Source organism: Balaenoptera acutorostrata, chromosome 1 (assembly GCF_949987535.1).
Source record: "Balaenoptera acutorostrata chromosome 1, mBalAcu1.1, whole genome shotgun sequence".
Classification (NCBI taxonomy): domain Eukaryota; kingdom Metazoa; phylum Chordata; class Mammalia; order Artiodactyla; family Balaenopteridae; genus Balaenoptera; species Balaenoptera acutorostrata.
The window spans coordinates 120,083,768-120,155,856 of NC_080064.1; the positions used below are offsets into that span (position 1 = coordinate 120,083,768).

At 37.9% G+C, this 72,089-nt stretch overlaps 1 protein-coding gene across 1 annotated transcript; it reads left to right on the plus strand.

Moving 5' to 3' along the window:
* The first annotated feature begins 13,858 nt into the window (after positions 1-13,858).
* On the plus strand, positions 13,859-38,484 carry UHMK1 (U2AF homology motif kinase 1). The gene is made up of 8 exons (XM_007171679.2): positions 13,859-14,304; positions 15,627-15,919; positions 16,557-16,748; positions 18,650-18,744; positions 24,181-24,257; positions 24,408-24,506; positions 27,785-27,873; positions 31,317-38,484. The coding sequence occupies exons 1-8, from the start codon at positions 14,037-14,039 to the stop codon at positions 31,461-31,463; spliced, it is 1,260 nt and encodes a 419-aa protein (XP_007171741.1). The 5' UTR covers positions 13,859-14,036; the 3' UTR covers positions 31,464-38,484.
* Positions 38,485-72,089: the final 33,605 nt, after the last annotated feature.

Below are 72,089 nucleotides of genomic sequence, written 5' to 3' on the forward strand. Positions count from 1 at the left end.
GCGTGGTCAGGTTTTGGTGAGAGCCCTCTTCTGGGTTGTAGACTGCCAGGTTCTTGGTGTATCCTCACATGGTAGAGAGCAGAGCACAGGAAGCAAGCTTTTGTGACTCTTATAAGGGCACTAATCTCATGCATGAGGGCTCCATCCTTATGACATCATCTAATCCTAATTATTTCCTAAAGGTCCTGTCTCCTAATACAACACACTGGGGGTTATGGTTTCAACGTATGAATTTTGGGGGGCCACAAGCATTCAGTCCATAACAGCACTCATTCCCTCCCTGTATACCCAAAGCAAAGTGGGTGGTGAATATATAATGGACAAGCCCACAGATATTTCTTGAGTGTCTATTATTATCAGCTATAAGAAACATTTCCTTCCCTGGCAATTCATGTGAGCATAGATATAAAAACCCACATAGAATGAATATCAATGGAATAATATCAGCAAGAGTCCTGCAAAAGATTAAAGAGGGGAGACCCTGGCAGGATGGCATCATCAAAGACAGAAAATTTCGTGGTGGAGGAGAACTTGGAGCTGAGCCTTTAGAAAGTGTTTAAGCTTTTGTGGTACGCAGAAGATTCCAAAGAACACACAGATTACAAAGTGCTTTCATACACAGACCTGTGAGGTAGGTTTCATTACTATGAAGACCAGTGGCTTCTATCTTGGCTACCTAACTCATGGACTGAAAAAATGGAGTTACCTAGAACTAGGAACAGAAGAAGATAAGTGGACTGCCAAATGAACTGAGTGTGAAAATATCTTCTTGATCTGGGTGTCACTTACCTGGGTGTTTTCACTTTGTGAAAATTCATTCATCTATATACCCACAACTTGGACATATTTCTATATATGTTATATTTTAATCTATAATTTTACTTCAAAATACCTCTTCATTTAATTTACATATTAGAAAATCATCTTTACATCTCTCGAAGACTTAAGGGGATTGGTCATTCACAAATTGGAATAAATTGGTTTATCATTAGTGTTACCAGAGCCCAGTGTAAGCTAGCTGTGTAACTTTGGGCAAGTGACTTAGCTTCTTAATGCCTCAGTTTCCTCATCTGTAAAATGAAGACAGTAATAGTATATCCACTTTAAGGGGTGGATCTGAAGATTAAATTAGTTAATGTATCAATACATAAAGTGTGCAGAGCAATGCCTAACACATATAAGTATTTTAAAGAAAGAAAAATAAAAAGCAGGTGTTCTTGGCTTATTTCACTCTTGTAGTCACAAAAATCTAAATCAGAGTTTACAACCAGGTTCCATGAAAACTTCACATGTGGCTTCAGCAAGAAATTGTGATTGAAAACGTATCATTTTTGTATGTCATGTGCTGCTCAGTACTAGTGCTTACAGTGAGGGATGGTGACCCAACAGCCCTACTAGCAATTTCATTAAGAGGTCTTTTGGTCCCAATGGTTGGCTCACAGTAGGAGCATGTTCATTAAATTGACTTATTCTTGGTTTTCAATGTGGTAATTGGTGAGTGCTGACCACATGGAAGGGAGGACTGTAGGCTTGATGATGTCAGCCTCTCCTTTCCAAATTGCCTCCCCCCAACCTCCTCTTATAAGCCACCAAGCCACCAACTGCCTTAAAAGTGGTGAGCAAACTCTACTAGCGTAATAGAGAATCACAGGGAAATTTTCATTCTAAAGAAGGAATTTTGGTGTGTCACAACTCAGCTGTTCCCTGCAGCTTTGCTATTGTTGTAAACATTGCAAAATATGGATTATCTGTTGGAAGTAAATTGTATTGTAAAGTTTTCATATTTCTTGCAATTTTCTCATTTATATTTTTATACCCTTCCATTTTATATTATATTAACAGTTATGTTTTACCAACACGACCAATGATCACATGACAATTTTTGAAGATGAGTCATAAGATAAAAGTGTAAGAGTTTAGACCTAGGCCTGTGGAAAGTTCTGCTGAGGTCAGTGACAAAAATTACAGTCATTTGAATAATTTCACTGCACTGGTGCAATAAAGGACATAAAAGAAGTTCATCTTTACAGTAAAGGCTGATTATCAATGGGTTTTACATGGGCTGGTAATCCAAGTTGTCCTAGACCGTTTTGGTAGGCTCATAATGACTCTTAAAAATAGGTCCACTTCTATTCCCCAGAACTTGTGAATGTCACTTTGGAAAAAGGGTCTTTGCAAACATGACTAATGATTTTAAGATGAGATTATCTCCTATTATATGGTGGTCCCTAAATGCAATCACATGTTCTTGTAAGAGGGAGACAAGAAGGAGAGTTGATACAGAGAAGAAGGTGATAAGAAGGCCCAGCAGAGTTAACATTCACAGTTTCCAGGGATATCTTTGGGGGCTATTATTCGGTCTACTGCATGTAGTATGAGAAACTGAGAAGGTTCCACTCTCAAACAGGACAACAAATCAACATAGTAATGACAAGTCACATGATACTGAAGAGGTTTTGTGTAAAAAACTGAAGAATGAGAATTTCTTCATCCAAGTTGATGAGTTAACAGGTTTCAGAAATAAATATGCTGTAGCACTTGTAAGATTTTTTAATGATATATTTAAGAAAACATTTTCTGTTGCAAAGGGTAGAACGAAACAAGAAAAGTCCAGGAAATATTAAGTGTCTTTGTGTCTAGAAAAGATAGTTATCTTGGAGGCACTCTATTGGCAAGTATAACTAGTGGTGTTCCATCGATGGCTGGTTCCACATGAGGTTTCATCCTTTGTTGTTTAAAAAAAAATGCTGATGTTATCACAGCAGACTGCCTTCTTCAAAGAGAGGTGCTATTGAAAAACTCTTGGAGATGATACAAAAACTTATGGTGATGTTACAAAAATGCTTAACTTTATTAAACAGAGACCTGTTCACTCAAAAATGTTTAAAAGCCTGAGTAAACACCCAGACAAAGAACATAAGTCTCCTGCTACACACAGATATCTGGTGGCTGGCAAAGGAAGACTTCTCAACAGGGGGCTTGAGCTGAAAGGTGAATTGCAGGACCCCTTTCAAGAAAATAGGAGGCCAGAATTTGCTGGGTGCTTTGAAGATGAAGAATGGCTACAGAAACTAGCCTTCTTAGCAGACATTTTTGATCCCACGAGAAAGGTGAATTAAGTCTCTGTAAGGCCCTGAAGAAAATGTATGGACTTAAGTGACAAGATTCTTGTATTTAAAAGGAAACTGAGTCTTTGGAAAAATCACATTGTAAAAGGAAATTTCACACTGTTTTCACTGCTGCTTGGGATTAGAAGAAACCAGCGAGTTTCAAGTCTTACTAAAAATGACCTGGAAGTACTAGAGAAAAAACTGAACAGTTTTTTTTCTTTTTTCCAATCCAAATGGATGACTGGGTGAGGAACCATTTTTTTTTTCCCCCCTGAATCTTCTGTGCTTGGCTTTGAGAGAAGAGAAAGTACTTTGTGATCCACGATCTGATCACACACAAAAGATGAGATGTACTGTCTGACCCCTAGACAAGTTTTGGATTTTGGTAAAATAAGGGTATCTTGCCATTCATAGAAAAACAATAAACATTTTGCTGCAGTATTCAACTACTTACATGGGTAAGAATTTTTTTTCTGGTATGCCAAGCATCAAGAGGAGGGACAAAAATGATCTTATTTTATTTTATTTATTTTTTATTAATTTTTATTGGAGTATAGTTGCTTTACAATGTTGTGTTAGTTTCTGCTGTACAGCAAAGTGAATCAGTTATACATATATCCACTCTTTTTTAGATTTCCTTCTCATTTAGGTCACCACAAATAAAAAAATGATCTCATTTCATTTAAAAATGAAATCCATTCATGCTTGTCTCAAGTTCAACTGAGAATTAAATATTTGTTTAGCAAAAAAAAAAAAAATCTAGCATAGATTAGACATTAAAGAAATAAATTTTATGCCTGAAACTAACACAAAACACAACATTGTAAATCAACTACAATTTAAAAAATTTTTTAAAAAAAGGAAAATTTTTTCTGCATTTGTGGTTTCAAAAATAACACTTTCATACAAAAAAAGAAAACCAATCATGTAAATAATAATTTTGTTACTGCTGCATTTGTGTTTGAGCCAGATCATGGCACTCAGTAAGAAAATATTTTTAAATTCTTGTGTAAATTTGTATCTTAAACTAGATTTTTTTTTAAAATTTTTATTTATTTATTTATTTATTTATGGCTGTGCTGGGTCTTCGTTTCCATGCGAGGGCTTTCTCTAGTTGCGGCAAGCGGGGGCCACTCTTCATCGCGGTGCGCGGGTCTCTCACCATCGCGGCCTCTCTTGTTGCGGAGCACAGGCTCCAGACGCGCAGGCTCAGTAATTGTGGCTCACGGGCCTAGTAGCTCCGCGGCATGTGCGATCTTCCCAGACCAGGGCTCGAACCCGTGTCCCCTGCCTTGGCAGCAGATTCTCAACCACTGCGCCACCAGGGAAGCCCTTAAACTAGATTTCTTTTCAGATTGTTTGGCTTATGATTTTAATAGCTTAACTATTCAATAAGTGTTAATAAAATGTCATGTTGTGGATTATGTTAATTAAAATAAATGTATAGTTTTTATTTAAACTAAATCAACCAAGCCTGCCTTTAGAAAAATTGTCTCATTTTGGCTTGTCAGTTATTCAACAAAAATTCATTGCCTGCCTTATGAATTTTTAAAAATTATGAAAAGAAAAGAAAGATTGATTTCAAAAAAGTTAAGCTAAGCTTAACTCCCTATTTTTTTCAAGAAAATTTGGCTAAAAAGTAATTTTTAGTTTTAAATAGGTGGAAAACTACTCTTCCCCAGGAAATATTCCACAGAGTACACCTCATTAGCATCTCACACAGTAGGAATTTATTATAAGACTTTTAGGCCAAGTTGGGTTAGGTAAAAAAAAAAAAAAAAAAAAAAAAGTCAAGGGCATTTTAACAAAGGAAAAACTTTGGAAATTTAGGGAAGGTTTCTCTATCTACACTAATGACTTTCAGTAGAGTTGTGATCCTTTGTGGGGAGGGAGAACCACACAAAAGATACAGTGGTAATTGGACCAAAATAAGTAGATCTGCAGCAAAACATCATTCTCTTCTAAACAGAGCATTGACCATTATTGTCTACACTTTCCTGATGGCGTAAGCCAGAGATTTAATAATTTCTCAGTAGGGCTTCCTTGAGACCTGAAAATTATTTCCGGGATTTCTCCAGGGTAAGAAGACCGAGAAAGGCTGGTCTCAACAGTCAGTTGGCCTCCTCTCCCTCATCTCATGCATTAGTCAGGATCTAGTTAGGGGTCAGGCACCACACTAGTAATTTGAGCAGAGAAAATTTAACATAAAGAATTATTAAGTAGTAAAAGGCAGTTAACTAAAAGGGGGGAAATAGGACACTAAAGAACACAAGACTAGAAAATACAGGAAGCAGCTACCACCTCCAGGGTTAAGGGAAGGAATGTCCAAGGAGGAAACAAAGACTTTGGAAGAGGGTACCCACCATACAAGGCTGAGGTTCAGATCCTGTTGGAGAGAGCACGGCCACAGCTTAGCCTGTAGGGCAACAGAGAAATTCGCTGGACAGACTCACTGGAGCGTGCATTCTGTCCGGCCTCTCTCATGTCGCTTGCAGCCACACTGGAGGAGGAAAACAAAGCACCCCAGAAGCAGGGAGAGAAGCCCCATTCTCTGGCAGGGTCCCTCCAAGTGCCCTCTGTTATTAACAGAGACAGCTGGCAATGGAGAAATGTTCACAGGGTCCTGCTCCAATGTCCCAAAGCAGGTCAAAGAAGGATGGATTTGAATCAGAGGCAATAAATTGATAACTGGCACAACTCACTGTATCTTCACATATCTTGCTAAACAAGACATTGTCTCCCAAGTGTACTACTTAGTACGTTCTATTTCTGTTAACCGAGCATGGAGAATATTTCCAAGCATATATCATCACATAATTATATCTTCATAAACTTTCTAGCTGAATAAATTGAATGTAGTTATTCCTTAACTGAATACATTTCCCATCCTCCTAATATATTTCTATTCTGATCAGTGAAAACCATCAGATATTAAGTAGTTTGTTCTTTTCACAGATAGCTTAAGTTGAAGGCTTTATGGAAGTGTTATTTTCAAGCTTTTAAAGCCATATGATTTTGCAAATGATACAGCTACAACAGCTTAAAATTTTCACTTTCATCTTTACTCTCAAGTAATAAGATAATACTTTTAATACCTGATGACTTGAGATTTATTTGTGTGTGAAATAAAAGAGCTAGGGAGCATTGACTTCCAAAAGAATCATGTCTAGTCTACACTGAACATTAGTGCTCTACAATGCACCACTGTTCAATAGTTTCACCAAGGGGTTTCTTGTGAAGCCCTACCTGAACTTACTAATTTGTAACTCAGGTGGCTCTCCCATTTTTATATTATATTTGCTTTTTATATCTGATTTACTAGACTATTTCTCTCATGCCCTTTTTGATATCCATTATCTTTTGCCTAATTTATGTGTAGGTGTGTTATACCATTAGTTTCCGATACCACATGTGTAAAATAAACACACACACAGAAAGTATCTTCCCTTAGGCTTGCAAAATTCTTTTTACAGAAGACTAATACAGGAAATCTTTATGGTCTATAAAAAAAAAGAGTAAAATTTACATGTAAAAATCATGTCTAAAAATTTAAGTTGTTTTGATATAAAAGTAAGAATTTATAGAAAGTTGCCTACTTTAATAGTGTCTGTTTCAGAATCAGCAGTTTTTCTGATTTTTTAAATTCACTAAAATCATTTGTCATTGAATTTTGTCTAGAGCCTTGGTAGTAACAACAATCAGAAGACTACAAAAAATCCTTGCTTTTGGTAAAGGTGTGGAAAGTGGCTATTGCCACCAAGTAGCAACTAATGAAGATTTCATGTCTTGGGAGAAAATTTTTGGAGAATGTAGTTTTCTGACAGGGTCAATGTGGCAAGTTAAAATCATACTAGTGGCATTAAAAACAGGATAGTTTTAAGGGTAATATCTTAGGTTCATGATCACTTGGGGAGGGGAGGGGTTTGGAGGGATCAAGTATACCCATTCAATAAAACACACTGGCTAAATTTCAAAGAAAACAGCTCAAGATGGGGCTCAAAGATAAAAAAGAAGAGGTTTTCCCACTGAACCAGTTTAATTTCCTGCCTACTGCACCATCTGCGTCTCTGGCTCTCATCCTTATTCACTGGGTCCTGCTGAGGGGCTCCTAGTAAGTTCTTACCACCATTCTAGAAAATAGAACAGATGAGGTCATAGCACCATCTGTAGGTCCCAACCAGGAAGACAGTTTTAGAATTCTTCAATCTGATTCTCCCAGGCCTTTTGGGGGTCAACGTTGTAAATAATTCAAAATCTAGAGAAGAATAACTAACATCTATTGTGTGCTTAGTCTGTGGCAACCACTATGCTAAGCTCTTTAAACACAGTATTTCTTTTACTCGCCATAGTAACCCAATGACGTTTTACTGTTGAAGAACCGGAAGTTTAGTTAGGAGAAGTCACTTGACCAAGATCACACACATGATGGCAAAGTGGTGAATCCAGGGTTAGAAGCCAGACAGTACAACTCCAGAGCCTGGGCTTTCAACTATCACCCTGGATATCTTAATACGTCATCTACAAAGAAATGGTATTACCTGACAGTTCTGCTGAGGCCTGCTAAATGCTTGCAGGGCAGAGATTTTAGATGATGATTACTGAATATATTAGAGACACGTTCTTCTTGAGAAATTTCATTTGCTAATTTATGGACTTTTCTCTTTAAGAATTTGCTAACCCCACACTTCCCCCAACCCCACATCCTCCAACTAGAAAAGTTTAGTGCCTTTACCTTTCTGACTTTTTAAGGTAGGCTCTGTTAACGCCCTATGTGATGGGCTGAGGGTCAGAGCTTGAAATTGCCCTGCTACCATGTGGAGAGAGGCTGAACGCTTTAGTAAGAGAGGAGCAAGATCTGCTTTGGGGAAAAGGAAAACGTTCTCCTCATCCTTCACTCATCCTTATCATAATTAAGGATTGTTGTTGTTCATCATTAGGCTTGGGATGGGTGTAGGTAGAATACAAACCTATCTTTTTCCACTGGATACCAATTAGGTTTGTTTGTCAAAATCTCATCAATTTGTTCTATATTATAATACAGATCCAGGGCTTCCCTGGTGGTGCAGTGGTTGTGGGTCCGCCTGCCAGTGCAGGTGACACGGGTTCGAGCCCTGGTCCAGGAAGATCCTACATGCCGCGGAGCGGCTGAGCCCCTGCACCGCGGCTGCTGAGCCTGCGCTCTGGAGTCTGCGAGCCACAACTGCTGAGCCCGCATGCCACAACTGCTGAGGCCCGCGCACCTGGAGCCCGTGCTCTGCAACGAGAGGCCACCGCAGTGAGAAGGGGGCCCACGTGCGGCAGCGAGGACACAACATAGCCAAAAATAAATAAAATAAAACAAGTAAATAAATAAAGGAGAAGAAAAAACAAAGAAAATGCATGGTATTAAAAAAAAATTAAAAAAAAATACAGATCCAGCGTAACCAAAAAAAAAAAAAACCCCAAAACTTCAAACTGCTAACTCTCACTCTGCATCCATTTCTCTTCAAAAGAATAAATATGATATAAAATGTATTAAAAGATATAACATTAAAATGTATAGTACCCATATATGGGCATAGCAAGGATCAGTAGCTTAGTATCACACATGAACCCATGAAGCAAAAAGAGTTTAATGAAATTTGCTCAGGCTGTAAGAACCAGAATAATAATTCATAAGCAGCGTCTTAAAATTTCAGAGGAAAACTGTTAGCACTTGAAGCAATAATAATGCAGCTCAGTGCAAATTAGTAATTAAGGCAGTTTGTTATACTAAGTAAAATAGTGACAAGTGATGATTTATATCTCTCTTTTGTGATTTTCATAATTTCAGCATCAGGAATAAAAACACAACACTTTTGAATCTAGAGACAATTCTTAATTACATATAACTGTTTATGCAATTTCTGGATTATCAAGGCCTTTGATTTTCCTTGGTTTGGCTGATTATCTTTTCACTATTTTATTTATTTATTTATTTATGGCTGTGTTGGGTCTTCGTTTCTGTGTGAGGGCTTTCTCTAGTTGTGGCAAGTGGGGGCCACTCTTCATCGTGGTGCGTGGGCCTCTCACTATCGCGGCCTCTCTTGTTGCGGAGCACAGGCTCCAGATGCGCAGGCTCAGCAACTGTGGCTCAAGGGCCCAGTCGCTCCGCGGCATGTGGGATCCTCCCAGACCAGGGCTCGAACCCGTGTCCCCCGCACTGGCAGGCAGACTCTCAACCACTGCGCCACCAGGGAAGCCCCTTTTCACTGTTCATTAACACGCCCACCAGAAGGTGGAGAACAGAGCAGAGAAGTTGAGAAGTCCACATCACCTGAACATCACTGTCTGCAAAAGTGGCTTTTGTAAGAGCTGGACCTGGGAGAGAAAGGAAAGGAAGCGAGTGAAATGAATAGCCTGAGAGTGTTGAGAAGAGACTGTAGGAGGACAAGAGTGGGAGCAGAAAGACCAGTTAGGAGGTTATTTCAATAATCTAGGCAAGAGGTGATGGAGGCTTAGACCAGGCTGGTAGCTGGGAGATGGTTAAAAAAAAAAAGTGGTTGAGTATATTTTGAAGATGGTAGAAAGATAAGAGTCAAAGGATGAGGCCAGGGTTTGGGGGCTGACTGGGGAGAAAGATCAGGAGTATAGTTTTAAATATATTAAGCTCAAGATATTAATAAAGTGTTGACTTGGCATTCCCCAGTCAAAATTTTCAGTACAAATATTTGCTGGGGCCAGTTGACAAGAGTGACATTGAGGCATACCCCCTCCCCTTACCTAGCCTTTTCCTCAATAGTGTATATAGTGCAGAACTGCCTGCTAAATATTATCTAAAAGCCAGTTTCAAATCAAGGGATAGTGTATCAAGAAATCAAGATCTATCTTGAAGATAGATATACACTCTGCCCTCCATATTTACGGTTTCACATTCACGATTTTCAGTCTTCTCTGGGGTTGGTTGAATCTGTGGATGCAGAACCCGTGGATAGGGGAGGTCCTCTGGGCTACAGGATTTTATATAAGGGACTTGAGCATCCATGAATTTGGTATCAGCCGGGGTCTTAGAACCAACTCCTCCATCCCCCTGTGGATACCGAGGACATCTATATACCATTCCATTTAAATCGACCCTCCTTTTCAATACACTTCTCATTGAAGTTATTTTCTCTTCCAACTTTGACTTCTTTTCCCTTCCTTCTTGGGATGATGATACCATACCACCTTAATGGTAAAGCTTGGGGTCAACAGCATTTTTCAGTTCATCAGATCACTTTCCCACAATCATTATCTCAACTTTCTCCAATCTCAAATAATGAGCTTTTCCTTATGCTTTAAGCATAGTTCTTCACTTGTGCTTTTTTTTTTCCTTGTTAAACTTGTCTGTCTCCCTCACCAGACTCTGAGTTCTTTGTCCAGGGAATTATAGTAGTTCTTTATAAATATTTATTGAAGTCAGGAATAAATGAATAAATGGTTTCAAGCTATCAGGCTTTTCTACCTTTCTGGATTTGGGCCCCACAATCCTCTCTCTAGAATATTCTATCTCTCTTGATGTTAAGGCCAGGACTAGACTGATTTTCATTAATGCTTGGGTAATAAGTGTTTCTACTATTTAGACCCACCTATATTATTAAGCACCCATTTTTCATACAAGAGTTGGCTGGAGACTTACATGATCTTCTGTTTGTGACTTCTCCACTTCTGCTGCCTTCATCTCTATAGGAAAATAATAATAATACCATGTTTTATAGCTTTCAAACTCTTTTCAAGCATAGTACCTTGTTCTATCCTGACAGGAATGAGAGCTGGAAAAGGCATACCTCACCACAGGCATATCTGAGTTGATTTCTCTCCTTTAATATCCCTTCAATTTATTCTTTTGGACTTTTGATCCCAAAGTAGTTTGAAGAAAACACCATCCCTGTTATGTTTTGACATGCTTCCTTTGAGAAGATAACTTCAAAGGGTAATATAGAGTTCTAGATAGGAAAAAATAATTTTGTACAGTTTCTATAAAGAGCTATTGTTTATCAAAGATCCCTCATGATGTAACAGCTCACAGTAAGTGCTCTATAAAGTTTAGTTCCCATATTTTCTCAAAACAATCTCTCCCTTTTGATCACAGGTTAGTCTTTTTCTCCCCAGGTCACTCTACGTCTCCTTGGGCTCTGCTGCTGCAGCTCCAGGGTCAATGGACCTGCCTAGCTCTCTTGTGCCGTTTGGCCAAGGACAGTGATCCTAGTGATCCTGGGATTAGACCTGGTGGGTGAATCAGTTGTCCCTCTCAGCTACCTGTTTAACAACCTGGAGGAAAAAAGCCTTCCTATCTCTGTTTTCCTCTGAGTTTGGGAGACTATTTCTGCAGTGCTTTGTGACATGGCTCTAGGGCCTCAGAGGCTGTAATTTCTCCATTGTAACAGAGGGAACCAATGCACCCTCTAAATTTAAGTTCCTCCCAGATCTCTTGAGTCACCAGTAGCCTCTAGTCCATTAAGATTTCAAATTCAAATATTTGGAGGTGATGGAATTCCCTGTCATATCTGGCTCACACTGACTTTCCCAAAAGTGCCTGCAAGATGCATCCTGCACCACATTATCCTCCTCCATCTGAAGGGCAGTAAACTTGAACAGGAAAAGAAATGTGATCCAGGTTCCTCAGATACCACAAGGGGACAGAATACCTGGAGGAGATATTTAGTAGTGTCAAGAAACACAGTTAGTTATCTGTAGCATCTTTGCAGTCCACTGAGGAGGAGTCATGATGAGATGATGAGAAGGTTCTATTTTGTTCTAGTGGGCACTCTAAGTCTAAGCATAGGTAAGTGAAAAGAGCAAATCTTACTGAGAGTCCACTGTGTGTCAGGTACTTCATAAGATAATCTACATTTGTTGTTTTATTTAATTATAACAAAGCAGATATTTCATCCCATCTTAAAATTAGCCAAGGAAACAAGGTCTAAGAGAGTTTGGTTAGTTTTCTCAGGGACACATAGACAGTAAGTGGTAGATTGAAATCAGGACTGACTCTGAAGCCAGGGCTTGGTCTCTAGACCTACAGGAAAAGGACCAGTCAGAGGGTCTGGCTCAGCCTCCTTCTAAAGCTGCTTCTGACATTGATGATGGGGATGTGGGAATTGAAAAGGTGGGAAATGTCATGACAGACCACCAATTGGTCCACTTACTTCAGGGTGTAGAACAAGGAAATGAGAACAAAGTCTCTTGAAATACCAGGAAGAAATGGGTTCTATTATAGGAATCCTCAAGTGGCCAAAGTTTATGATAATCATTGTGCCTTAGTCAGTTCAAGTTGCTATAACAAATACACAGACTGGGTGGCTTAAACAACTATTTCTTATGATTCTGGGGGCTGGAAGTCTGAGATCAGGGTGCCAGCATAGTCAGGTTCTCAGTGAAGGCCCTCTTCTTGCTTTATAAACTGCCAAATTCTTGTTGTACCCTCACACAATGGAGAGCAGAAAGAGAAAGCAAGCTCTCTTGTATCTCTTCTTATGAGGGCACTAATCCTATCATGAGGGTTCCACCCTCATGACCTAATTACCTCTCAAAGTCCTTATCTCCAAATACTATCACACTGATGATTGGGGTTTCAACATATGAATTTGGGGGCACACAGACATTCAATCCATAGCACACTGCAAAGAGATACTGTTCAGGAGAGAAGAAAGAACAGGTTAGAGAGGGACAGTAGATTCCTTACAGTTGGAGCCTGCAATTCCAAGTGAGCCTCTGGTATTTCCTGGCGTGTACCAGCCACATGGAAAGAAAAGGATCTAATCAGAAAGACAATAGGAGTAAGGAAAGTAAAGGGAAAAAGGAAATCTACAAGGTGATCCTGCAAGAAAATTTACAGAAGAGAAAATTAAAATATCTAATAAAAGTATGAAAAAGGTGTTCATTACTAACAACAACAAAAAATAAAAACTATATCAAAATATCATTTATTACTTATAAAATTAAAAAGAAAAAATTTTAATCATAATGCTTTATAATGATATGGGTATGGTAAGTCACACGCTCTGACTGCTAATTAGAGCATAAATGTATACAACTAGTCTACAAAGCAATTTTGCAACAATGTTAAATTTTGCAGACATTAATTTATTCCTTTCTAGTTTATAGTTTTTTCGCTGCTACATTATAAATTACTCCACAACTTAGCAACTTAAAACAATAATAAACATTTGTTGCCATAATTTCTGCAGGATTGAATTCAGTAGTGGCTTAGATAGGTGGTTCTAGCTTAGGGGTCTCTCAAGAGTTTTCAGTCAGGATTTCAGCCAGAGCTACAGTCATCTGAAGACTTGCCTGGGACTGGATGCTTTTTGATGAGGCAGCCACAGGCAAAGTAGACTAAGAGGAGCACAGAGGCCTGGGCGTCCAGAATTATAGCCACTAGTGACCATAGGTGTGGAAGTGGTGTTAAACCCTTTCCTTTAGTAACTGGGGTATTTCCTCTGGGATCCCGGCTATGAGAAATGTAGGCGGGGTTTTATTTTCCTAGGTTCCCAGTGCTGAGGTGAGGTGCCTCAACAAGAAAAAGGGGCAGTTTTAATTTCAGGTGACGTGTGTGAAAGCGGTTTACGTTGGGCCTGGATCAGTGAGAACTCAAGAAAGTTTCACATCTCTCAACCTCAGTCCCTTCCTCCAAACCTTAATCCCTCTAATCAACTTTAGACCCCGCCCCTTCTGGGCCCGCCTCCTTCAGCCTGCAGGATTGGCTCTTCCTCCATTTCCGGCTTTTGGGACCACCCCGCCCCCCACCCACCACGGCGCCTACGGTTTCCGGTGTCATGGCGCCCGGAGGTCCCGGCAGTCGGTGAGGCGGCTGCAGGCCCTTCCCTGCGGAGCCGCTGGTCCGGGAGGCGGAGATGTGACCGCGGGCCCTGCCGGCCTGCCCTGGGCGTCGCGTCAGCTCCGTGTCAGCGCCCTCAGTCCGCACCGATGGCGGGATCCGGCTGCGCGTGGGGCGCGGAGCCGCCGCGGTTTCTGGAAGCCTTCGGGCGGCTGTGGCAGGTACAGAGCCGCCTGGGTAGCGGCTCCTCGGCCTCGGTGTATCGTGTGCGCTGCTGCGGCACACCCGGCTCGCCCCCCGGCGCTCTGAAGCAGTTCTTACCGCCGGGCACCACCGGGGCTGCGGCCTCGGCCGCCGAGTACGGTTTCCGCAAAGAGAGGGCGGCGCTGGAGCAGTTGCAGGGTCACAGGAACATCGGTAATTGCCACTGTCTCCCTTCTCGTCTTGCCCAGGTCCCAGTCCAAGCATGCACTCCCTCTCGCAGCCTGGCGTTCCGTCTTCCGTCTTTTAGGCTGGACAAGTGGGTCTGGCCCTGTCCTTATCACCCGGTCCAGGGCCCTTTCCCGTCCCCCTTTCACTCTGCAATACGGTGGAGTTGGTGGTCTGCTTTGCCCGTAGTAGATGCTCAATAAATTCTGTTTTGATTCAGTTCTCGTTTCAGAATGCCGCACCTATTAGCACAGAGAATCATCTTCTTTAGTGAAAGGAGGCATATCTTTACTAGATTGTAATGTCTTATACGGAAATTGTTTAATCTTTGCACACCAGTGAAAAATGGGAAATATTTCTAGTACTTGTGACGTCAATGCTAATAACCCATATAGGTGTTACTTGATACATATTTAGTATGGATTTGGGAGAAATGACTCCCAAATTTTACATAGTAGTCCTTATGGAAGTGTGAAAATTATACCTATGCACTTTATACTTTTACCCAGGTAAGACCATGTTTCATGATTCACATATTCGGAATGTAAGATATGTAATGGTTACTGATGATTGATATATGAAAACAGTTTTCATTGTTACTATACCAACAGAGAGCTTATAATTAGTAACGGCTTTGGTTAGTAAAGAAATGACTTATTTCCTGGCAAGCATGATCCATATTTAATTTGAAGGTGACCTTTTTAACATTACCATTTGGAGAAGAATTTCTTAACACTAGTGTTGCTTTTTTTTTTTTTTTCCTTTTCTTTTTTAAGGGTTGCTAAATGGTGTATATAACCCGAGTATTTAAGACGGAAATTTTTTGCAGGCCTAAGGAGTTGTTGAATCTCTACAAGATGAGGTTACAAGGCCATCTTGAAAGTCTCAATCTCTCCTTTTAATATTTAGATTATAGAGTGCTATTTTGGATCAAGAAACAATCTTCAGTTTTGATTTTGCATGTTGTGACGTTTGCCGTAGGAGTACTTAGTATTTGGGTTTTTCTTTTGATCATTTTTGCTTGGCACCCTAAGTGCCTATTCACCCATCCCTGAGTGCTTGGGAAACACAATTTGAATTATTGTGCCATGTTTAATATCTTTGAATAGTAATCCGCTGTTGAAGGTCGTCTCATTTTATTAAAGTAACCCAGTTGCCCAAAAGTCTTACTCATGGGAAAAATAAATTACAGTGGCTTGCTTGCTCATCAAAGTTATCCTTATCTAGACTACCCCAAATTTGTATTTACTTTAATGGTCACTTACTCGGAGTCTGGTTTTTAAAGTATTATAATTCGTTTCTTTTTCTAGTGACTTTATATGGAGTCTTTACAATCCACTTCTCTCCAAATGTGCCGTCACGCTGTCTGTTGCTTGAACTCCTGGATGTCAGTGTTTCGGAATTGCTTTTATATTCCAGTCACCAGGGTTGTTCCATGTGGATGATACAGCATTGTGCAAGAGATGTTCTAGAGGCCCTTGCTTTTCTTCATCATGAGGGTTATGTCCATGCAGACCTCAAACCACGTAATATATTGTGGAGTGCCGAGAATGAATGTTTTAAACTCATTGACTTTGGACTTAGCTTCAAAGAGGGCAATCAGGTAAGACATACTTTCTCTCCCCACCCCCTCAATGGTCTAAACAAAATATTTTTAAATAACAGAGGTGATTTAGTAGAGACTTAAGAGATATTTCTGTGTAAAATACTGAAGTGCCTGGGGATGAAGCAAATAAAAAGAATTTCATTGCCATAATCATTAAAAAGGGATATATGTTTGGGTCAGGTAGGGGGACCTAGTACAAGAGGGCTGTGGAATTATTAAAAGTACTTTACCTACATAGAAGACTTGTTTTTCTTTGAGCATTTGGTTAATTGCTGAATTACTGTTACTGGTGTCTTCAATGTTGGGACTCTGTCTAATGGCAGAACTCATGTGACAGTTCTGGCAAATGCTCCATTCTCCATGGTTTATCAGCTCTTTGCAGAGTGTCCTTATTTATCAGCAGTGTCTGACAGGCAAGAGAGTATCTAAAGAAATGAGCAGTTGTATGGAAAGTGTACAGCTTGCCTTTGAGAACTACCCAGTTAATGAACCAAAGCATTGTGGTAGCCAAGGACTCAAAATTTTGACATTCAGTTTGGTAGTGGCTCATTGCGCTTTCAGAGAGGTAAATACACTGGTTGGATGGAAAGTGGGCAGTTTTTGATTGGTTATAATATTTACTCATCTTCTTTAGGATGTAAAGTACATTCAGACAGACGGGTATCGGGCTCCGGAAGCAGAACTGCAGAATTGCTTGGCCCAGGCTGGCCTGCAGAGTGATACAGAATGTACCTCAGCTGTTGATCTGTGGAGCCTAGGAATCATTTTACTGGAAATGTTCTCAGGAATGAAACTGAAACATACAGTCAGATCTCAGGAATGGAAGGTAAACTGCACCACTGTTTTGCTTTGGGGCCCTTAATCCCAATGTAAGAGTACTCAGTTTATAGTGATTGTCTTTGAGGACGCTGATTGCTTCATCTCCTCCATATTCCTCTTACTGCATTCATGTTACCTTCAATGCCATTCCTCACTCCCGTAGCTACAGATGTGCTAGTGAGCATTGCATGCTCACTGTTTTTAGCTGAGGCCTGGCATGTCGTAAGTGCTTGAATGAATGCATTTCCCCAAAGAAGCAAAAGTGATTTGTTTAGTAATGTAGTATTCTAAAATATTACTAATACAGTACTATTCTATGAGGATTGTTAGAATGGATATTGGTTATTCTTTTACAAATGAAAACTTGGAGGCACAGATGTGTAAAACAACTAGCTCCAGATAGTACAACTGGATGTTCTAGACCTGGGCCTCCAATTCTGTCCCTCCTACTCAGAAGTTCAGTGTTCTGTCCACAGTTCCACTCTGCTTCGTGTTTATTTCTATTCCATATGTGAACTATCCTGAGAAAGTGCTGCTAATAACACTGTTTCTTTGGGAACATGGGTTCTAAGTTCCAAACCTCTGACATAGGAATTAACCTTTCACATATTCATGAGTTAGGAATTAACTACATTATGTTTTCCAACATATTGGGGCTTTAATGTTGTGATGATATCAGTATCCTTTAGGTTAGAGGTTTGATAAACAGTACAATGTTTAGGAATTATTATTGGTTTTGATATTAAACAAGTATTTTTTTGAGCATCTAATGCATAGTGTGTGGCCATTATACCATACAGAGTTTTATTTCTTTTAAACTCCTAGTCATCTATACCTGGTGAATCAGTTCTTGGAAGGAATACTTTAATAGCCTAGTGGGTGTACCTAATGCTTACTTTTGGCAAAAAAAGTACTGCCATGTGAGTAAAACCAATATCATTCTTTATCATTAGTACCCCAAACAGTCCGTTGTTCTTTCTCTAGTGCTAATATAGATAAACGGATCAATTTTCTACATTTAGCTTTGACTAACTTTGAGCTCTTTGGACTATTTCTTCTTGATCCAGAGCCAATCAGAACTAGATCACATTTGGGCATTTTTTTGGTGAAATTTAGAGGCATGATGTGTACTAAAGCAATCCCCATTATTTGTCTCCTAGATATAAGCATCATTATTCTGTATTTTATCACTTTGTATAGAGGCAAAATTGCCAAGTATGAACATAGGCTCTGAAGTTAAACCTCTAGGGTTTATATCTTCCTCCACCTCTAAGTTATTTATTTAAGTTTACTAAGCTATGGTTTACTTTCTGTAAAATGAGGATAACAGTGTTGAGGTTAAAAGAGAAATGATACCTAGTTCCTAGCATAGCGTGTGGCCTGTGGTATTAGGTGATGATGATGATATCGGGTCTCTTTACTCATGTACACACTTCCACAGTACTCAGGGAGAAAATGGTATGTTCCACAAGGATTTAAGGTATGAATAATGTGACAGATGCAAGTTTTAAATACTGTCCTGGTTTCTCTTTGATAGTTTATTTTATTTCTGTCTGAAAACCAGTCAAAGACTCATCATGAAGACACTCTGACTCACCTAGCACACATTTACTTTCTCATTTTGCATTAAACTACATTTCTGTGTGGTTGCTTTGGTATTTGTTTCTTTATTCATTCATCTAGTAAGTGTTCATAGAGTGTTAGGTACTGAGAATGGAGAAAAAATGTTCCTCTTCTCTAGAAGTTTTATAATAATGTACCAGTCTCCTTCATTAAGATTGTAAGCTCTCAGAAGAGAGTGTTTTCTGTTGCATTTAATTTACCAAACGTTCAGTGCTATGTGTCCAGTACTCAGTAAATACAGACTGAATTGAATAACCAAAGGAAGACTTTTCTCCGTCTTTTTAGGCAAACAGTTCTGCTATTATTGATCACATATTTGCCAGTAAAGCAGTGGTGAATGCCGCAATTCCAGCCTATCACCTAAGAGACCTTATCAAAAGGTATGTTACATGTACTTTAAACTGGCTTTTTTTTCTGAATGGATTTATATTATTATTTCTGGTTTGCTTAATCATGTAGAGCTTTTCTTTCCTTAGACTCAGAAATCTTTAGATATTCTATACAGGCTAGCTTCTAATAAGAAAGCAATCAAGTTGTTTTACTAAATTTATTTTCAAAGGAGTGTTCTTTTTTCCTGGTGAGTACCAGGTATGAAGCTCTTCCTAGCAGTTATTCAGTGGAAGATACATGATGGATCACTGTACCTTAGGCCTTTCGTAGCTCTAGCAGTTCTATATATGATAGAGAATAGGTGTTTACTAACTAAAGACTAAGTTTACTTTGGACTACCAAATAAAAGTTTCAAGTAAAGTAATTATATATTATACTTTAAATAATTACCATTGAAAACTCTGGGGACAGATACAGAGTTGTTTTTTTTAATTTTTAAATTGTGTTTTAATATAAAAATAATTCCTGTCTTTAAAAATGTAGTGACATAAAATAGACTTTCTTTGAATTGACAAAACATGATTTCTGACAAATGGTTTAATTAAAAGGATGTGTACCCTATTCTTAAATTTTCTCCAAACTGGTTTTTAAAGCTTCATTAAAACTGCTCATTAGTCCACTCCTTCTACCCAGGAATGTTTGTTTCTCAGAGTAAATTTAACGGCCATTCAGATTCGGTGGCAACTTAGTCATGCCCTTATGATAGTCGTTGTCAAACTTATTTGAGAAAGCTGGTCCACGTGACTCTTGGGCCAGGTGTTGCTCCGGAGGGTGTTCTGATTAGCGTCAGTTATTGTAAGTGAAGGTGTCTGTTTTTATCTGGCATGATTGATTGTTTTATAAATCTTGGTGTCTAAGGAAATGACACTGTTTGCGGTTTTTGATCGGAGATAATTAATATTACACATGTGTATATAATGAAATGAGTCAGGCGGTTATGGAGCTTTTTGCTTCAAGTATACAGATGGAGTGTTTTGATTTCACCCAGTTTCCCCTAGTGGTAACATCTTATGAAACTAGTACAATATCGAAACCAGGAAATTGACATTACAGTCCATGGAACTCAGATGTCACCAGTTTTACTTGCAGTTATTTGTGTGTGTGTCTGTGTGTCTTACAAATTACAGTAGTTTTAAATAGCTGCAGTATCTGATTGATACTAGATATTAAATGTTGCATTTTACATTGAAAAGAGGCAGTGTAAAATTATATAACGGATTCTAGGATAGAAGTCAAATTATGTAATGGATTCTGGGATAGACTTAAAAGTCTAAGTTCTACCATTGACCTTGTTATTTAAGCTTGAGGGGTTTGGTTTTATTTTGTTTTAATAATACCTTTTTTTTTCCTTTTTTCTATAAGTAATACTAGATTTGGAAGCTATAGAAAATTGTGACAAGAAAAATAAAAATTATAAACTCATTTTCTACTGTTAGCACTTCGGTGTATTTCTTTTCAGTATTTTTCTTCATATTTTGTTGTGTATGTGTGCAAATTATTCTAACCTTTTTTTTTATTGTAGACTAAAACATAGATACTGAAAACAAATGTGTAGCTTAGTGAATGCTTAGGAATACTCTTGTATCCACTATTCAGGTTGAGAATTAGAACTTTACCAGCTACTCCTGAAGTCCTCTGCATACCCTATCCCAATCTCAAGCCCCTTCTTCCTCCCTAAAAGTAACCGCTACCCTGACTTTCATGGTTATTACTTCCTTGTTTTCATTATAGTTTTATTACCTAAGTGTGCATCCCTAAACACTATGGTTTAGTGTTGCCCTTCTATTAAAAAAAAACAAATCCCTGTTAAGTTTCATTTACTCTAAAAGGTCCCTTTCCATCTCCTACTCTCCCTTTTCCTTTGTTTATTTGTTGAACAGCCTGGGTTGTTGACTCAGTATAGTTGTCCACAGTCTGAATTTTACAGATTGTGTTATTGTAGTATAGTCTAACATATTTCCCTATTTTCTGTAAATTGGTAGTTGTATATTTGTATCTAGAGGGTTTTTTTTTTCCAGACTATAGATGGTATTCTGTTTTTTTATGTCAGCACATAATGTGGCCATCTCCATTTTATGTGTTAAGAACTGTTAATACTCAGTGCCTAGATCCATGACTTTGTTAGGGGTTGTAGAATGGTGATGTTCTTATTATGTCATTTTCTCTTCATTTAGTTAAGACGAAATAAATGCTTGACTCTCTTGCCTTGTTTTCATAATGAATTGATTCCCTGTATCTTCCAAAGCAGACCATCCCCTTTTTGAAAGGTCAAAGTATCATTATTAACTAGTGAATTTAAATATATTTGGTATATTTCAATCCATTGCAGTTCTTATCCTAATTGAAGCTGAAATTATCCCATCTTTGATGAATGTGAGCCTCTGCAAGTTGGTTTTGGCAGACCTTATTATCTGTAATAGTTTCATTTTTATCTGGTGTGGTAAGATGTTCCTAGTTCAAAGTATACATTTCCTGCCCCAGACCTGGAAGTAGCATTTCTCCAAGAAGCCTGGTTTCTTTTAGTAGGAAATGGTATTTTAAAAACCACAATCTGGGTATTAGGAATACTCATTGCTACTGGGGTGGTCATTGTTTCAAGGCCTATTAAGTGGACAGAGTTCATACTGATGTTTCCAATTTAAATTCAGAACCACAGTGTTTTTACTTCTTCTGTTTTACATCTCTTTCTCTTTTCTTTTATGTCAGGAATTCTGGTTCTTAAGGACAAAGAGAATGCCAGATTAGAATATTTCATAATTACTCATTTGCTTCATTCCACATTACACTAAAACAGTCTCAATAATAGTGGTATAGTAAGATTACTGAAAACAGTTGTTTTTGCATATGCTTTTCCCATTCTTCCCTCATTTGAAAAATAGTTATATCTGCATTGTCAGATTATATAGCCATTACATGCTATTTTCAAACACTCTCATTTCATCTCAATTCTTTGTGTAACTAGATATTTAATGTTCATCACTGATCCTTGTGTTGATGTCTCTCTAGTCATTTTAGTTTACTGAAGCTTGTTCTCTTGATCATAGGATTAATATTCTCTGAGTTAGTGCATGTTTTTTTCTTTTAACATTTTTTTAAAAATACTGTTTTATTTATTTTTTAATTTATTTGTTTTATTTATTTATTTTTGGTGCGGTCTTTCTCTAGTTGCAGAGAGCGGGGACTACTCATTGCGGTGGCTTCTCTTGTTGTGGAGCACAGGCTCTAGGCATGTGGGCTTCAGTAGTTGTGACGCACGGGCTTAGTTGCTCCGTGGCACGTGGGATCTTCCCGGACCAGGGATCAAACACGTGTCTCCTGCATTGGCAGGCAGATTCTTAACCTCTGTGCCACCAGGGAAGTCCCTTGCATATTAATAATAGTTAAACTGTGCTTATTATATTGGAAAGTCTGTTTACCTGGTTATAAAAATCCTTAGCAGACACTTTTCTTGAGTGTCTTAAATTACAGTTGACCCTTGAACAACATGGGTTTGAACTGCAAGAGTCCATTTATACATGGATTTTTTTCAGTAGTAAATAGTATGTTACTACATGATCTGCAGTTGGTTGAATCTGCAGCTGCAGTACCGTGGATACAGAGGAACTGTGAATATGGAGGGCCAGCTATAAGTTGTATGGATTTTACACTGTGGGGAGGGGGCGTGCCCCTAACCCTGGAGTTGTTCATGGGTCAACTGTACTCTGTTTTCTTCTAGCATATAGTGTTGCTGTTGAAAACAGTGTGTTGATGACACTCTGTCTTTGTATTAAAAGTCACTTGGTCTTTTGACCTAGATGCCCTGAGGATTTCATCTTTTTCTTAAAAGTCTAGTGATTTTACCAGAATAATAGATTTTGATTTTTCTAGGGTCTATAGTCTCAGGAAATATGTAGTTTCAGATCTTTTTGTTTGTTTTATGAAGGTATTCTTAAGTTACAGTTTTTAGTATTTGTTCCCTCGCTTTGGTTTTTTCCTTCAGGCACTCCCATTCTATATATATTAGATTTTCTTTGACTCTATTCAGTATTATCACTTTCTCTTGAATCTTTTTTTATTTCATTTTTTTTTATTTAAAAATTTTTTCTCCTTTCTGCCTTGTTTGTCTTTAAGACATTATCTCTTGTGTTTATTCATCCTTATGTCTCTTCTAGCTTAAGCTTATTTTATGAAATTATTTTTTCCTTTTGTTTCTCCTGAGTTCTGTTACCTGATTTTTGAAATTTTCTAATTTGATTTATGTTACTCTTTCATATCTTGTATCTTTGTAAAAAATGCCTTTAGCTCATTTGAAATGGTAGGTTATAGTGTTCGTCTGTGTTGTGGTCATGTCTTTCTTGCATGCATTCGTTGTCTGAAGGCAGTTATTTTGCAATTCTCTTTTCTTGTATAGTAACTTTGTTATAATACTTTTTATATGGTTCATTTTTATATGAAATTCATTTTCCTTAACTTACAGAAGAAGGTGTAGCTTTTCTAACTACACAGGGCTCCTTCTTCTGTTGTTTTGTGTAATTTTTTTTGAAAAAGTGTTTTTTTTCTTTTCCTGAGATCTCCTGGCTCTTCCCCTTCCCTACTTTTTTCCTGGTGTCTTTGTCTCTTTCTCTCTCAATTTATTTACTCCATCAATGTGTATTCTCTTCCCAAGATTTCTATTCTTTGCAGGACTCTGCCCTGGAAGGGAGCTTCAGCTGGTTGGTTTTTAGAGGTTCTAGTGTCTAGATTACTTCAGCCCCCTCAGGTCTTACAGATGACCCCTTGCATTCACTTGGAATTAGAATGTATAACCCCTGGTAGTTTCAGCTGCTTTTCTCAAATTGGCTAACTGTGCTTTCCAGTGAATACCTGTTGGTTCTTTGGGATTATTTTTTTCTCTGGTTCATCAGATTAACTGTTATTTTTGTCTGCTTCCTTCTACATACATGCCAATGTGGTGCAAGTCCTACTGCTATTGATGGTTTCTCCCTAGCCTCTTGTATTTTGTAGTCTAGTGGGGTTACCTACTTTTGTTAGAGATGTTGTCCATAGATTTTTGATTTTGCTATCAAGTTGCTTTATTATTAGGGGGATTTGACAAGGCTCAAAAGTCATCTCACCTCTTTTTGTTTTTTTTTAAATTGGATTACCCTAAATCTATGTCTAGCTGTTTTTCACTTAGTGTTACAGAGTGTGGATCACTTTCCCATGTTGTATTTATTAATCAAAAAGATTTTAAATTAAAATATAATATTATGTCTTAGGTATATATAATAATTTATTGAACTATTTACTCATAAGTAGCATTTATTTTTTTGTAGATGAATGATTCAGTAAGTCATGCTAATATGATTAATGCTGTGGTGAACATTTAGACGTTTTTATTTTCTTTAATGGTTGCATTTTCAAAAGATTTGACAAAAATTGTAAAGATACCTATTTTTGTGTTTTAGCATGCTTCATGATGATCCAAGCAGAAGAATTCCTGCTGAAATGGCATTGTGCAGCCCATTCTTTAGCATTCCTTTTGGTAAGTTGTATACGTCTTTATTTTTTTCTTGGTTATTTTACAATCAAATAAGACATCAGAACTAATTTATATTCCCAAGCTCCTTTGCCTGATAGTCATCAATTTGTTTGGGAGAGTTTACATTTAACCATGTTATAATGAATTTAACAGCCCCTCATATTGAAGATTTGGTGATGCTTCCTACTCCAGTGCTAAGACTGCTGAATGTGCTGGATGATGATTATCTTGAGAATGAAGAAGAATATGAAGGTCAGCGTTGCCTAAATTATATTTTAATGTGTCTTTCCTAACTGTGTGGAACAGTCATACCAATTCGTGAGATTCTCATATTTTCCTAATTTATATAGTGAGCATATTGAACTATATGATCTCTAAAGTACTCTTTTTGATTCCTGCTATAGATTGAATGTGTCCCTCACCAAATTCATATGACAAAGCCCTAATCCCCAATGTGATAGTATTTAGAGTTGGAGACTTTAGGAGGTAATAGGGTTAGATTAGGTCGTAAAGGTGGGGCCCTCATGATGGAATTAATGCCCTTTAAAAAAGAAGAGACAGGAGAGGTGTCTCTCTCCTCCCTCTCTTTTTCTCTGTCTCTGCCATGTGAGTATACAGCAAGAAGGCAGCTGTTTACACCAGGCAACAAATCTGCCTGCACCTTGATGTTGGAATTCCAGGCTTCAGAACTATGAGAAATAAATGTCTGTTGTTTAAGCCACTCAGTCTGTGGCATTTTGTTATAGCAGTTTGAGCACACTAAAAACAATTCCTAAGGTCCTTTCAACTCTTTTACATCTCATAGGTCTTTACAAAATTAATAAAGAAGGCTATCTTTCCCAGCAACTTCTTTCTCCCTGTCTATTCTAGTCCTGCCCTAATCTTTCACTTCTCCTTTTAGCTCTCGTTTTTTGCTTTTAATAATTCATTCACTCAAGACATCTTTACTGAGTATATACTTGCCACTGTGGAATTATTCCTGTCTTTAGTGTGATAGGGGAGACAGTTATATAAACAATTATAGTTTTGATAAATCTGAAGGTAGGGTAATGTACTGAGGCAGAGGAGGGGTATTTAACTCAATCTGAGTGATGCATGAATGGGCATCTCTACAGAGGTAATAGCTGAGAATTGCTTGGCTAAAAGTTGAGGGGTTGAGCTAAAAGTAGCTGAAAGACATAGAGATGAGAGAAAGTGTGGCATGTTCAGAGAACAGCAAATTGTTTGGTATGGCTGTATCTTAGGATATTTATTGGGGAACAGTCAGTTAAAGCTAAAGAGGTAGCCAGAATACAGATATCTAATAGACTTGTTTGCTGTGTTCAAGAATTTGGACTTTAATCCCAGAGGTAGTAATATTGGAATATAAACTACACAAGAGAACTTTGCGTCAGGGGTAGAATAGTCCCTGGCTTCTGAGAAGTACTCAATAAATATTTGTTCTTTGTTAAATGCAATAAAGAGCCATTAAAATTTAAACTAGGAGAGTGATATAGTCAAACTTGTGTTTAATAAGAGCATTCTGGAAGCAGAGTGGTGAATGGACTAAAAAGCAGGACCAAACATAAAAATATCAATTGCTTAGTATTAAACATTTTCTTTGTGGAAAATTAAACCATTACAGATGAAGCTAATTTTACCATACTGTCTCTTGTAAGGGTAAATCAGCTTTGTATAGTTATCTGACAAATGAAACAAACATAATTTCTTTGAATCTGTGACAGTTGTAGGAATCTCCAGTCTCTACTTTTTAGGATGCCTTTTTATCTGAAAGAATAGTCTTGCCCTCAGCATTGTTTTAATCAGGTCCTTATGGTACAGTAGTTGTAAATAATCTCGGCATCTAATTCAAATTACTACTTAAGTCCTTTAAGTCTGTCTACCTACTGTACTTAATTCTGTCTCCTCCTAATAATTTTTATTGCTGTAAAACTCAAGCTTGGACTTTCTTGAATAAACGTTAGGGTAGACTATACCTACTCTTTTCTGTGTATATTGCTATGTAACACCTTTTTTCTACTTCTAAATACATTGAGCATTGAAATGTTTAAATGTTGCTATTAAATCTTACTGTTTGAGTCTTACGTGAACTAAAGTGCCACAGACTATATAGTACCATTAAATGCCTTGTTAGTTCTAATTAGCAAGGTCATCTTCAAATAACACTAGCTTTAGGTAAGTTTGCCTTGCTAGAAATCATAAGTGTTAGGACAGCTGTCTTGTAATCTTGATGGTGGTGGGGAAGAAGTTAGATTGAAACCTTCCACTTTAGACCAAAATAAATTGCAAATCATATAGAGGTTAGAGTTTAAAGCAAAACAAAGAAGTAAGGGAGGGGGTAAAACAGGGAAAAAAGAAAAAGGAGGGAAGGAAGGAAGGATGGAAGAAGAGCAGGCAGGAAGGAGAGAATAAAGGAAAAACAATATAACTAAAAAATCATGGGAGATTAAAAATATATATATTCTTGGAGTGGGGAAGGCCTTTTACTAGTCTGGCACAAAACTCCGTAGAGGTAAAATTTTAATTCAACAAATTTTACCTTGCATAGACCACCAAAGACAAAATATTTACAGCTCTTATCACAGAAAGAACCCCTGTAATTCAAGCCAGTAGATTATGGGTAGAGGATACAAATAGACAATTTATATGAAAGGATGTACAATGTATCTCACACACATATTTCATTCTCATTTATTGAAATGTTAATACCATACTATGATATCTTCGTTACCTATTACACTGACAGTGAAGAAAATATATGAAAACCCTCCTGTGAGTGAGGTACAGGAAAACATATTCTCATACAACACTGGAGAGAGTTTAAGTTGGTGAACGTTTATGAAAGGCAAATTGGTAACTCTAGCAATTACAAATTCATATCAATTTTGACCTAGCAATTCCATTTCTAGAAAGTTAACTTAGAAATACACAAGTGAAATGAGATATGTACAAGTTTATCTATTACAGTATTATTTATAATGGCAAAAAGCTTGGGAATAGTTTAATTATTCAGCAGTAGGACACATTAGAGAATTTATCAACCATGTATAGAGGGAAATACTACACAGTCATAAAAACAAATGAGAAAATTTCATGTAATGATATTGAAAGATCTAAAAATGTAATGTTAATTTGAAAAAAGCAAGATTGGAACTTTTTACTTAAAGCATATATGATCATGTTTGCTTGTATAAGCTTATAAGATTTATGGAAGGATACAGAAGAAACTGATAATGTTTATTGTCTTCAGGGAGAGGAACAGAATGACATTTTGGAAAGTGGGAAGGAGACTAGTTTTTTGGATTTTGAATCACTTGAATGTATTAACTATTCAAAACAAATTAAAATATAAAAAGAAAATTATTAAATGCATTGAATTTATATTGTTCTTAACTTAAGCTTAATTTTAGAAGTTATAGAAAATAACCTCATTACTTAGATATGGATTCCTGAATTCTTTAATTTAAAATATGAAAATAATGAATGCTCATTAATTACATCTGATTACTGTTGTGTTTATTAATAACCAGATGTTGTAGAAGATGTAAAAGAGGAGTGTCAAAAATATGGACCAGTGGTGTCTCTGCTTGTTCCAAAAGAAAATCCTGGCAGAGGACAAGTAAGTGAATATTTTCATAATTCCAGAATGATTCAGAGGTTATTAAAATCCTGTACAAAATGTTTTAATTTTGTAGAAAGATGTACACAGAATGTTGCTAGGGATTATGAATTTTGCATTATGGCTGTTTTTATTTTCTTGTACTTTTCACTTTTTCCAAAAGTTCTGTAATATGCATGTACTTTTTTATAAGTTAAAATTTGTTTTTTTTAAATATTAACCTACTTTTAAGCCATTATATACAGGCCAGCTGAATCATATGCTAATTTAGGTCAGGGTCAGCTACAGAAATACTTGGCCCAATTTTGTTCTAATTAAGTACAGTTAGGAAACCATTTAGGTTGGATTCTGATTGTAATAGAATTATCAGTGATAATTTAAACAAGGAAAATACACTGGACTGAGAATCCTGAAAGCTGAGTTCCAGTTTCAACTTGACTAGCTTTGTGATGAACCGTAGTTTTTTCATCTATAAAATGTATAGGCTAAAACTATGATCAGTTTCTAAAGAAAACTCTGTATCCTAAATTAAATCTTTCTTTTATCTGTAGTTTTTTTTTTATTTTTCAGAAAACAGAATATTGTTTTACTCTGAGTGTTTCTCAACCTCAACGCCATTAACACTGAGCTGGATAATTCTTTGTTGGGGGAGCTGTCATGCACATTATAGGGTGTTTAGCAGCATCCCTGGCCTCTACTCACTAGATGCCCTCCCTCCACCCTCCTCCTCAGTTGTGACACCAAAAATGCCTCTAGACAGTGCCAAGTGTCCCCTGGTGGGTGAATTCACCTCTGGTTGTAGATTTTGTTTTTCATGGTTCAATATTATGAAAATTCTTGGCAACTGAAAAAAAAAACAAAAGAAATCTCACTCTAGTCTTAGTGAAAAGTTATTATTGCCTGTCTAGTAATAACGGCACTTACCTCATTCAGTGTCAGGAACATATTGAATACATCATTGCTGCTTATTTAGTCAACCAGTATTTATTGAGCATCTGTTACTTTCTAGGCACTGGGATACAACAGTGATCAAAACACAAAAGAATATTTAGTGAAAAGTGCTATGGGGAAAAAGAGATTGGAGAAGAGATTTAAAGAGTGCTGTGGAGGGGTGGATTGCAGTTTTAAATAGGCAGGTGAGGAAGGACTAGTGGATTACACTTGAGTCAAAATTTGAAGGAGGTAAGGAAGAGAATTCCAGCAAAGAGAACAGCAAGTTCCAAGGCCCTGAGCATGCCTGGTAGGTTTGAGGAGGTCAGTGTGGCTATGCAGAGAGAGAAAAATGGGGAGTAGTGGGAGATTAGCTCAAGGAAGTATGGGAGTGTACGGGACAGATCAAGTAGAGTGAGCCTTGTAGGCCTTTGAGATAACATTGGCTTTTACTCTGAATCAGAAGGGAAGGTATTGGAAGATTTTGAATTGAGGACTAATGTGATCTGACTCGTTATTAATCTGAGTGGTCAAAATAGAATGGGAAACACAGCATAGAGAAACAGGGGGAGTATTTTCAGGGGAGAAGTATCCATCTTTAAGGTGATATGAAAAAAATCAGTCTTTATGAGCAAGAAGACATTTGCTTTATCACCAAAAGAAATAAGAAGCTTCTACTGACATTCACTGGAGAGTGAAAGCAACTTTTGATAAACTCTTAGAATCACAGATTTAACTTCCTTGGGTTATTGAAAATGTCTGTTGCCTAGTTGGTAAAGCCAGTTTGACTATTTCAGTTCAAATTAACATGTTTTTTTTTTAAGGAATATTAAAAAAATACTGGGAAGTAGACTACGGGATGCATCTTACAATTATAAAAAGTAGTCAAGATTAAAATGATAGAGCTCTAATATAATTATTTAATTACATAGTAGTTATAAAATATGTTTCCTCTTTATTTAGTTCAGAATGATGTAATGTGTAAAATTATAGGTTATCTATGAAGCAAGGAATCTTATAGAAAGCTTGGTATTCCTTCTATAAGTGCATGTCTACTCATTTATTGAACTTTGGTGTATGGATTTTGGAGTAATTATGAATCAATTAAAAAAAATCAGAAAGAGCTTCATTTTTCTCACTGGACATCATCTAATCTTCCTTTTGTATTTAGTGAAAAAGTATATATTGCTTGAAACTACAGCTAAGCACATTTATTTTGGTAAGAAAAGGAGATATAAAATACTAAATATATCTAAGGTGAAAAAATGAGCATCAATTTTTAGCACTGGATGGTCTCTACTTTGTGTTCAAGAGTAATGCATAGCTTAAAATGTCATAGAATGGAAGAGGCAAAATCAGTTCTTCCTGTCCCTTTTGCAGTAAATATGAATTCAGAAAATCCCATCGCAGGCCAAAATATCCTAGGTCTAATGTCACACATTATCCTTAACAGAAATATTTGCATGAGACAGGGAGTGACCAGTCATAGGCAGGGCATGGAGCTTTGTTTATCAATGAAGAAACAGTCCATTAAAAAAAGTACTGTATTTGAAATTGCTTCTTTTTATGCCCTGAAGGTTTTTATGCCCTTTGGTAATAACTTTGCTTCGTCAGCTGGGAAAAGGGCTCCTATGAAAGGGGAAATGAAAAGGGATAACCTGCCTGAACTTCTAGGTAGATCCAGTTTTAGGAAAAGGTACAAATGAAAGTTAAGAATCTGGAAATTGATGTCCTTAAAACTGTCTATTCTTGCTTCCACTTTGAAAGTCTCTGAGTGTCCTAGGATGCTCGCACCTCAGTTTGAAGAATATTGATGTAACAAATGAGGCATACAACCGAGGAGGGAAGGCAGTTCTTTTCCTGGCTCACATATTTACGGGTAACTGAGGACAAGTCATTTCAAGTCATGTCACCTCCCTGTAACTTTTGCTTTAGATCATCAAAAAGAACTAAAAAGAAATAAATTATTATGCCATTTCGTTTACCTATGGGAAAGGAAATTACCTAGTTTTAAACCTCTTCCTCACTATAGTTGCGGCTTCTGCAAATCTTCTTTGAGACGCTGTCGAAATGTTGTTGTTCTCTGGGCTGTTCAGCCCTGTCTTCAGCAAGTGTCTAGCATTATTCAGCACTCCTTTATGAACTTGACAAAAGGGTGTATGTTTTGATGGAATTTTTCAGAATTGAAATGAGTTCTAAGGAAGTATTCTAAACTTTGCTGTTCAAAAATGTGGTCCATGGACCAGCAGCACTGGCATCACCTGGAAGTCTGTTTAGAAATGCAGAGACTCGGGCCCCACCTTAGATCTGCTGAAGTAGAATCTGCATTGTAACAAGGTCCCCAAGTGATTCATATATATATACATATATATATGTGTGTGTGTGTATACACACACACACACACACACACACACACACATATATACACACACACACATTAAAGTTGGAGAAGCACTGTTCTAAAACAATTTTGATAAAAATGAAGTTACTTTGTTTTCTCTGTCCCCTTGCAGGTCTTTGTTGAGTATGCAAATGCTGGTGATTCCAAAGCTGCTCAGAAATTACTGACTGGAAGGCTGTTTGATGGGAAGTTTGTTGTGGCCACATTTTACCCACTGAGTGCCTACAAGAGGGGGCATCTGTATCAAACTTTGCTTTAATCAGTGACCGAAGGACTAGTTCCTGTTTCTCCTCTTCTGTTTCCTGGGTTATTGTATTCTACAGCTGAATGCAGAAGTACCCCCTTATCATTTTAAGGGAATACTTTGTATATTTATTCAATCCTACCGATGTGCAGCCCTTGCTCAAGCAGTGACTGCGTTGCAAACATTTGGCACTGAGTAGGACAAGACCTCTCAGCTATACATTGAGGGGGTTTAGAGCATCCATGTGGGCAACCTTTTTTTGTGCAGTAGGGCAAGTGCTGCTCTTCAGTATGTAACCTAAAAAGATACTAACTCTTTCATGTGATCATGAAGCGAGGATGAATAATATCATGTTGTAGTGAATACTATTAACAAATATTGTTAGAGTTGGTGACATCACTTACAGATTATTCCTTTATGTTGTCAGAGGGGTCTTCCTTATTGATATCTGTAGTTGGCACTGGATGCTCTCAGTAATGTTAAGTAATTGTTAAGCAGCAGTTCCCTACTGTGTTCTTAACACTGAGTTATGAATTTTTTTAAAGGAGTACGGTAGTACTGAATATTCCTTTAAAGAAACTGCAGTGAGCCTATCTACATTTTTTTTTAATTAAGGCTTTTAAAATAGAAAGCTAATGCTTGATCTTGCACAATTTTTATGTCCAGTATGTATGCTCGAGTGAGTGTGCAGGTGTGAAAGATTAGAGAAAATTTGAGTAGCTTTCTTTATAGTGTGAATCTTGTGAGTTAATACAGTCTATGCCCATCTCTTCCCTACCTGTTTAATATCTGTAAGATTTAGGATACAAGTTTTTTGGGAGTTGGTCTGTCTGACAGAATGAAATGAGAAAATAGTTCATTCCTGAGAGGCCCAGAACACACAAGTCTAAACTGGGTTACATTGAAACTCTCTTAAAGTGAGAAAACTCTTGTAAAAGTTTTGGTACACATAAATTGCCCCTTTCAGTCTGCTTTAGACCCTGCATTAGCTCATCTGTTTTGAACTGAATCTTCTAGGATCACTGTAAAATTTCTCAAGATAGAGTTCTGTCTACTATGATGGAAAATTGATGTGGGTCAAAGAGAAAGAATTAGTTGTTCAGTGAAGGGAAAAGGAAAAAAAAAATAGGCAAAGGGCGCATAGTCAAGGATTATTTCTTTCTTTCTTTCTCTCTCTCACCTCCCTCCCACTCCTTCTTTTCCTCTTCCCCCATTCTTTATCTCTATCCTTAGCTGAAGAGACGTTAGAGGAAAGCATCCTAGGTGGTCAGGTGATCTGACTTCTGATTACAAGGAAGTTAAGAAAGGTGTAGCTATAATAAGGTGGAAATAGAAAAGAAGAAAAACTTATGAAGAATTCTTAAAAAGATTCATAGCAATCTAACGTGTCCCCCGAGAGAGGAAACTAGTATTCGTGAGTTCACGGGCACAGGTTGACTACATGGTTTTAGGAATTATAATTACGGATTCCTCCCACTTTACAGTAGATTGTCTTCAAAGGTTTAAATCTTAGGAAACCTTTATAAAGCACTGATGATACAAAAAAAGAAAAGTATACAGGTTATGAATTTTTTGTTTTCTTAACTAAATGAAAAATTTTATTTATTTATTTATTTTCCTAAGGAAAAAGCTTTTATACCTTTCCCTGCTGGAAGCCTCCTCATATAGTCTTTCCTTGTGTGTGCCACGCAGGTTACTGAGAGCCCAATTAAGAATTTACGTCTTAGAGGATGAATTACTTGACCCTGTTGAGACAGGTACCATTTGACATTTTAGTTATTCACAGTTACCTAATTATTCAGGACTCTCCTTAATATTTGTTATGAAGCCAAGTTTGGTATAATGAATTGCCAGAAGATCTGTGGCGTGGCACCCAAGGGAGAACTGTAGAGTAAGCTTCTAATACGTGCCCTTAGAAGGAAGAGCTATTATTTTTCATTATGGCCTTTTCAGAGGTTGATTAGCTGGTTTGGTTTCAGATAAAAATTCAAGAGAGTATTGTGGAGACCAAAGCTTTCCTAAAACGTAAACGTTTGTATGGTAGCAGCTTCCATGGTGATTAAAAACACCAGATCTTTCCATACATACTGATGAACACAGAACGCAAATGAATTCTTTTTAAGGGCAAGTAGTCTAGGTTAGCACATATACCTTTCTCATTCTCCCTCCCCCGACTATCACCAAAAAGAAGAATCCTTACAAATAAACTGCAGGTAGGCTTCTAAGCTTAATGTTGCAGTATGCTGCTAACATCTTGATGCTGAATTTCACAGCATTCTTTGATCGTCTTCTTATTGCTGATGTATTCATGCGTATATGTAGTGTTTAACACTGTAGAATTTTATTACAGAAGATGCTAACTAGATTTTAAGGGAGCTGAGGGAATAATTGATGAGCCTAAGTAACCATGCATCGAATTAAATATTTTATATTTAAGCCACAGAATTGAATGGAGGTGCCTCCTTTGATTTAAATTATTTTATAGCTCTTAGCCCATTACTACCAAAGATGACATTTGCAGATTCTCCCTCCCTCTTCTGATATTATAAGAAATTTAATCTTGTTATCTTTTTTAAACCTGAACCAAATATTGAATGATGCAATTTTCATGATCCTTTAGGATGAAATATATACACAAAGATTTTGATTCCTTGAAGTTTTAAAGACAGAAGTTTTCTTTTTGAGAGGTAGGGTAAACATGTGAGGGTTCACGTCACTTAACCCCTACCATTTTGGGAAAATTTTATCTCAGGTAGTTTTTCTTTCCCTAAATTAATATCTGTGCTTCCTTCCCTCTTGCCTTCCAGTTTCTTCTTTATTATTCCATGGTATTTTCATGGTACATTTTTGTCCCAAAAAAGGCATGTAAATTGATAAATCTTTAGGAAATCTTTGGTTCTTTGGAAACATATTTGGAGGAGGTGGCGACTTGGCTACTTTCAAAGCTTTAATGCTGTATTTAGAGAAGAATAAGTAGAGTTGGACACCTCAGTGAAAGATAGCACTGCTAAAAGAAACTATTTGCTGCATTTTAAAGGAGTAACAAAATGAGCCTCTTGGAATAAGAGATTGCATTTATTATTACTGAATGTCTTCCTTGTTTTGTGGCCATCAGTATAGAAACTCTTTAGAGAAAAATTCCCTCTCTGCTTTGCCTTGAGCCAATACTAGGCTTCTTTTAGAACAAAACCATAAATATAGTTTTACTCATCCTTCTCCTTGTTTTCATTGAGACAAGTATTGCCTTCTTTTTGGTATTCCAGCTGCTATATAAAGAGGGCTGAGCTATATTAAATTAACCTTTTTAAAAAATCTCTCAATTCTTATTTAACTTGCCTTCTAGATTCATATTGCTTACTTATATTTTAACCTTTGAGCAAATTTATTATAAGGAATGCTGCCCGAAAGAGTGCTGCCATGTAAAGGAAGTTGAAGAAACTATGAGCATAAGGTTTGTTTCTGTCTTAGTACACTGGGCTTTCACCCTGGTAAGGGAATCAGTTACCTTTATGGAATGAATTACAGTCAGAGTTACAATACTCAGATGCTGTTTTATGGCTCATTTGAGTTATTCCTCAAATGCAGGTAACTGGCATTTTGGCATCATTATCTTTTTAGGCTTGTATTCTGACCTTATAAAATTAGGCCTATCTTATATAATTTCTACTATTAGTTATACTTGGCAGCATGACATTTTATTTTTTATAGTTTAATGAAAATCAGCACCATAGTAACTGATGATAATTATAATAACATAGTTACTGGGTGAGGGAGTGGGGAAGACACTCAGTAACCACGTGTTTTACCTGGACTTTTATGCAAAGGTACGTGCTAGGTGGCTTTATTCAGATAAGTGTACAGATGGAATTGCATCATGACTTTTAGTCTGGTGGATGTGTAGACAGTCAAAGATTTAAGCAAGTGCCTTGTGTTTCCTGGAAAATATTAAAACTCATTTGGGTGAAAGCTTCCCAAATGATGATAATTATTGCTCCTTTGCCTTTTCCTTGGAATAACTTTTGGATTGAGTCACTTAATATAAAACTCCAAAATTGCCTGGGTTTGCCTTTTTATTAATATGTGTAAAACTATTCATATTTGATTTTTTTCCCCCAATATTACATATAATGGAAAGCCAGAGTTATCTGACAGAATCAAATTCTTCCTTGGATCTAGTTCCATTTTTAATATTAGGTTCCTTCTTCAAATCTTATTACTCTAGCTCTGATAAAATTTATTTCTTTCTTGTCAAGTGTGGTCACAATACAGACCAGCCTTTGGTCACAATTAGCTCAAAAGAATTTCCATTTCTTCTTAAGGTGCTCAATAAATCACCTTTACTTTGAGATGTTAGCCTTTTCAGGTTAGTATTACTTTCTAGCTTTCTCAATGAATATAAGACTGTTGAATCTCTATGATACGGAATTCATCTGAGCCTCTTATGGTATATTTGGGTACGTTATATTTTCTTAGTTATAGAGGAACATGGATGTTTTAGTTTTTGAAGTACCCCAAATATTAAAGATTTTGTTTTGTTTTAGGTTAGCTTCTTCTCTACCTGACAAAACAGGGTATATCATGTTTGTTATCTTAGCCACCTCCCCCTCTCCAGTGTCTTTCACTGCTTTTTAAATTCACACAGTGAATGACCAATAGATTTACACAGTGACATGTGATTGACAAGTACTTATGGATATTTAAGAAGGTAAACAATTTTAACTATTTTTGCTGCAATTTTATAGGAGAAATGGGCTGTAAAAGAAATATCTATAAACCAGAGAGCATTTAGGAAATTGTTTATTTTATAGGTGGTCATGAAGGTGATCTTCAGGATATAAGATATATAGTTTACACAATCTTTGTTTTCCTGATATGAAGTTTTTATTCATTTTCCTACAAATCAGCACTTTTGTTGTCCCTTATACTGTTTAGAAGGATTAATGTTTTATTTGCTTTATTAGTGCTTTTCAGAGAGTTGTCATAATCATGGCAGTTATGTTTGTGACACCATAAATGCTGGAATTCATGGGAAATTTATCAAATGATTGCCTGAGTGTTATTTCCCACTACATAGAGTAGCTGTCACAATATCCTAAAGAAAACTGATTTTTTTTTTGAAAGTCATGTATGTTTTATGACCTAGCTTTGTGGTATTTTAATTTAAAAGCAAAGAGAAGCTTTGTGTCTTATTTTGCCTTATATGACCATTGATCCTTGTTGTGTTGTGCAGAAAAGAGCTTCTTTTGTTATACTACTTTGTATAATGAAAATAAGTCACATTCTGAAGAAAAAACCCCCAAGACTGGAATTGTCAAAATTTTTGTTCCTTTTTGGGAAACCCTTATGTAAACATCAGAGCTATTTGTTATCATAAACTCTTGATTGTCAGCAAGAGAATTATTCATAGTCACTTCTATCCCAGGTTGGAATTGCCTTCCCCTTCTAAGCTCTCTCCTTAATATTATTCATGATGTCAGGACAGTGAGTGTGTAAAAGCAAATGTAGTGAGGTGTTCTAAATCACACATCCAAAATCATGCATTTATGGACTCAAAAATCTTTTCAGTTATTTGAATTATCTATAGCTGTGTTATTTTATTAGCATGAGTTGTCAGAAATCTGCCAAATTTAAGAGTAAAGAAGAGAAAGATAAGTAATAAAAATAGAGAGATGAGGGGAAGAAAATAGCTTCCTTATTGGTGTTATTAATTGTTCATATAGTTTATGACCTAAAAATGATATTTATTTTTAAAAATCCAGGTTTGGTACCTGTAACATAGAAACGTTGCCATTTCTACACATTCCTCATCATTGTTTCCCCAGAAAATTATTTTAAGAGTGTATGAGATCAGACTAAATATCCATATTCAGTTTGGTCTAATTTTTAAAAATAAATATTTAAGTTAAACTCCATCTTTTGTGTATTTGGTATACATCAACACTTATGCAAATCAAGGATCAGAAAGAAACGGGATTAGCCATCTCCTTATTTCCCTTTGCACAGTGGGTACAGTGGGTGGCATTAGTATGCACTAGCTGCAGTGTTATAGCACCTTATGAAGTAAGTGGTGTTTATTATAATAAAAAAAAAAGTTAAGCTGCATCTCTGTAGAATATTTACTTTGCAGAGTGTAAAGCTGTCATATCTTTTTCCAGCAGGATTTAACTCCTTCATTCTTAATTTTTTTGAAAAAAAAATCTTCAGTAAGTTAACATTCCTTTATATCCTCTTAACAGTGGCAAATCTGGGGTAGAAGGGATTATTTTTCCCCCAAAGGGCTCCATCTTTGTTATCTTTTGGTCACTCTTTGAAATCCAGTTATGATTAATCGATTTTTAACAGTTTATGGCTTCCCATATCAGCACTGGAGTGGCTGGTTGTGAATATTACAACCTACTACTATTTCCCCTCAATAACATGTAATTGCTGTGTTTTTGATTAGAAGGTATGGTTAGAAAAAATGTGAACGATCACTTAAACCAAAGCCAGTTATAAGGAGTATTCTCTCCTGTTGGTTTACCTTCACCTCAGAACTACAAGAATATTACAGTACATAGTGAATAGTTGTCTGTAACATTTCTACCAGTTGTTTCAGTAGCGTATTTGTCTTGGCATTTCTTGGCACTATGGTTCTCTGTTCTTGGTGATGTCTTATTATTTTGTGATTTTTTTTTTTTTAAATAACTAAGTGGGACTATAAATGTAGATGTGTATCAGTACCAAGAAGTTCTTTTCTCAAATCCCTATATTTCTGATTTCAAGTCTTTTAAACCTGTTTTTTCTTGCTGAGTAGTAAAGAACTTTTATTTTCCACTTTCCTATACACCTAAAAAGTATGGACACTGCGTTTCAATTAATTGTACTGCATATAGTTTTTTGCTGAAAACTTTATCTGTAAACACAATTGCCTTGTTCAGTTTTGTTGTAAACTGACTTACCATAAGATGCACTGTTGATATGCTTTCTGATGTGTGTTTGTTTGATAAGGGTGATAAAATAAAGCTTAAAAATAAAGGAATTGCTTTTTTATTTCAAATATTTCTGTATTTTCTGTATAAATATTCAAGTTTAGATAACAGGTAAGTATACTTATTTTATGATTTAATTTTTACTGAGAGCTACCATTGAAAAATTTCCATGTAGCTTCATTCATTCATTTCTAAAGAACATGATTTTTCATCTTTGAAAACAGTACATCAAACTGACAATACTGAAACATAATTTTTTATTTTGGAATAAATGTTCTTGATAATGTAGAAACAGCCTTATCTCAGGAAAAGAACCAGAATTCATAGTTGGGAGACTTGTGTTCTAATCTTGGTTCTTTTATCAAGTTGGATGGCTTTAATCAAGTGACTTAATTTCTGACAACAGTGTGAGATAGTAGGTTCAACCATCAGTTGTGGAGCACCTCCTAGATGATTGTACTATTTTAGATAGTTTATGTCATGTTTAATGTTCCCTTTTACATATGAAAACTGAGGCCCAAATAGGTTAAATAAACTTGCCCAACATTTCCTGTGACTTAGAGGTGGTAATCATATACTGGTCTCTCTAGGAGTGGCATGTTTTTTAGGAAGTCTATGGCTGTTCTGTATGATGAATTCAAGGGAAAGAGACTGCCGAGAGGGATACCCTAAGAGACCGTTTTAAGAGCTGAGTTGAGAAAATGAATGTTTAAATCAGTAATTCTCACAGTCAGCATATAACAGTATCACCTGGGAGGGCTTGTCAAAATACAGATTGCGGGACCCCCCACCTCTAAAGTTTATAACTGTAGTTCTTGCTGGGTCTGAGAATTTGCACTTCTACCAAGTTCTCAGATTATGCTGTTGCTGCTGGTCTGGAGACCGTACTTTGAGAAGCACTGGTCTAAACAAAGGACTTGGGCTGTAGGATTGAAAAGCTAGACCAGATTTGAGCTACTTGGGAATCATTCTCAATCCCTCCTTCTCACTGATAGTTGCAGTAAAACTAGTAACTAATTGAGCACTTATTTTGTGCCAGGCACTGTACTAAATGCTTTTTGCGCATTATCATTTTTTCCCCCACAGTAAATCCTTAATCACAAGCCTATGAGGAAGGTACTGGTATTCACTTCATTTTATGGTTGGGAAAATGAACATTTAGATGATCTTACTTCCTATGGTTACATAGTGGGTAAATGAATGTCTGGCTCTAAAATTATGTTCTTAACACCACTATGCTGGGTTGCCTTCTAGTCAACCCAGTAATTCCTCTCTGATCCATCTTCCCTTTTCCATTTCCTCTGATACTACTTAGTTTAGTCCTTGATCTCTCCTCCTTACTGTAGCTTCTCACAAGATCCTCATCTTTAGTCTCATGCCCCCAGCCTCTGCTTCGCAATGCTGACAGTTTTCATTCTTAAAAATAAACCTGATCATGCTACTCCCCGCTTCAAAAATTCTTCACATTATTTCCTATTTCTTTACCTGCCCATTTGCCTTCAAAATAATATCTAATTCCCTCAGATTGGCATATAAGATTTTTCACAATCTGGCTCCTCCTACAAATCTTGCTGCATTTCCTCTTTGTTTATACTTTATGCTTCGTCTGTACTAAACTATCCATCTTTCTACAAATGTCATGCTTTTTCTTGTGTCTGAGCTTCTTATCAAAACGTCATTCAATTCTCTGTCCCCCCCACCTTACCTGTGTGATGAAATCCTGCTTATCTTTTAAAACAGCTCAGTTGTCACTTTCTCAGGTTATCTTCCCTAAACTCCACCTCCAACTTCCCACCTCCCCCAAAATATCATTAATGCTTCTGTGCCAACTTCGTACTTGTATACATGTATTTCCAATGTGGTTAGGCTTACCATTTTGTTTTGCCCAAAGTGAACTCCTTGAGGACGTTGGGTCACCATATTCTGATCTGTATCCCTAGCACCTAGCACCATGCTGGACTACAGTAATTGCCCAATAAATGTTTGTTGATTTGAAAAATGAGTTTGTAGAATCTGGCAGCCAGTTGGTTATGGATGACTTCAATATTTCAAAGAATGACAATTTGGTCGTTTCTACTAAAATTACAAAGCAAAAGGGAACAGTTATAAAATGTTAACCTATTGACACGTGAATAATAACATTGACAATGAATCACGTAATTGAATTTGGAAGGGTAGACTTTCTTTGGACTTTAAAGATATGGCAAATTACTTTTGTGAAAGAGTGTATGTGGTCTTACAGTTAAGGAATTTGGGTTTTTCATTTCCTTCTACTGCATAAAACTGTATATCTGAAAAACCCAAATCCTTGAGTCTTAGCATGATTATATTACAAAGCAAAGCAGTTGAGAAGATGGCGGAAGAGTAAGACGTGGAGATCACCTTCCTTCCCACAGATACAGTAGAAATACATCTACACGTGGAACTGCTCCTACAGAACACCCACTGAACGCTGGCAGAAAACGTCCGACCTCCAAAAAGGCAAGAAACTCCCCCCGTACTTGGGTAGGGCAAAAGAAAAAAGAAATAACAGAGACAAAAGAATAGGGACGGCACCTGCACCAGTGGGAGGGAGCTGTGAAGGAGGAAAGGTTTCCACGCACTAGGAAGCCCCTTCGCGGGCAGAGACTGCGGGTGGCAGAGGGGGGAAGCTTTGGAGCCACGGAGGAGAGCGCAGCCACAGAGGTGCGGAGGGCAAAGCGGAGAGATTCCCGCACAGAGGATCAGCACTGACCAGCACTCACCAGTCCGAGAGGCTTGTCTGCTCACCCGCCGGGGCGGGCGGGGCTGGGAGCTGAGGCTCGGCTTCGATCGGATCGCAGGGAGAGGACTGGGGTTGTCGGCGTGAACACAGCCTGAAGGGGTTAGAGCACCACAGGTAGCCGGGAGGGAGTCCGGGAAAAAGTCTGCAGCTGCCGAAGAGGCAAGAGACTTTTTCTTGCCTCTTTGTTTCGCGGCGGGCAAGGAGAGGGGATTCAGAGCGCCGCCTAAATGAACTCCAGAGAAGGGCGCGAGCCGCGGCTATCAGCGCGGATCCCACAGCCACAGGGGCGCAGAGGGAAAAACGGAGAGACTCCCGCACAGAGGCTCGGCGCCAAGTAGCACTCAGCAGCCCGAGAGGCTTGTCTGCTCCCCCGCCGGGGCGGGCGGGGCTGGGAGCTGAGGCTCGGCTTCGGTCGGAGCGCAGGGAGAGGACTGGGGCTGGCGGCGTGAACACAGCCTGAAGGGGTTGGCGCACCACAGCTAGCCGGGAGGGAGACCGGGAAAAGGTCTGCAGCTGCCGAAGAGGCAAGAGACTTTTTCTTGCCTCTTTGTTTCGCTGCACGCAAGGAGAGGGGATTCAGAGCGCCGCCTAAACGAACTCCAGAGAAGGGCGCGAGCCGCGGCGATCAGCGCGGACCCCAGAGACGGGCGAGAGACGCTGGGGCTGCTGCTGCCGCCTCCAAAAAGCCTGTGTGTGAGCACAGGTCACTCTCCACACCGCCCCTCCCGGTAGCCTGTGCAGCCCGCCACTGCCAGGGTCCCGGGATCCGGGGACAACATCCCCGGGAGAACGCACTGCGCGCCTCGAGCTGGTGCAACGTCACGCCGGCCTCGGCCGCCGCAGGCTCGCCCCGCCTCCTCTGTACCCCTCCCTCCCTGCGGCCTGGGTGAGCCAGAGCCCCCGAAGCAGCTGCTCCTTTAACCCCATTCTGTCTGGGCGGGGAACAGACGCCCTCAGGCGACCTACACGCAGAGGCGGGTCCAAATCCAAAGCTGAACCCCGGGAGCTGTGCGAACAGGGAAGAGAAGGGGAAATCTCTCCCAGCAGCCTCAGGAGCAGCGGATTAAAGCTCCACAAACAACGTGATGTGCCTGCATCTGCTGAATACCTGAATAGACAACGAATCAGCCCAAATTCAGGAGGTGGACTCTGGGAGCAGGAGATATTAATTTTTCCCCTTTTCCTTTTTTTGTGAGTGTATATGTATATGCTTCTGGGTGAGATTTTGTCTGTATAGCTTTGCTTTACAATAGCTTTATTTTACTTCACTATATTCTATCCTCTTTCTTTCTTTCTATCTATTTTTTCTCCCTTTTACTCTGAGCCGTGTGGACGAAAGGCTCTTGGTGCTCCAGCCAGGCATCAGGGCCGTGCCTCTGAGGTGGGAGAGCCAACTTCAGAACACTGGTCCACAAGAGAGCTCCCAGCTCCACGTAATACCAAACGGCAAAAATCTCCCAGAGATCTCCATCTCAACATCAAGACCCAGCTTCACTCAATGACCAGCAAGCTACAGTGCTGGACACCCTATGCCAAACAACTAGCTAGACAGGAACACAACCCCATCCATTAGCAGAGAGGCTGCCTAAAATCATAATAAGGCCACAGACACCCCAAAATACACCACCAGACGTGGACGTGCCCACCAGAAAGACAAGATCCAGACTCATCCACCAGAACTCAGGCACTAGTTCCCTCCACCAGGAAGCCTACACAACCCACTGAACCAACCTTAGCCACTGGGGACAGATACCAAAAACAACGGGAACTACGAACCTGCAGCCTGTGAAAAGGAGACCCCAAACACAGTAAGATAAGCAAAATGAGACGACAGAAAAACACACAGCAGATGAAGGAGCAGGCTCAGAACACACTGGACTTAACAAATGAAGAGGAAATAGGTAGTCTACCTGAAAAAGAATTCAGAATAATGATAGTAAGGATGATCCAAAATCTTGGAAATAGAATAGACAAAATGCAAGAAACATTTAACAAGGATGTAGAAGAACTAAAGAGGAACCAAGCAATGATGAAAAACACAATAAATGAAATTAAAAATACTCTAGATGGGATCAATAGTAGAATAACTGAGGCAGAAGAAAGGATAAGTGACCTGGAGGATAAAATGGTGGAAATAACTACTACAGAGCAGGATAAAGAAAAAAGAATGAAAAGAACTGAGGACAGTCTCAGGGACCTCTGGGACAACATTAAACGCACCAACATTCGAATTATAGGGGTCCCAGAAGAAGAAGAGAAAAAGAAAGGGACTGAGAAAATTTTTGAAGAGATTATAGTTGAAAACTTCCCTAATATGGGAAAGGAAATAGTTAATCAAGTCCTGGAAGCACAGAGAGTCCCATACAGGATAAACCCAAGGAGGAACACGCCAAGACACATATTAATCAAACTGTCAAAAATTAAATATAAGGAAAACATATTAAAGGCAGCAAGGGAAAAAAAAACAAATAACACACAAGGGAATCCCCATAAGGTTAACATCTGATCTATCAGCAGAAACTCTGCAAGCCAGAAGGGAGTGGCAGGATATACTTAAAGTGATGAAGGAGAAAAACCTACAACCAAGATTACTCTACCCAGCAAGGATCTCATTCAGATTCGATGGAGAAATTAAAACCTTTACAGACAAGCAAAAGCTGAGAGAGTTCAGCACCACCAAACCAGCTTTACAACAAATGCTAAAGGAAATTCTCTAGGCAAGAAACACAAGAGAAGGAAAACACCTACAATAACAAACCCAAAACATTTAAGAAAATGGGAATAGGAACATACATATCGATAATTACCTTGAATGTAAATGGATTAAATGCTCCCACCAAAAGACACAGGCTGGCTGAATGGATACAAAAACAAGACCCATATATATGCTGTCTACAAGAGACCCACTTCAGACCTAGAGACACATACAGACTGAAAGTGAGGGGATGGAAAAAGATATTCCATGCAAATGGAAATCAAAAGAAAGCTGGAGTAGCAATTCTCATATCAGACAAAATAGACTTTAAAATAAAGACTATTACAAGAGACAAAGAAGGACACTATATAATGATCAAGGGATCGATCCAAGAGGAAGGTATAACAATTGTAAATATTTATGCACCCAACATAGGAGCACCTCAATACATAAGGCAAATACTAACAGCCATAAAAGGGGAAATTGACAGCAACACAATCATAGTAGGGGACTTTAACACCCCACTTTCACCAATGGACAGATCATCCAAAATGAAAATAAATAAGGAAACACAAGCTTTAAATGATACATTAAACAATATGGACTTAATTGATATTTATAGGACATTCCACCCAAAAACAACAGAATACACATTTTTCTCAAGTGCTCATGGAACATTCTCCAGGATAGATCATATCTTGGGTCACAAATCAAGCATTGGTAAATTTAAGAAAATTGAAATCGTATCAAGTATCTTTTCCGACCACAACGCTATGAGACTAGATATCAATTACAGGAAAAGTTCTGTAAAAAATACAAACACATGGAGGCTACACAATACATTACTTAATAACGAAGTGATTACTGAAGAAATCAAAGGGGAAATCAAAAAATATCTAGAAACAAATGACAATGGAGACACGATGATCCAAAACCTATGGGACGCAGCAAAAGCAGTGCTAAGAGGGAAGTTAATAGCAATACAAGCCTACCTCAAGAAACAGGAAACATCTCGAATAAACAACCTAACCTTGCACCTAAAGCAATTAGAGAAAGAAGAACAAAAAAACCCCAAAGCCAGCAGAAGGAAAGAAATTATAAAGATCAGGACAGAAATAAATGAAAAAGAAATGAAGGAAACAATAGCAAAAATCAATGAAACTAAAAGCTGGTTCTTTGAGAAGATAAACAAAATTGATAAACCATTAGCCAGACTCATCAAGAGAAAAAGGGAGAAGACTCAGATCAATAGAATTAGAAATGAAAAAGGAGAAGTAACCACTGACACTGCAGAAATACAAAAGATCATGAGAGATTACTACAAGCAACTATATGCCAATAAAATGGACAACCTGGAAGAAATGGACAGATTCTTAGAAATGCACAAACTGCCGAGACTGAACCAGGAAGAAATAGAAAATATGAACAGGCCAATCACAAGCACTGAAATTGAAACTGTGATTAAAAACCTTCCAACAAACAAAAGCCCAGGACCAGATGGCTTCACAGGTGAATTCTATCAAACATTTAGAGAAGAGCTAACACCTATCCTTCTCAAACTCTTCCAAAATATTGCAGAGGGAGGAACACTCCCAAACTCATTCTACGAGGCCACCATCACCCTGATACCAAAACCAGACAAAGATGTCACAAAGAAAGAAAACTACAGGCCAATATCACTGATGAACATAGATGCAAAAATCCTCAACAAAATACTAGCAAACAGAATCCAACAGCACATTAAAAGGATCATACACCATGATCGAGTGGGGTTCATCCCAGGAATGCAAGGATTCTTCAATATACGCAAATCAATCAATGTGATACACCATATTAACAAATTGAAGGAGAAAAACCATATGATCATCTCAATAGATGCAGAGAAAGCTTTCGACAAAATTCAACACCCATTTATGATAAAAGCCCTGCAGAAAGTAGGCATAGAGGGAACTTTCCTCAACATAATAAAGGCCATATATGACAAACCCACAGCCAACATCGTCCTCAATGGTGAAAAACTGAAACCATTTCCACTAAGATCAGGAACAAGACAAGGTTGCCCACTCTCACCACTATTATTCAACATAGTTCTGGAAGTCCTAGCCACAGCAATCAGAGAAGACAAAGAAATAAAAGGAATCCAAATCGGAAAAGAAGAAGTAAAGCTGTCACTATTTGCAGATGATATGATACTATACATAGAGAATCCTAAAGATGCTACCAGAAAACTCCTAGAGCTAATCAATGAATTTGGTAAAGTAGCAGGATACAAAATTAATGCACAGAAATCTCTTGCATTTCTATACACTAATGACAAAAAATCTGAAAGTGAAATTAAGAAAACACTCCCATTTACCATTGCAACAAAAAGAATAAAATATCTAGGAATAAACGTACCTAAGGAGACAAAAGACCTGTATGCAGAAAATTATAAGACACTGATGAAAGAAATTAAAGACGATACAAATAGATGGAGAGATATACCATGTTCCTGGATTGGAAGAATCAACATTGTGAAAATGACTCTACTACCCAAAGCAATCTACAGATTCAATGCAATCCCTATCAAACTACCACTGGCATTTTTCACAGAACTAGAACAAAAAATTTCACAATTTGTATGGAAACACAAAAGACCCCGAATAGCCAAAGCAATCTTGAGAACGAAAAATGGAGCTGGGGGAATCAGGCTCCCTGACTTCAGACTATATTACAAAGCTTCAGTAATCAAGACAGTTTGGTATTGGCACAAAAACAGAAATATAGATCAATGGAACAGGATAGAAAGCCCAGAGATAAACCCACACACATATGGTCAACTTATCTTTGATAAAGGAGGCAAGCATATACAGTGGAGAAAAGACAGCCTCTTCAATAAGTGGTGCTGGGAAAATTGGACAGGAACATGTAAAAGTATGAAATTAGAACACTCCCTGACACCATGCACTAAAATAAACTCAAAATGGATTAAAGACCTAAGTGTAAGGGCAGACACTATCAAACTCTTAGAGGAAAACATAGGCAGAACACTCTATGACATACATCACAGCAAGATTCTTTTTGACCCAGCTCCCAGAGAAATGGAAATAAGAACACAAATAAACAAATGGGACCTAATGAAACTGAAAAGCTTTTGCACAGCAAAGGAAACCATAAACAAGACCAAAAGACAACCCTCAGAATGGGAGAAAATATTTGCAAATGAAGCAACTGACAAAGGATTAATCTCCAAGATTTACAAGCAGCTCATGCAGCTCAATAACAAAAAAACGAACAACCCAATCCAAAAATGGGCAGAAGATCTAAATAGACATTTCTCCAAAGAAGATATACAGATGGCCTACAGACACATGAAAGAATGCTCAACATCATTAATCATTAGAGAAATGCAAATCAAAACTACAATGAGATATCACCTCACACCGGTCAGAATGGCCATCATCAAAAAATCTAGAAACAATAAATGCTGGAGAGGGTGTGGAGGAAAGGGAACACTCTTGCACTGTTGGTGGGAATGTAAATTGATACAGCCACTATGGAGAACAGTATGGAGGTTCCTTAAAAAACTACAAATAGAACTACCATACGACCCAGCAATCCCACTACTGGGCATATACCCTGAGAAAACCATAGGTCAAAAAGAGTCATGTACCAAAATGTTCATTGCAGCTCTATTTACAATAGCCAGGACATGGAAGCAACCTAAATGTCCATCGACAGATGAATGGATAAAGAAGATGTGGCACATATATACAATGGAATATTACTCAGCCATCAAAAGAAATGAAATGGAGGTATTTGTAATGAGGTGGATGGAGTTAGAGTCTGTCATACAGAGTGAAGTAAGTCAGAAAGAGAAAAACAAATACAGTATGCTAACACATATATACGGAATCTAAGGGGAAAAAAAAAAAAAAAAGGCCATGAAGAACCTAGTGGCAAGACGGGAATAAAGACACAGACCTACTAGAGAATGGACTTGAGGATATGGGGAGGGGGTGGGGTGAGATGTGACAGGGTAAGAGAGTGTCATGGACATATATACACTACCAAATGTAAAATAGATAACTAGTGGGAAGCAGCCGCTTAGCACAGGGAGATCAGCTCGGTGCTTTGTGACCACCTAGAGGGGTGGGATGGGGAGGGTGGGAGGGAGGGAGATGCAAGAGGGAAGAGAAATGAGAACATATTGTATATGTATAACTGATTCACTTTGTTATAAAGCAGAAGCTAACACACTATTGTAAGGCAATTATACTTCAATAAAGATGTTAAAAAAAATGTTAATGCTCAAAAAAAAAAAAAAAAAAAAGCAAAGCAAATTTCCAGTTTAAAAACATGAGGTGTTTCATTGTAATTCGTACTTCTCTCCACCATTCTGCAATTTTTAATAAGAATCCTTGACTTATAAAACAGGATAGAACACAAGAGAGTTTGCAACACATAATTACTAAACCATTTCCAAAAGCCCATTTTCCATGCCATATTTTTTGTTTGTTTAAAAAGGCAAACCTGCATTTTAGAGCATGTTTAGACAAACTGTTATGAGAAAGGATCAAGCATATAAAGGCTCATCTTTAAGAATGAAAGCCAAAGTTTAGTTAAGCAGGAACTGAACAGTTGAACTTAGAGAAGAGTCTATTAGTGTTTAGCTCAGTATTTCTCAGACTATATCCTTGGAACACTAACATGCTGTATGATATTAAGAGAAGCTTTGGGGAGCAGGGTAGGATGAAAATATTCTGTGGTTAAATAAGTTGGATATGCTGCATACATTTTCCCAATTTTTTTAGAGAAGTCTTGAACAGAATCCTGTTTAAACAAAGAGTTAGAAGGATAGTATAAGTTGATGCCAATATACTTATCACCTAAATTCACCTATTGTTAACATTTTGCCACATTAAAAAAATTTTTTGTGAAGTATAGTTGATTTACAATGTATTGGTTTCTGGTGTACAGCAAAGTGATTCAGATATATATATATATATATATATATATATATATTCTTTTTTTTTTCATATTCTTTTCCATTATGGTTTATTACAGGATATTGAATATAGTTCCCTGTGCTATACAGTAGGACCTTGTTGTTTACCTATTTTATCTATAGTAGTTTGTATCTGCTAATCCCAGTCTCCTAATTTATCCCTCCCCCACCCCTTTTACCCTTTGGTAAACGTAAGTTTGTTTTCTGTATCTGTGAGTCTGTTTCTGTTTCATAACTAAGTTCATTTGTGCCATATTTTAGATTCCACATATAAGTGATATCATATGATATTTGTCTTTCTTTGACTGACTTCACTTAGTGTGATAATCTCTAGGTCCATCCATGTTGCTGCAAATGGCATTATTTCATTCTTTTTATGGATGAGTAATATTCCATTGTGTATACATACCACATCTTCTTTATCCATTCATCTGTTGATGGACATTTAAGTTGCTTCCATGTGTTGGCTATTGTGAATAGTACTGCTATGAACATTAGAGACCATGTATCTTTCTGAATTATAGTTTTGTCTGGATATATGTCCAGGAGTGGGATTGCTGGATCATATGGCAACTCTATTTTTAGTTTTTTAAGGAACCTACATACTGTTTTCCACAGTGGCTGCACCAATTTACAATCCCACCAGCGCTGTAGGAGAGTTCCCTATTCTCCACACCCTCTCCAGTATTTATTATTTGTAGACTTTTATTTTTTTAATACATCTTCATTGGAGTATAATTGCTTCACAATACTGTGTTAGTTTCTGTTGCACAACAAAGCGAATCAGCCGTATACATACCCATGTCCCCATATCCCCTCCCTCTTGAGCCTCCCTCCCATCCTCCCTGTCCCACCCCTCTAGGTCATTGCAAAGCACCAAGCTGATCTCCCTGTGCTGTGCTGCTGCTTCCCACCAGCCAACTCTTTTACATTTGGTAGTGTATATACGTCGATGCTACTCTCAGTTCGCCCCAGCTTCGCCCTCCCACCCCATGTCATCAAGTCCATTCTCTATGTCTACCTCTTTATCCCTGCCCTGCAACTAGGTTTATCAGTACCATTTTTGTTTTTTTAGATTCCATATATATGCGTTAGCATATGGTATTTGTTTTTCTCTTTCTGACTTACTTCACTCTGTATGACAGACTCTGGGTCCATCCACCTCACTACAAATAGCTCAATTTCGTTTCCTTTTATGGCTGAGTAATATTCCATTGTATATACGTGCCACATCTTCTTTATCCATTCATCTGTCATTGGACATTTAGGTTGCTTCCATGTCCTGGCTATTGTAAATAGTGCTACAATGAATACTGTGGCTTTGAATTATGTTTTTCTCAGGATATATGCCCAGTAGTGAGATTGCTGGGTCATATGATAGTTCTATTTTTAGTTTTTTAAGGAACCTTCATACTGTTTTCCATAGTCATTGTATCAATTTAAATTCCCACCAACAGTGCAAGAGGGTTCCCTTTTCTCCACACCCTCTCCAGCATTTATTGTTTGTAGATTTTTTGATGATGGCCATTGTGACCTGTGTGAGGTGATACCTCATTGTAGTTTTGATTTGCATTTCTCTAATAATTAGTGATGTTGAGCATCTTTTCATGTGCCTCTTGGCCATCTGTATGTCTTCCTTGGTGAAATGTCTATTTAGGTCTTCCACCTGCTGTTTTACTGGATTGTTTGTTTTTCTGATATTGAGCTCCATGAGCTGTTTGTATATGTTGAAGATTTATACCCTGTCTGTTGCTTTGTTTGCAGACATTTTCTCTCATTCTGAGGGTTGTCTTTTCGTCTTGTTTATAGTTTCCTTTGTTGTGCAAAAGCTTGTAAGTTTCATTAGGTCCCATTTATTTTTCTTTTTATTTCCATTACTCTAGGAGGTGGGTCAAAAAAGATCTTGCTGTGGTTTATGTCAAAGAGTGTTTTTCCTATGTTTTCCTCTAAAAGTTTTATAGTGTCTGGTCTTACATTTAGGTCTTTAATCCACTTAGAGTTTATTTTTGTGTATGGTGTTAGGGAGTGTTCTGATTTCATTCTTTTAGATGTAGCAGTCCCGTTTTCCCAGCACCACTTACTGAAGAGGCTGTCTTTTCTCCATTGTATGTTCTTGCCTCCTTTGTTGTAAATTAGGTGCCCATATGTGCATGGGTTTATCTCTGGGCATTCTATCCTGTACCATTGATTTATATTTCTGTTTTTGTGCCAGTACGATACTGTCTCGATTACTGTAGCTTTGTGTTATAGTTTGAAGTTGGGGAGCCTGATTCCTCCAATTCCGTTTTTCCTTCTCAAGATTGCTTTGGTTATTCGGGGTCTTTTGTGTTTCCATACGAATTGTAAGATTTTTTTTGTTCTAATTCTGTGAAGAATACCATTGGTAGTTTGATAGGGATTGCACTGAATCTGTAGATTGCTTTGGGCAGTATAGTCATTTTCACAATATTGATTCTTCCAATCCAAGAACATGGTATATTTCTCCATCTGTTTATGTCATCTTTGATTTCTTTCATCAGTGTTTTATAGTTTTCTGAGTACAAGTCTTTTGCCTCCTTAGGCAGGTTTATTCCTAGGTATTTTATTCTTTTTGTTGAAATGGTAAATGGGAGTGTTTCCTTAATTTCTCTTTCTGATTTTTCGTTGTTGGTGTATAGGGATGCCAGAGATCTCTGTGCATTAATTTTGTATCCTGCAACTTTACCAAATTCATTGTTGTAGTAGTTTTCTAGTGGCATCTTTAGGATTTTCTATGTATAGTATCATGTCATCAGCAAATAGTGACAGTTTTACTTCTTCTTTTCCAATTTGTATTCCTTTTATTTCTTTTTCTTCTCTGATTGCTGTGGCTAGGACTTCCAAAACTGTGTTGAATAAGAGTGGTGAGAGTGGACATCCTTGTCTTGTTCCTGATCCTAGTGGAAATGCTTTCAGTTTTTCACCATTGAGTTTGATGTTTGCTGTGGGTTCGTCATATATGGCCTTTATTATGTTGAGATAGGTCCCCTCTATTCCCATTTTCTGGAGAGTTTTTATCATAAATGGGTGTTGAATTTTGTCAAAAGCTTTTTCTGCATCTATTGAGATGATCATATGGTTTTTATTCCTTAATTTGTTAATGTGGTGTATCACACTGATTGATTTGCGTGTATTGAAGAATTCTTGCATCCCTGGGATAAATCCCACTTGATCATGGTGTATGATCCTTTTAATGTGCTGTGGGATTCTGTTTACTAGTAATCTGTTCAGGATTTTTGCATCTATGTTCACCAGTGATATTGGTCTATAATTTTCTATTTCGTCATATCTGTTTCTGGTTTTGGTATCAGGGTGATGGTGGCTTCGTAGAATGAGTTTGAGAGTGTTTCTCCCTCTGCAGTTTTTTGGAGGAGTTTGAGAAGGATCGGTGTTAACTCTTCTCTAAATGTCTGATAGAATTTGCCTGTGAAGCCATCTGGTCCTGGACTTTTGTTTGTTGGAAGATTTTAAATTATGGCTTCAATTTCATTACTTGTGATAGGTCTGTTTATATTTTCTGATTCTTCCTGGTTCAGTCTTGGAAAATTGTACCTTTCCAAGAATTTGTCCATTTCTTCGTGGTTGTCCATTTTATTGGCCTATAGTTGTTTGTAGTAGTCTCTTATAATCCTTTGTATTTCTGCAGTGTCAGTTGTGATTTCTCCTTTTTCATTTCTGATTATATTGATTTGAGTCTTCTCCCTTTTTTTCTTGATTAGTCTGGCTAAGGGTTTATGAATTTTGTTTATCTTCTCAAAGAGCCAGCTTTTAGTTTTATTGATCTTTGATATTGTTTTCTTCATTTCTATTTCATTTATTTCTGCTCTGATATTTATGATTTCTTTCCTTCTACTGAAGGGTTTTGGGTTTTCTTTGCTCTTCTTTAGTTGTTGTAAGTGTAGGGTTAGATTGTTTATTTGAGATTTTTCTTGTTTCTTGAAGTGAGATCAAATTGCTATAGACTTCCCTCTTAGAACTGCTTTTGCTGCATCCCATAGGTTTTGGGTCGTCGTGTTTTCATTGTCATTTGTTTCTACGTATTTCTTTATTCTTTGATTTCTTCAGTGATCTCTTGGTTATTTAGTAGCGCACTGTTTCGCCTCCATGTATTTGTGTTTTTTATAGTTTTTTTCCTTTAATTGATTTCTGATCTCATAACGTTGTGGTCAGAAAAGATGCTTGATATGATTTCAGTTTTCTTAAATTTTCCAAGGCTTGATTTGTGACCCAAGATGTGATCTATCCTGGAAAATGTTCCATGTGCACTTGAAAAGAAAGTGTATTCTGCCACTTTTGGGTGGAAAGTTCTGTAAATATCAGTTAGATCTATCTGGTCTATTGTGTCATTTAAAGCTTGTGTTTCCTTATTTATTTTCTTTTTGGATGATCTTTCCATTGGTGTGAGTGGGGTGTTAGAGTCCCCTAATATTATTGTGTTACTGTCGATTTCTCCATTCATGGTTGTTAGCATTTGCCTTATGTATTGAGGTGCTCCTATGTTGGGTGCATACATATTTATACCTGTTATATCTTCTTCTTGGATTGATCCTTTGATCATTATGTAGTGTCCCTCCTTATCTCTTGTAACAGTCTTTATTTTAAAGTCTATTTTATCTAATATATGTATTGCTACTCCAGCTTTCTTTTGATTTCCATTTGCATGTAATATCTTTTTCCATCCCTTCGCTTTCAGTCTGTATGTGTCCCTAGGTCTGAAGTGGGTCTCTTTTAGACAGCATATATATGGGTCTTGTTTTTGTATCCATTCAGCCAGTCTTTGTCTTTTGGTTGGGGCATTTAATCCATTTACATTCAAGGTTATTATCGATATGTGTATTCCTTTTACCATTTTCTTAATTGTTTTGGGTTTGTTTTTGTGGGTCTTTTTCTTCTCTTGTGTTTCCTGCTTAGAGAAGTTCCTTTAGCATTTGTTGTAAAGCTGGTTTGGTAATGCTGAATTCTTTTAGCTTTTGTTTGTCTGAAAAGCTTTTGACTTCTCCATTGAATCTGAATGAGATCCTTGCCGGGTAGAGTAATCTTGGTTGTAGGTTTTTCTCTTTCATCACTTTAAGCATATCCTGCCACTCCTTTCTGGCCTGCAGAGCTTCCGCTGAAAAATCAGCTGATAACCTTATGGGGATTCCTTTGTATTTTTTTTTCCCTTGCTGCTTTTAATATGTTTTTCTTTGAATTTAATTTCTGTTAGTTTGATTAATACATGTCTTGGTGTGTTTTTCCTAGGGTTTATCCTGTATGGGACTCTCTGTGCTTCCTGGACTTGGGTGACTCTTTCCTTTCCCATGTTAGGGAAATTTTCCACTATAATATCTTCAAATATTTTCTCAGAACCTTTATTTTTCTCTTCTTCTTCTGGGATCCCTATAATTCAAATGTTGGTGCATTTAGTGTTATCCCAGAAGTCTCTGAGATTGTCTTCAATTCTTTTCATTCTTTTATCTTTATTCTGCTCCTCAGCAGTTATTTCCACCATTTTGTCTTCCAGCTCACTTATTCATTCTTCTGCCTCCATTATTCTGTTATTGGTTCCTTCTAGTGTATTTTTCATTTCAGTTATTGTGTTGTTCATCTCTGTTTGTTTGTTCTTTAGTTCTTCTAGATCTTTGTTAAACATTTCTTGTATTTTCTCAATCCGTGCTTCCTTTCTATTTCCGATATTCTGGATCATCTTTACTATCATTAGTCTGAATTCTTTTTCTGGTAGATTGCTATTTCCTCTTCATTTATTTGGTCTTGTAGATTTTTACCTTGCTCCTTCATCTGTGACATATTTTTTTGCCGTCTCATTTTTTTTTCTTTTTATGAGTGGGATTGTGTTCCTGTTTTACTGGTTTTTTGGCCTGAGGCTTCCAACACTGGAGTTTGTAGGCTATTGGTTAGAGCTGGGTCTTGGTGCTGAGATGAGGAACTCTGTGAGACCTCACTCCAATGAATATTCCCTGGGGTCTGAGGTTCTCTGCTAGTCCAGTGGTTTGGACTCAGAGCTCCCATTGCAGGAACTTCTGCCCAACCCCAGGCTCGTGAATCAAGATCCTGCAAGCCGCGTGGGGTAGCAAAAAAGAAAAAAAGAGAACAATAACGAAGTAAAAAATAAAATTAGACTAGCAAACTAACAGATATGTTAGAAAGAATGTAAAAATAAAAATATAGATGAATCAACAACCAGAAGGTACATCAGTAACACAATTATAAAAAGGAGCAGGAGGGAAAATGAAAAAAAAAAGGGTGGGGGGGGAGGCCTTGGCTGTGGAGGGTGGGGCCTAAGCAAGGGCAATGTTTGGATGGTGGGTGGGGCCAATGGTCAGGACCCACAGGTCTGGAAAAGGCCCTGGGGGCTGTGGGGGGTGGGGCTTAGGCTCAAGGAACATAAGGGGCCCAGGTGTGCCCCCCACCCCTGGTTTCAGAGAGCAGGGTACCTCACCAGGGAGCCCAGCAGGCTTCCTGGGCTTAAGTGGGTGGGGCAAATGCCCTCCTCTCCTGCTCCTCTGGTCTGGGGTCGGTCTGGGAGGGCCCCTCCTGCCTGCCTCTCCTGATCTCCCTGGCCTCCCTCCTATGCCCACAAGGACCCACATGGCCTAGAGGGGGCTTTGGAGGGCAGGGCATCCGCCTGGGAGCTCAGCAGGCTCTCTGGGCCCCAGTGGGTGGGGCAATCGCCCTCCGCTCATCTCCTCCTCCTTCCTGAGGACCCCTTCCGCCTGCCTCTCCTGATCCACCACCTGCCCCCCCGGCCTCCCTACTGTGCCCCCAAGGACCCATGCAGCCTGGAGGGGGCTTTGGAGGGGGGGGATCAGCCTGGGACCTCAGTAGGCTCCCCAGGCCTGAGTGGGCGGGGCAGTCACCCTCCACTCTTCTCCCGCTCCTCCTGGGTGTCCCCTCCTGCCTACCACTCCTGATCTCCCCTGGCCTCCCTCCTATGCCCCCAGGACCCACGCGGCCTTGATGGGGCTTTGGAGGCAGGGCAACCAGCTTGGGATCTCAGCAAGTTCCCCGGCCCGAGTGGGCCAGGAGATCGCCCTCCACTCCTCTCCTGCTCTTCCCAGAGAGTCCCTCCCACCTGCCTCTCTTGATCTCCCTGGCCTCAGGGGCGCTATCTTGTCTGGCCTCCACTTCTCCTCCCCCCTCGGTCCTACATCCTACCAGTTCACTCTGGGGTTCCTCCCGTCTCCTTGGGGGTCAGAGTCTCTCACCAGTGGCAGGCAGGCACCCTAGTTGTGGGGAGATGCTAACTCTTATCTTCCCACACCGCCATCTTCTATTTGTAGACTTTTTAATGATGACCATTCTGACTGGTGTGAGGTGGTACCTCATTGTATTTTTGATTTGTATTTCTCTAGTAATTAGTGATGTTGAACATCTTTTCATGTGCCTATTGGCTATCTGTATGTCTTCTTTGGAGAAATGTCTGTTTAGGTCTTCTGCCCGTTTTTTGATTGGATTTTTTGTTGTTGTTGTTATTGAGTTGTATGAGCTGTTTGTATATTTTGGAAATTAAGCCCTTGTCAGTTGCGTTTGTAAATATCTTCTCCCAGTCAGTAGGTTGTCTTTTCATTTTGCATATGGTTTCCTTTGCTGTGCAAAAGCTCATTAGTTTGATTAGGTCCCATTTGTTTGTTTTTGCTTTTATTTCTATTGCCTTGGGAGACTGACCTAAGAAATCATTGATATGATTTATGTCAGAGAATGTTTTGCCTATGTCCACTTCTAGGAGTTTTGTGGTGTCATGTCTTATATTTAAGTCAAGCCATTTGAGTTTATTTCGTGTATGGTATGAGGGTGTGTTCTAACTTCATTGATTTACGTGTGGCTGTTCAGCTTTCCCAACACCACTTGCTGAAGAGACTGTCTTTTCTCCATTGTATATTCTTACCTCCTTTGTTGAAGATTAATTGACTGTAGGCGTGTGGGTTTATTTATGGGCTCTCTATTCTGTTCCATTGATCCATGTGTCTGTTTTTATGCCAGTACCGCACTGTTTTGATTACTGTAGCTTTGTGGTATTGTCTGAAGTCCGGGAGGGTTATGCCTCCAGCTTTGTTCTTTATCCTCAGGACTGCTTTGGCAATTCTGGGTCTTTTATGGTTCCATCTAAATTTAGGATTATTTGTTCTAGTTAATTAACCAGAAAATGTCTGGTTAATTTGATAGGGATTGCATTAAATCTGTAGATTGCTTTGGGTAGTATGGCCATTTTAACAATGTTAATTCTTCCTATCCAAGAGAGTGGGATATCTTTCCATTTCTTTGAATCATCTTCAATTTCCTTTATTAATATTTTATAGTTCTCAGCATATAGTTCTTTCACCTCCTTGGTCAGATTTATTCCTTACTAGTTTTTTGGATGCAATTTTAAAAGGGATTTTTGTTTTTGTTTTTACTTTCTCTTTCTGATATTGTTATTGTAAAGAAATGCAACGGATTTCTGTATGTTAATCTTGTATCCTGCTACCTTGTTGAATATATTTAACAGTTCAAGTAGTTTTTGTGTGCAGTCTTCAGGGTTTTCTCTATATAGTATCATGTCATCTGCATATAATGGCAGTTTTACCTCTTCTCTTCCAATTTGGATACCTTTTATTTCTTTTTCTTGTCTGATTGCTGTGGCTAGGACCAATACTGTGTTAAATAGAGAGTGGGCATCCTTGTTTTGTTCCAGATTTTAGCGGGAAGGCTTTCAACTTTTCACCTCTTAGTATTATGTTGACAGTGGCTTTGTCATAAATAGCTTTTATTATGTTGAGGTACGTTCCCTCTATACCCACTTTGGTAAGAGTTTTTATCATGAATGGATGCTGAATTTTTATCAAATGCCTTTCTGCATCTATTGCAATGATCATGTGGTGTGTCTTTTCTTTTGTTGATGTGGTGTATCACATTGATTGATTTGTGTGTGTTGAAGCATACTTGTGACCCTGGGATGAAGCCAGCTTGATCGTGGTGTATGATCTTTTTTGTATGTTGTTGGATTCAGTTTGCTAATTTTGTGTTGAGGATTTTTCAATCTATATTCTTCAAAGATATTGGCCTGTAATTTTCTTTTTTGGTAGTGTCTTTGTCTGATTTTGATATCTGGATGATGATGGCTTCATAGAATGACTTTGGGAGAGTTTCTTCCTCTTCAGTTTTTTGGAAGAGTTTGAGAAGGATCAGTATATTTTTGTATTTCTTCTTTGTATTTTTGGTAGAATTCCCCAGTGAATCCATCTGGACCTGGACTTTTGTTTGCAGGGAGTTTTTTATTATTATTATTATTACAGATTCTATTTCACCTCTATTGATATGTCTGTTCAAATTATCTATTTCTTCTTGATTCACTTTTGGTGGGCTGTATATTTCTAGAAACTTGTCCATTTCTTCGGGGTCTTCCAGTTTGTTGGCATATAACCGTTCATAGTATTCTCTTATGATTTTTTGTATTTCTGCAGTGTTGGTTGTTATTTTTTCTCTTTCATTTCTTATTTGTTTATTTGAGTCCACTCTCTTCTTCTTGGTAAACCTGGCCAGAGGTTTGTCGATTTTGTTTACCTTTTCACAAAACCAGCTCTTGGGTTTTTTTGTTGTTGTTGTTTGTTTTTTAATCTCTACTTTATCAATATTTAATTCCCTCTGATGTTTATTTCCTTCCTTCTGCTGACTTTAGGTTTTGTTTGTTCTTGTTTTTCTAATTCTTTTAGATGGTAGGTTAGGTTGTTTATTTGAGATTTTTCATGTTTTTTGAGGAAGGCCTGTATTGCTATGAACTTCCCTCTTAGGACTGCTTTTGCTACATCTCATAGATTTTGTATGGTTGTATTTTCATTGCCATTTGTCTCAAGGTATTTTTAAATTTCCTCTTTGATTTCATTGTTGACCCATTGGTTTTTTAGTAGCATGTTGTTTAGTCTTCATATAATTGGTTTTTTCTCGTTTCTCTTTCTGTGGTTGATTTCTAATTTCATGCTGTTGTGGTCAGAAAAGATGCTTGAAATAATTTCTATTCTCTTAAATTTGTTGAGGCTTGTTTTGTGTTGTAGTATGTGATCAATCCTAGAGAATGTTCCATGTGCACTTGGAAAGAATGTGTATTGGTTTTTTTTGTTTTTTGGATGTAATGTCCTGAAAATATCAATTAAGCCTAAGTGTTCTATTGTATGATTTAGGATCTCTGTTGCCTTATTTTCTGTTTGGAAGATCTGTCCATTGATGTGAGTGTGGTGTTAAATTCTCCTTCTATTATTGTATTCCCATCAGTTTTTCCCTTTATGTCTGCTAGTATTTGCTTTATGTATTTTGGTGCTGCTATATTGGGTGCATATATGTTAATGAGTGTTAATATCCTCTTGTATTGATCCTTTTATCATTATATAGTGTCCTTCTTTATCTTTCTTTATGACCTTTGCTTTCAAGTCTATTTTGTCTGATATGAATATTGCTACCCTCACTTTGTTATTTCCATTTGAGTGAAATATCTTTTTCCATCCTCTTACTTTTAATCTATGTGTGTTTTTTACCCTAAAGTGGGTCTCTTGTAGGCAGCATGCTGTAGGCTCTTGTTTTTTTATCCAACGTACCACTCTATGTGTTTTTATTCGAGCATTTAGTCCATTGACATTTAAGGTCAATATTGATAGATATGTATTTATTGCCATTTTATACCTTGTTTTCCAGTTGATTTTGTATTTCTTCTTTGTTCCTTTTTCTTTTTGTTTTTCCTTTTGTGGTTTGATGGTTTTCTTTTGTATTATGCTTGTGTTCTTTGCTTTTCGGTTTTTGTGAATCTATTGTATATTTTTGATTCCTGGTTACCCTGTTTTTTAAGTATATTAACCCATTACTATATCTACTTGCTTTAGACTGGTAGTCATATAGGCTCAAACACATTCTAAAAAAAGAAAAGAAAGTCTACATTTTCTTACTGTCCTCCCTGCCATTTTATGATTTTGATGCCCTCCTTTACATCTTCATGTTTATCCTTTTGCTGTTCATTGTAGTTTTCATCACTTTCACAAAAATTTGAAAAAAAAATATTTTTGATAATCTAGGTACAGGCTTATTTAAGTGATTTACTTTATAGTTGTCATTTTCTTTTTCTTATAGATTCTTGCTTCTTTTCTATTTCAAAAAGACCTTTTAATATTTCTTTTAGGATAGGTTTAGTATTGCTGTATTCTTTCAGTTTTTGCTTGTCTGGGAAATTCTTCCTCTCTCCTATTCTAAATGATAATCTTGCTGGGTAGAGGATCCTAGGTTGCAGGTTTTTCCCTTCCGGGACTTTGAATATATCTTGCCACTCCCTTCTGGCCTGCAACGTTTCTGTAGAGAAATCAGCTGATAGCCTTATGGCAGGGGGTCCCTTGTAATTAACTCTTTGTTTTTCTCTTGCTGATTTTTGAATCCTGCCTTTAACTTTTGCCATTTTAATTATAATCTCTTGGTGTAGGTCTGTTTGGGTTCATCTTGTTTGGTATCCTCTGTGCTTCCTGTCGCTGGATATCTGTTTCCTTCTTTGGGTTTGGGAAGTTTTCAGCCATAATTTCTTCAAATACATTTTCAGTCCCATTTTCTCTTTCTTTGCCTTCTGGAACTCCTATTATGCACAGATTGGCACAATTTGTATTATCCCATAGGTCTCTTATGCTGCTTTTATTTATTTATTTATTTTCATTTGGCTTTCTGTCTGCTGTTCTGTTGGGTGATTTACATTATTCTATATTTCAGATCACTTATTCATTTTTCTGCATTATTCATTCTGCTGTTCATTGCCTTTAGCTCAGCTTTCATCTTGGCAAAAGAATTTTCTAATTTTTCTTGGCTCCTCTTTATAGTTTCTAGTTCCTTTTTACAGTAATCCGTATTTCTATGAATAGCCTTTCTTTTTTAAAATAATTAATTAATTAATCAATTAATTAATTAATTATATTTTTGGCTGCCTTGGGTCTTCATTGCTGCATGCAGGCTTTCTCTAGTTGCAGTGAGCGGGGGCTACTCTTCATTGCGGTATGTGGGCTTCTCATTGTTGTGGCTTCTCTTGTTGCAGAGCATGGGCTCTAGGCGCATGGGCTTCAGTAGTTGTGGCATGCAGGCTCAGTAGTTGTGGCTCACGGGCTCTAGAACGCAGGCTCAGTAGTTGTGGCGCACGGGCTTATGTGCTCCGCAGCATGTGGGATCTTCCTGGGCCAGGGCTCAAACCCATGTCCCCTGCATTGGCAGGTGGATTCTTAACCACTGAGCCACCAGGGAAGTCCTCAATAGCCTTTCTTAATTCCTTCAGTATTTTAATTATCTCTTTTTTGAACTTGGTGTCTACCAGACTGAAGAGGTCTGCTTCATTGTTTTTTTCAGGGGAGTTCTCTTGACCATTTCACTCGGGGTGGTTCCTCTGCTTCTTCATTTTACTTATATTTCTCTGACTCTATGAGTTTAGGAGAAACTGTTATCTACTGTGGTCTTGAAGGGCTGTTTTTATATAGGAGTGTACCTGTGTAGCCTCCATGAGTCTAATATTTTTGGTGCAAGGGCTGTTTTTAGTATGGATGCCTGCCTCGTTTTTCCTCAGCGTGTGCTGGCCATTATCCCCTTGTTGTTGTTGTGATGACCAGAGCCTGCACTGGATGTTGAATGGAGCCTCCTCTTTGCTCTGTGGTTGTCACAGTCCTGTGGGGACAGGTCTGCTCTCCTGTTGTTGGAGTAGACTCCCCCACATCTGTTTCTGAGCTGCGGTGTGAGGTAGGTGGGGCTGGAGTGTTCCTGCTGGGAGAGGAGCCACTGAGTATTCCTTCACAGGAGTTGTCCACCGGGAAGTGTGCTCTGTGGTGTCACCTGTCACCTGTTGTGTGGGCTCACAAAGTACACTGTTTTTGGCACTGCCATCAGCCCTGCCTCAACTGTGGGAATTCAGCTAATCGGACCAGTTTTCCCTCAGGCACTGTACACAAAGCCACAAATGCAGATCTGTTGGCACAGAACTGCTGAGGTCAGGCACGGGGACCACTGTAGTCACGCATCTGGACCTGCAGTGGGAGCTACTGAGTCTGCCCAGATCCCAGCCCTGCCTCTGCATGTGTGCACCCACAGAGCCCACAGCCACCATTGCTGGACCCGTCCAGCCACGGGAGCACCAGTAATCCACTTGGATGTCCCGCAGGCACTGAGTTTGCAAAACCACTGCCAGCACATAAATCTACGGATTGCACAGCTGCTGAGACAGAGCTAGGATTTCAGCTCCGCTTCTGCATGGGGGCAGCCGCCAGTGCTTGCATGGTCCCAGAACTCTTAGAGCTGGAACTGCACCAGCTGTGAGCAGGCCGAGAATGAGGCTGCTATGGTGGGCCCAGCCCCTCCCTTTGAGCGCTCCAGTTAACAATGGGGCTGCAGTGGCGGACCCGGGCTCCTTCCTGTGCACACCCTGGGTGTGGCCCAGACCACACTCCAGCTCCTTCAGACTGTCTCCACGCAGCCTACCCCAGCCCTCTCCCTGGGTCTGCCTGCTGAAGCCAGAGTTTCAGCATCCAGCCCCCATGTGCAACAGCAGACACGTCTTGGGCCTGGGGAGTGTAGGGAGGTGGCACAGACCCTCTGTGCTGGTCTCTCTCTGTTCTGCCTACTGCAAGCTGGCTGCTATACTCTCCTCTGAGCCTCTGAAGCTTCCTTTCTGTCCTGGCTGACCTCCCCGCTGGTGAAGGGGCTTCTCAGGGTGAGCGAACATTTCCTCTTTCACAGTTTCCTCCTCCGGTCCCGATTCCTTTTTTTCTCTTTCATCCTACCCGGTTACTTGGTGATCTTTCTTGCAGTTTTGTTTTATGAGATCTGCCAGCGTTCAGCAGGTATTCTGTGAGCATTATTCCGCATGTATTTTTGATGTGTTTGTGGGAGGAAGTGAGCTCCATGTCCTTTTATTCTGCCATCTTGATCCGGCCACCTCTAGGAATTTGCCACATTTGTTTTATCTCTTGCTCTTCCCCCTTTATATACATAAGTGAATGGTAATTTCTCTTTTTCTGAACCATTTGAAAGTTGAAGATATCGTGACACTTGACCCCTAAGTACTTCAGCATGACTCTCCTAAGAATAAAAACATTGGGGACTTCCCTGGTGGTCCAGTGGTTAAGACTCCACACTTCCAATGCAGGGGGCGTGGGTTCAATCCCTGGTCGGGGAACTAAGATCCCACATACCACGTGGTGCGGCCAAAATAGATTTAAAAATAAACAAAAACATTGTCCTCTATAACCATGAAACCTTTATCACACCCTTGGAATTTAGCATTGATACAGAAATATTCAATATACAGTCCATATTCAGTTTGTCTCAATTGTCTCAATGTCTTTTATAACATGTTTTTCCTCCTCCCCAGGACCCAATTAATACTCTTTTGTATTTAAAATACCTATTGGGAATTTGTGGGGTGTTAGTGTTCTGCAGAACTCAGTTTGGGAAAATCTAGCTTAGATTGTATATTTAAATCTGTCCCTTTTCTTGTAATTTAATAAATGCTGACACTTCATTTAACCCTGGTGGTCCAGTGGTTAGGACTCTGCTTTCACTGCCAGGGCCTGGGTTCAATCCCTGGTCGGAGAACTAAGATCCCGCAAGCTACGTGGCACAGCCAAAAAATAAAAATAAATTTAAAAATAAAAATTTTTTTAGGGGAAACAATATTGCTTGAACTGTATATTTTATCCTTTGGATTTCTCAATTATGATTGCAGGGGAAAGCAGAGCTATAATTACTAAGTACCTGAATATGCCTGACAAAATAGTAAATATCATACAAAAAATTAACTATCTTCAGGACTATGCCTTCAATTTTTTAATTGTTTTTAAGATTTTTTTTTAATGTGGACCATTTTTTTAAAGTCTTTATTGAATTTGTTACAGTATTGCTTCTGTTTTTTTTACATTTTGTTTTTTCGGCCGCAAGGCATGTGGGATATTAGCTCCCTAACCAGAGATCAAACCCGCACCCCCTGCATTGAAAGGGGGAGTCTTAACCACTGGAACGCCAGGGAAGTCCCAAAACCATGCCTTTTAAATTTAATATGTGTTAATTGATAACAATGTATGGACAACAGTAGATTTTTTAAAAAATTCTGTTTCTAATGACAAATTCCATGGTCAAAGAAAATTTGGAAGAATAAAAGGAATCCAAATCGGAAAAGAAGAAGTAAAGCTGTCACTGTTTGCAGATGACATGATACTATACATAGAGAATCCTAAAGATGCTACCAGAAAACTACTAGAGCTAATCAATGAATTTGGTAAAGTAGCAGGATACAAAATTAATGCATAGAAATCTCTTGCATTTCTATACACTAATGACGAAAAATCTGAAAGTGAAATTAAGAAAACACTCCCGTTTACCATAGCAACAAAAAGAATAAAATATCTAGGAATAAACCTACCTAAGGAGACAAAAGACCTGTATGCAGAAAATTATAAGACACTGATGAAAGAAATTAAAGATGATACAAATAGATGGAGAGATATACCATGTTCTTGGATTGGAAGAATCAACATTGTGAAAATGACTATACTACCCAAAGCAATCTACAGATTCAATGCAATCCCTATCAAGCTACCACTGGCATTTTTCACAGAACTAGAACAAAAAATTTCACAATTTGTATGGAAACACAAAAGACCCCGAATAGCCAAAGCAATCTTGAGAATGAAAAATGGAGCTGGAGGAATCAGGCTCCCTGACTTCAGACTATATTACAAAGCTACAGTAATCGAGACAGTTTGGTACTGGCACAAAAACAGAAATATAGATCAATGGAACAGGATAGAAAGCCCAGAGATAAACCCACGCACCTATGGTCACCTTATCTTTGATAAAGGAGGCAAGCATATACAGTGGAGAAAAGACAGCCTCTTCAATAAGTGGTGCTGGGAAAATTGGACAGGAACATGTAAAAGTATGAAATTAGAACACTCCCTGACACCATGCACAAAAATAAACTCAAAATGGATTAAAGACCTAAGTGTAAGGTCAGACACTATCAAACTCTTAGGGGAAAACATAGGCAGAACACTCTATGACATACATCACAGCAAGATTCTTTTTGACCCAGCTCCTAGAGAAATGGAAATAAAAACACAAATAAACAAATGGGACCTAATGAAACTTAAAAGCTTTTGCACAGCAAAGGAAACCATAAACAAGACAAAAAGACAACCATCAGAATGGGAGAAAATATTTGCAAATGAAGCAACTGACAAAGGATTAATCTCCAAGATTTACAAACAGCTCATGCAGCTCAATAACAAAAAAACAAACAACCCAATCTAAAAATGGGCAGAAGACCTAAATAGACATTTCTCCAAAGAAGGTATACAGATTGCCAACAGACACATGAAAGAATGCCCAACATCATTAATCATTAGAGAAATGCAAATCAAAACTACAATGAGGTATCATCTCACACCGGTCAGAATGGCCATCATCAAAAAATCTAGAAACAATAAATGCTGGAGAGGGTGTGGAGGAAAGGGAACACTCTTGCACTGTTGGTGGGAATGTAAATTGATACAGCCACTATGGAGAACAGTATGGAGGTTCCTTAAAAAACTACAAATAGAACTACCATACGACCCAGCAATTCCAGTACTGGGCATATACCCTGAGAAAACCATAGTTCAAAAAGAGTCATGTACCAAAATGTTCATTGCAGCTCTATTTACAATAGCCAGGACATGGAAGCAACCTAAGTGTCCATCATCGGATGAATGTATAAAGAAGATGTGGCACATATATACAATGGAGTATTACTCAGCCATAAAAAGAAATGAAATGGAGGTATTTGTAATGAGGTGGATGGAGTTAGAGTCTGTCATACAGAGTGAAGTAAGTCAGAAAGAGAAAAACAAATACAGTATGCTAACACATATATATGGAATCTAAGGGGAAAAAAAGACCACGAAGAACCTAGTGGCAAGACGGGAATAAAGACACAGACCTACTAGAGAATGGACTTGAGGATATGGGGAGGGGGAGGGGTGAGATGTGACAGGGTGAGAGAGTGTCATGGACATATATACACTACCAAATATAAAATAGATAGCTAGTGGGAAGCAGCCGCATAGCATAGGGAGATCAGCTCGGTGCTTTGTGACCACCTAGAGGGGTGGGATAGGGAGGGTGGGAGGGAGGGAGATGCAAGAGGGAAGAGATATGGCAACATATGTATATGTATAACTGATTCACTTTGTTATAAAGCAGAAACTAACACATCATTGTAAAGCAATTATACTTCAATAAAGATGTTTAAAAAAAATGTTTCCTTCCTGTCTTTTTTCTATGTCACTAAATATGGATTTGGGACAGAAGAATGGCATGCTGAAAATGGCATATGCTTCGGGGCCTAAACTTTAAAACAATATTTTAATGGAATGTGTGACTTTAAAACGAAAAAGAAGGAACAAGTAAGATCCAAGGAACCATCATAACTGACAAACGTCTTAGTGATCTTTAATAAAAAAATTAAACATTTTATTGCCCAAAGTCCCATGACAAATAATGCTTAACACATGTTTGGAAATCATCCCAGACCACATCCGAGGGCCACTGCTAATTTAGTAGGTGTGGTAAAGTTTTGACTCCACGAGGCATTCTGGTCCTCATTTGTAGCTAAACTAAGAAATCCTTCCCAATCTCTTTAGCAAATCAGTTGTATTGCATCCTGAATTTCTGCATTCTGTGAAGTAGGTGATAGGGTCATCAGAGTTGTCCACTAGTAGTTGGGTTTTCCTGAAAGGAAATGGAAGGCACTGCATGAACATTCCTGCTCAACCGGAATAAATACTACTATGTCAAATTTGCATGTAGAGGTTTCTTTGTAATAATGTATGCCATTACTCATCACTTACAGTATTATTAGATTAATTATGTTTTTAGACCTTAATCATACTTAATAATTCTAAGAATTAGGGAAGATTCTGTTTTTAACCACAACAACCAAAGGATCTTTTCTACTCCCTCAGAAATAACAAGTCTTTAACTTTCCTCCAGAATCATTTTAGTGTCTAGATAGCTTATATTTATCTCCTTTCCCATGATCTAAGTGACCATAACCATTTTCACTCAACCTCAACCTATATGCCAAACACAGGCAAATATGTATTTCATCCCAGCCATTCTACTGCTCTTTTGCATACCAGACTAATATTATCAAACATCCTACTAGATGTTTTCACTTCAATGTCCTGTGGATACTTCAGATTTTGATATGTCCAAAACCCAGTATGTGGTCTTTATCCCTGTATGGCACATAAAAGAGAACTGAATTGAATAGACCAAAAAACAAAAGAATGTATCATAAGGACACAGTTGAGTTTATGAAATACAAGGGTAGCAATACAGCCAGGTCTTACACAGAGATAGGAACCAAAAATGGGAAGCTGCCGGTATTTTTTTTTTTTTTTTTTTTTTTTTTTACAGGTTTCATTATTTTTATTTATTCGTTATCTACCTCAGCTAAGTTTGTTCTTTTTTTTTTTTTTTTTTTTTATTTTTTATTTTTATTTTTTATTTTTTCCACACACACACACTGTATTTTATTTTTACAAGAGATAGATAGACTGACACCAAGCATTGTACATGGATGACCACAACAAAAGCAACAATGATTGCAATTACCAAACATGAAACACACTTATACTATGTCATAACATTGACATTCAGTCCAGTAATCCTCCACTGTAACAGCTCCTTTACTTTGCAGTGAAAATTGATTTGTATATTCTTTTCCTCTGAGTCCTTGTGGGATTTTTTTTTTTTTTAATTCAGACAGAAAGTCACAAAAATTATACTCATCCTCATCAGTTCACTCAGTCCCATGTAATTAATTTCTTTTTTTTCATCTTGATCTTTTGTTAGCACTTTAATGAGTTCATCAGTTTTTCATTAGAGTTCTGAAAATGCTTATTCATTCAGTTCAGCAGTACAGTCAGTTACCAGAAACCTGTACTTGTCAGAGTCTTTTCCATGAATTTCTTGAAGATGAAACTCTTTTATAGGAACATATTTGCAAAATCATCAGAGTACACCCAGAACTGTCTGTAAATGACAAAAGACTTAAAAATGACCATGGTTAAAGATTTGATGAAAGTTCATAATAATGCAGTTGACAAGAAAATTAGTTATTTCTGAGATATACATTTTAAAGTAATAACTAGGATTATTACTTATAACATTATACCAGAACATATAAGATTTTTAGACGTTTCCTGTAATGTCTGAAACATTTATATTAACATATTTCCATACATATTTCCATACAAATACAAATATAAGATTTTTAGAAATTTCATGTAATGTCTGAAACATTTATATTAACATATTTCCATACATATTTCCATACAAATACAAATATAAGATTTTTAGAAATTTCATGTAATGTCTGAAACATTTATATTAACATATTTCCATACATATTTCCATACAAATACAAGATTTTTAGAAATTTCATGTAATGTCTGAAACATTTATATTAACATATTTCCATACATATTTCCATACAAATACAAATATAAGATTTTTAGAAATTTCATGTACTGTCTGAAACATTTATATTAACATATTTCCATACAAATACAAATATAAGATTTTTAGAAATTTCATGTAATGTCTGAAACATTTATATTAACATATTTCCATACAAATAACCCAATGAAAGTTTAGTATTAGTTGTTTTGTTTGTTTTTTTATACTGCAGGTTCTTATTAGGCATCAGTTTTATACACATCAGTGTATACATGTCAATCCCAATCGCCCAATTCAGCACATCACCATCCCCACCTCATCGCAGTTTTCCCCCCTTGGTGTCCATATGTCCATTCTCTACATCTGTGTCTCAACTTCTGCCCTGCAAACTGGCTCATCTGTACCATTTTTCTACGTTCCACATACATGCATTAACATACGATATTTGTTTTTCTCTTTCTGACTTACTTCACTCTGTATGACAGTCTCTAGATCCATCCACTTCTCAACAAATGACTCAATTTCGTTCCTTTTTATGGCTGAATAATATTCCATCGTATATATGTACCACAACTTCTTTATCCATTCGTCTGTTGATGGGCATTTAGGTTGCTTCCATGACTTGGCTATTGTAAATAGTGCTGCAATGAACATTCGGGTGCACGTGTCTTTTTGAATTACGGTTTTCTCTGGGTATATGCCCAGTAGTGGGATTGCTGGGTCATATGGTAATTCTATTTTTAGTTTTTTAAGGAACCTCCATATTGTTCTCCATAGTGGCTGTATCAATTTACATTCCCACCAACAGTGCAAGAGGGTTCCCTTTTCTCCACACCCTCTCCAGCATTTGTTGTTTGTAGATTTTCTGATGATGCCCATTCTAACAGGAGTGAGGTGATACCTCATTGTAGTTTTGATTTGCATTTCTCTAATAATTAGTGATGTTGAGCATCTTTTCATGTGCTTCGTGGCCGTCTGTATGTCTTCTTTGGAGAAATGTCTATTTAGGTCTTCTGCCCATTTTTGGATTGGGGTGTTTGTTTCTTTGATATTGAGCTGAATGAGCTGTTTATATATTTTGGAGATTAATCCTTTGTCCGTTGATTCATTTGCAAATATTTTCTCCCATTCTGAGGGTTGTCTTTTCGTCTTGTTTATGGTTTCCTTTGCTGTGCAAAAGCTTTGAAGTTTCATTAGGTCCCACTTGTTTATTTTTGTTTTTATTTCCATTACTCTAGGAGGTGGATCGAAAAAGATCTTGCTGTGATTTATGTCAAAGAGTGTTCTTCCTATGTTTTCCTCTAAGAGTTTTATAGTGTCCAGTCTTATATTTAGGTCTCTAATCCATTTTGAGTTTATTTTTGTGTATGGTGTTAGGGAGTATTCTAATTTCATTCTTTTACATGTGGCTGTCCAGTTTTCCCAGCACCACTTATTGAAGAGACTGTCTTTTCTCCATTGTATATCTTTGCCTCCTTTGTCATAGATTAGTTGACCATAGGTGCGTGGGTTAATCTCTGGGCTTTCTATCTTGTTCCATTGATCTATGTTTCTGTTTTTGTGCCAGTACCATATTGTCTTGATTACTGTAGCTTTGTAGTATAGTCTGAAGTCAGGGAGTCTGATTCCTCCAGCTCCATTTTTTTGCCTCAAGACTGCTTTGGCTATTCGGGGTCTTTTGTGTCTCCATACAAATTTTAAGATGATTTGTTCTAGTTCCGTAAAAAATGCCCTTGGTAATTTGATAGGGATTGCATTGAATCTGTAGATTGCTTTGGGTAGTATACTCATTTTCACAATGTTGATTCTTCCAATCCAAGAACATGGTATATCTCTCCATCTGTTGGTATCATCTTTAATTTCTTTCATCAGTGTCTTATAGTTTTCTGCATACAGGTCTTTTGTCTCCCTAGGTAGGTTTATTCCTAGGTATTTTATTCTTTTTGTTGCAATGGTAAATGGGAGTGTTTCCATAATTTCTCTTTCAGATTTTTCATCATTAGTGTATAGGAATGCAAGAGATTTCTGTGCATTAATTTTGTAACCTGCAACTTTACCATATTCATTAATTAGCTCTAGCAGTTTTCTGGTGGCAGTTTTAGGATTCTCTATGTATAGTATCATGTCATCCGCAAACAGTGACAGTTTTACTTCTTCTTTTCCAATTTGTATTCCTTTTATTTCTTTTTCTTCTCTGATTGCCGTGGCTAGGACTTCCAGAACTATGTTGAATAATAGTGGTGAGAGTGGACATCCTTGTCTCGTTCCTGATCTTAGAGGAAATGCTTTCAGTTTTTCACCATTGAGAATGATGTTTGCTGTGGGTTTGTCATATATGGCCTTTATTATGTTGAGGTAGGTTCCCTCTATGCCCACTTTCTGGAGAGTTTTTATCATAAATGGGTGTTGAATTTTGTCAAAAGCTTTTTCTGCATCTATTGAGATGATCATATGGTTTTTATTCTTCAATTTGTTAATATGGTGTATCACATTGATTGATTTGCGTATATTGAAGAATCCTTGCATCCCTGGGATAAATCCCACTTGATCGTGGTGTATGATCCTTTTAATGTGTTGTTGGATTCTGTTTGCTAGTATTTTGTTGAGGATTTTTGCATCTATATTCATCAGTGATATTGGTCTGTAATTTTCTTTTTTTGTAGTGTCTTTGTCTGGTTTTGGTATCAGGGTGATGGTGGCCTCATAGAATGAGTTTGGGAGAGTTCCTTCCTCTGCAATTTTTTGGAAGAGTTTGAGAAGGATGGGTGTTAGCTCTTCTCTAAATGTTTGATAGAATTCACCTGTGAAGCCATCTGGTCCTGGACTTTTGTTTGTTGGAAGATTTTTAATCACAGTTTCAATTTCATTACTTGTGATTGGTCTGTTGATATTTTCTGTTTCTTCCTGGTTCAGTCTTGGAAGGTTATACCTTTCTAAGAATTTGTCCATTTCTTCCAGGTTGTCCATTTTATTGGCATAAAGTTGCTTGTAGTAGTCTCTTAGAATGTTTTGTATTTCTGCGGTGTCTGTTGTAACTTCTCCTTTTTCATTTCTGATTTTATTGATTTGAGTCCTCTCCCTCTTTTTCTTGATGAGTCTGGCTAATGGCTTATCAATTTTGTTTATCTTCTCAAAGAACCAACTTTTAGTTTTATTGCTCTTTGCTATTGTTTTCTTTGTTTCTATTTCATTTATTTCTGCTCTGATCTTTATGATTTCTTTCCTTCTGCTAACTTTGGGTTTTGTTTGTTCTTCTTTCTCTAGTTTCTTTAGGTGTAAAGTTAGATTGTTTACTTGAGATTTTTCTTGTTTCTTTAGGTAGGCTTGTATAGCTATAAACTTCCCTCTTAGAACCGCTTTTGCTGCATCCCATAGGTTTTGGGTCGTCGTGTTTTCATTGTCATTTGTCTCTAGGTATTTTTTTATTTCCTGTTTGATTTCTTCAGTGATCTCTTGGTTATTTAGTAACGTATTGTTTAGCCTCCATGTGTTTGTCTTTTTTACGTTTTTTTCCCTGTAATTCATTTCTAATCTCATAGCGTTGTGGTCAGAAAAGATGCTTGATATGATTTCAATTTTCTTAAATTTACTGAGGCTTGATTTGTGACCCAAGATGTGATCTATCCTGGAGAATGTTCCGTGTGCACTTGAGAAGAACGTGTAATCTGCCGTTTTTGGATGGAATGTCCTATATATATCAATTAAATCTATCTGGTCTATTGTGTCATTTAAA

Bases quoted from the DNA above. Each gene is read 5' to 3' on its own strand.
- UHMK1 (XM_007171679.2), top strand. From the start codon at position 14,037: ATGGCGGGATCCGGCTGCGCGTGGGGCGCGGAGCCGCCGCGGTTTCTG. The intron at 24,258-24,407 runs GTAAGTTGTATA...TGAATTTAACAG, and splicing joins ATTCTTTAGCATTCCTTTTG to CCCCTCATATTGAAGATTTG. The intron at 24,507-27,784 runs GTCAGCGTTGCC...ATTAATAACCAG, and splicing joins GAATGAAGAAGAATATGAAG to ATGTTGTAGAAGATGTAAAA.